The following is a 72,089-nucleotide window of genomic DNA, read 5'->3' as shown; positions in this document are numbered from 1 at the left end:
CCAGTGTAGTGCGACTCTTGGTATAGCGTTGATGTCCATTCTGAGCACATGTCCAATCCAGGTCCACCTGCATTTATTGACTATACTGTGCATGTTGTCTTGTTGGGTGATGTTTATTTACAGGTATTTATGTAAATAAATAAATGTAGCTGTCAGGTGGAAAACTTGAATGCCCAAAAGCGTTACTCTTCTAGAAATGTAAGAACAAACAAACAAACAAACAAACAAAAATACCTGTGTTCCACTGGATCCAATGTTGTTATTATTTATTTTCATGCATTGGTTCGATATTTATAAAAAAAAATAACCAGAAAGACAGACTTAGACGGACGGCCCCTTGAGATGCATCATAGTTTTTGAGGAGGTCCTTAACCCATTTCGACCTGATGACGATTCTACAAATGTATTCTAAATCCTGACAGTTTTCTGAAAAACCTCATGTTTCAGTGTCAGTAGGTGCGTTTCCATAAAGCCGTTTTTTTGCGCATTAAGGCTCTTGCGCAAAATCTCCTGGATGGAAACACATCAACATGCGAATAAGTCTCCATTTTTCGCAAAACACTTTTTCGCTTGGAGGTTGCGGATTTAGGCTTTTTCGAAAAAAGGGAAATGCGCAAATAGTGTATGGAAACACTTGCGGAAAAGGTTTTTAATTAGAAAGCATTGAACTCGCATTATATCGCTTTTGAACAGTTGGAAAATAAAATAAAACAACGATGGGGAGGCAGTGGAGTGAACGGTGCATGGGATGGTGGACAGAGAGGGAGAGGGAGTGATGTTGTGGATACATATAAGGTTCCAATTTACTACAACCCGACCCGTCCGATTAATAATTGTGTAGCGTGTTCAAAGATCCCATATGAAGTCTGAATCCTCCGGAGTTTATCGGGGCGCTCCGATCATTTTGATATCTGGATCGCTACTGTATGGATGCAAGACACACACACACACACACACACACACACACACACACACACACACACACACACACACACACACATATGCGCGCGCGCACACACACACACACACACACACACACACACACACACACACACACACACACACACACGTGGACTAGTGTAGTAGACTAAACTTTTATATAACCTAGCTGCCTGGGTCCCTACTCCCTGCAGGCTATTCGATTTCGATCCATGCATATGCTTCATCTATTCTTATATATTTATATTCATTGCATAAGATAAGCAACCTAAACGTGTAGGCTATAGGCTATATAGCTGATGAAACAAGTTATTCACAACTGTTTGCAGCTGTCAATCAATTTACAGTATAAACGACCAGTATGCTCCAATCGAGTCCCGTGACATATAGGCTACATGTGCCCCGAATATATTAAGACAAGCATTACACAACAAATCGTTCTTTGTACGTTCTTTGACTGTAGGTGTCGTCAATACTGTGAAAGCAGCAGACGGTCGGTCAGCCGCTGACCAGGGATCAGATTACAGCGCAGTATATGGGGTCCCGTCCGTTAAACTGAGAGAACACATACAGCGCATCAAATCAATGGTGTGAACATCGATTAGGACTACTTTACATGAGCCTCACTTTACTGGCAAAACAGTGCAACCTACTGCACATTTCATGAACTTATTGCATATGCGCATTTTATCAGTTTAATGGAAACACCGACAATTCGCTTTTCTTTTTTCGACTTAATGAACATACGCTTCCTTTTTTCGCAAAGGCTTAATGGAACCGCACCTACTGGTGCTCAAACTATTTCATGTCAAGGACCCCCAGAAATATCTGCATTTGGCCGCCGACCCCCATCTGAAAATTTGTAGTTCCAGGGACCCCCCCCCCCCCCAGCATCAAAGATTTGAGTTAAAAACGTTCACTCTCAAAGAATATATATTCAAAGCTTTGCACTACATTTTCACGATTTTTCAAAAATAGCAGACCTACAAGCTCATAGATCTGCTATTTTTCAATAGCTAAAGTATAATGTGGCGAGGTGGAAATAGTAAAATGTGGAGAATGTAGCCAACTACGCCACCTGGAGGCCAATAGAGCCCAGGAACTCTAATAAACACTTTTAGTTGCAACAGGTTCGTTTACCAAGGTTGAGCAGAGTAAAACTGGAGACAGGGTGCAATAATAGATTTATTGCTATGAAAATAATTAAACATATAAATAGTACTGTATCCGGTTATGGGAGACAATGTTCATTTCTTTTTCTCCTGGGATAGGGAACAGTCCATTTAGTCCATATATTCCTTAATAGTAGCCTTCTGTCCTTCGTTCTTCTGGGGGGGTCCTTATAAGGGTCAAACAACAAACAACCTGCGTCAGTGGGTTTGGTCTAATATTGCCTATAGGTCTCAGTGCAAAACACAGTGCAAAACACAGCACACAAAACAATAAGAACTAAATAAAAGTTAAAATATAAAAACATGCAAACGACCAGGCCAATAAAATAATCCAAACAGTGAGTAGTTGTCTCAGTGGCTGACAAACAGGAGATAAAACTATACTAAAATCGTCCGTTTAAAACAATACTCCAGTAGCACATTACACACGCTGTCAGGTCATAGAGGGGGTACTTAACTCGAAGAGGGGCTAGTCGAGACTCGGCCCCTCTGTTGCGTTGAACTGGCGTCCCCTCTTTCACAGCCTGCCGCCTCGGTGGAGAAAACGTGCACGCCGACACCGCCGATCCACAACCTGGACGTGCAAACTTGCTGCTCCGTGGCACGTAATGGTTGTTCGGCTGTCTGCTGTTTCTCCGTAATTCCCCGGCGTTCCAATCCGTATACTGTAGCTGTAGCCTGTAGCGTTCTCGTGTTGCGTCTCTCCGCTTGTTTGACGTTTGTCTTACTCGGGCACTCACTTCCACAGCCGCCGCTGGTTTGTAATAATGTCTCCGTGATTGTATGATCCGCCCTCGTTGCCATGGGAACTGTTCTTGGGGCAGTAACAGAGCATACATTGCACACGCAACTACTGTCACACCAATACAAACAAATAACACATCTAACTTGTAAAATAAATGATAACACATACAGTGGCAAAACTGACCCCACCACATCCCCCCACGGCTTAACGTTGGCAGTCCCTGCAACATTTACGAGGCATAACGGGCTGGTGGAACTCCTCGGTTCGACCTGACTGGGCGTCGCTCCGGTTCTTCTACTACATTGTCATTGGGCACAAGCATACAATAAAACTGTGGAAACTCAGAAACTCTTTCCGGTCTTACCGGCGAGGGTGTGGACCTTTGTGGCAGCGGTGGACCTGTACACAGTTTAAGTGCATTCCTATGTAAAACCTTCTCCTTTCCTCCCTTCTCTGGTTTCACCTTGTATACTAGGCCTGTGTCTCCTACTGTCTCACAGACGAGATGAGGTACAGGGTCCCAACCGCCATGGAGCTTCCCCTGACCTTGTCTATTTCGGCAACGTACCCATACACGCTCACCAGTCAATAGTGGGGTAGCATTTGCTCGCTGGTCATATTGCCGTTTAGACTGCTCTGCAGCTTTAGTCATCTTGACGCGTGCTAAGTCATAAGCATAGGTCAGTTTTTTATGGTGTTCGTGAACCCAACCACCCAATCCATAACTTGTCTGTTCCTGCACAACACCTAACCCAACATCTACTGGGAGCCTAAGATGCCTGCCAAACATGAGGTACGATGGGGCGAACCCTGTGGCACTATGTATAGTATTATTATAGGCTTGCAGGAGCTCGGGCAAATGTTCTGGCCACCTACTTTGTTTCGCGGCTCCCAGGGTACGGAGCATAGTCAGCAAAGTCTGATTCATCCTCTCGCATCGACCATTTCCTGCAGGATGGTACGGGGTTGTTCTACTTTTAGTAATACCATACATCTCGCATAGCTGTTTCATTAGTTCCGATTCAAAATTGGCTCCCTGATCTGAAAGAAAACGGACAGGGCAACCAAACGTTTGAATAACTTGGGACCAAATTGCTCGCACTGTGGTTTTTGCCGTCTGGTCACGAGTGGGCACAGCCCAGGAGTAGCGAGTGAACATGTCAGTCATGACTAGAACATTTTGGTACGAATCATTGGGCCTACCTAGAGTCAGGAAGTCTAAAGCGACTAGCTCTAGAGGGTATGTGACGGTGACTGGGTGTAAGGGAGCTCTTGTTTCTGCCCTATCTTTCTGTAGGCTGCAGACAACACACTCTGACTGGAACCCACGCACCTCTTTTTCCATGTCAACCCAGAAGAACCGGCGTCTCAAGGTGGTCATGGTCCTCCCTGCTCCAGCATGTGCCGCGGCCTCGTGATGCTTCTTCCACACATCCTGGCGCTTGGGACCTGGGCACACGATCTGGAACCACTGCTCATGGGTGTTAGGATCGATAAATCGGCGGCATAGAATGCCCCCACGAATACAGAGTCTCTTGAATTGTTTTAACAATCTGACAGTTTCAGTAGATAGTGTTCTCTGTCCAAGTCGGGTAGGATGTCGGCCCTGTTCCACATACCTTGTCACAGCCTGGATATCTGGGTCGGCTTGTTGCTCAGCAACCCAGTCTGGTTCCTGTGCCAGGGGGCACTCCTCTCGAGTTACTGCCGCTGTCGCAATAACGGCTACGGGGTCATTCGTCGGCTCCTGGGGAGTCCTAGTTGTGGGGAATCGAGAGAGAGCATCTGCATTGGCGTTCTCCCTCCCGGCCCGGTATTTTACCTCAAAGTCGAAGGATGCCAACTGAGCCACCCAGCGTTGCTCCACCGCGCCCAACCTTGCTGACTGCAAATGAGCTACCGGGTTGTTGTCCGTGTATACCACAAACTTGGCCCCTGTCAAATAGTCTTTGAACTTTTCTGTAATTGCCCACTTTAACGCCAACAGTTCGAGTTTAAACGAGCTATAATTGGCATCGTTCCGTTCGGTGGGGTGTAAGCTGCGGCTAGCGTATGCAATCACTCGCTCTTTACCTTCCTGGATTTGGGCCAATACTGCTCCCAGTCCATGGTTACTGGCATCTGTGTAGATAACAAACTGTTTAGAGAAATCTGCATACGCAAGAATGGGGGCCTCAGTTAGAGTCTTTTTCAATTGTTCAAAAGATGCTTGGGCCTCTGATGACCAAATTAGGTGACGAGAGGCCAACCGCTTGTCGTTGGGTATGCCCACTAGGAGTGCATTCAGTGGTCGTGCAACCTTAGAAAACCCTGGGACAAAACGTCTGTAGTACCCTGCTAGGCCGAGGAAGCCCTTCAGTTCCTTGGCTGTAGTGGGGACTGGCCAATCAACAACAGCAGATATTTTACCGGGGTCGGGGCTTACTCCACTCTTGTCAACCACGTGTCCCAAAAACTGTACCTGTCTGTGGAACAGTTTGCACTTGTCAGGTCGAAGCTTTAGGCCATTCCTCCATAAGCGCTCGAAAACCTCTTCTAAGTGTCTCAAATGTGTGGCGAAGTCAGGGGAATACACAATAATGTCATCTAAGTAGACTAGCAAGGAGTCCGTAATGTGGCCACTGAGGCACTGCTGCATTAGGCGCTGGAATGTTGCTGGCGCATTACAGAGGCCAAAAGGCATACGCTGGAACTCATAAAGACCTAGGGGGGTGGTAAACGCTGTTTTCTCACGGTCTTGTGGCTCCACTTCTACTTGCCAGTAGCCACTGGCCAGATCCAAAGTGGAGAACCACTCCGCCCGGGTCATTGAGGTCAGCGTCTCTTCGATCCTAGGGAGTGGGAAAGCATCCTTGTGAGTAACAGAGTTCAGTTTCCTATAATCAACACAGAATCTCCAACTGCCATCCTTTTTCTTAACCATTACAATGGGCGCTGCCCAGGGACTCGAACTTTCGGTTATGACACCATTTTGCAACATACCTGCTAGAAGGATTCTCATATCCTGGTACAGCAGGGGTGGTAGGGGCCGGAAACGCTCTCTTACAGGCGGTACATCACCTGTTGGTATAACGTGCTTCACGGCATCTGTCCTACCAAAATCCTCCGCATGGGCAGCAAATGCTTTCCCCCCCTTATCCAGGAGAGCGGTCAGTTGGCCTTGCTCATCTGGGGTCAGATCCGGTCTGTCAGTCCGCTTGAGATCTTCGAACAATTCATCTTGTTCTGTCCCATCACAGACATCCACCACGCTGACTTCAACCACGCCATCGGCTCCAGGCTTCAGGCTGACATCTCGGGTCCCATGGATATCTCCTTCTCCCACCTGGAATAACCTGCCCAGTTTCTGGTAGCGTCCTAGGGGGACTGGGAAGTCTTGCAGGTTGCGAACACGAATGGGCACTCTCCCCTGTCTTACCACGGCTATCGTTCTAGCCACGGAAAGGGTGCCAGGCTCCGGGAGGGCCTCGATCAGTCCATGGTAGTTGCCGGTTCCGGCTGCGGCACGTCCCCAGATCACCACTTCGCTCCTTGCTGGGATAGTAACCCCTCTGCGGTAAGCTGGCCTAATGTATCCCCGGAAGTCGTCTCCTACCGTCACTTTAGCCTCACGGCACTCTGCAAAGGCTGCTCTCCAGGCACTCTGAAACTTAGGATTCTGACTGTTAAAAGACACAGGCCCATTTGTGTTCTTGAATACAGTGTCCCAACATGCCTGGACAATGTTCATTCCTATGAGGAGGGGGTTAGATGAAGATTCATCCTCCACCACAAAGACCCCTTTCGGGTCGAGCGCATGGCCCTCAATGTTAAAATCTAGCATTACATAGCCCAAATAGGGGATACGGATGTTATTTGCAGCTTTGAGTTTAATCATGGTTGGGAGTTCTTTAACCGCATGATCTGGGAAATGTTCAAGAAAAAGGCTATGTCGTATTATGGAAATTTGTGAGCCGGTGTCTAGCAGCCCAGTCATCTTAACTCCACCCATTACAACCTCAACATGTGGGCATTGTCCGATTAATGCCTCCATTGGCCCTTCTAACACCTCCGCCTGTCCCAACCCCACTGCCCGAGCCTCAGTAGTGGGGGAAATTAGTTTAAATGTGGTGTGGGGTGGCTAGAGGTTCGGCAAGAACGCGCGATATGTCCCACTTGGCCACAGTGTCTACATATAGGCTTACCGTCTGCCGTCCATGCATTAGAAGGTGCCGACGTTTCTGGTTGCCGTGGGGTGCGACTGGTCTGCCTTGGTGGGCTTCTGGATCTAGCCTGCCTTGGTGGGCTCCTGGATCTGGCCTGCCTTGGTGGGCTCCTTGGTGCTAGCTCCCGAAGAAGCTCCTGGGCCCAATCCTTCAGCTGATCTTTCATTTCGGTCATGATCTCTTGTTTGAACTCAGTTTTCCAATCAGCCTTCTGTGGGTGAGGCCGAGAGCCATTTGCCCCCCCCACAGCGGTGCAGGTTACCTCTGGCCACTTGCGTCCGCATCCATCCTCCTCTAGAAGCAGGGCCTCCTGTTGTAGGCCGTCAAAAGTCACATCCACATTTTGCCTAGCGTATCTCCTCAGAGACTGTGTTAAGGGTCCCTCTTCTAGGCCGAACAAGAACTGTTCTTTCAGATGCTCATCCGCAGGGGCGGCTTCTTCGGTGTATTGCTGCAGCCCACTATAAAGCTCCCTTAACCTGAGAATATAAGCCTGTACGGGTTCGTCTGATTTTTGTCGACACCCATAAAACTGTGCCCTGACCACTGAGACCGGGACCTTTGTCTTATAGATTTTATCCAATGCAGTGAACATTTTAGCGATAGTGTTACGGTCTTCTACTGCCAATACATTTATCTGTCTTTTAGCCACTCCTGTTAATGCCGCCATTAAAACACTCACTTTTAGTTGTTCTGTTTGGCCTGCATATTGCACAAGTCCCTGTAACTGTTCTTTCCAGTCGCCATATTTAATTTCCGAGTCTGTGTCGCCAAACTTTGGCACCCATGGTGCACCCGGAAAAACAGGCATCATCATCATGTTTACAAACAAATCCAACTAAAAAAATAAAAATAAAAACCCTTGGTTTTAACTCTGCTCAGTGAACCTGGTCCTGCCGACCTACGCCAAAATTTGTCTGTGGCGAGGTGGAAATAGTAAAATGTGGAGAATGTAGCCAACTACGCCACCTGGAGGCCAATAGAGCCCAGGAACTCTAATAAACACTTTTAGTTGCAACAGGTTCGTTTACCAAGGTTGAGCAGAGTAAAACTGGAGACAGGGTGCAATAATAGATTTATTGCTATGACAATAATTAAACATATAAATAGTACTGTATCCGGTTATGGGAGACAATGTTCATTTCTTTTTCTCCTGGGATAGGGAACAGTCCATTTAGTCCATATATTCCTTAATAGTAGCCTTCTGTCCTTCGTTCTTCTGGGGGGGTCCTTATAAGGGTCAAACAACAAACAACCTGCGTCAGTGGGTTTGGTCTAATATTGCCTATAGGTCTCAGTGCAAAACACAGTGCAAAACACAGCACACAAAACAATAAGAACTAAATAAAAGTTAAAATATAAAAACATGCAAACGACCAGGCCAATAAAATAATCCAAACAGTGAGTAGTTGTCTCAGTGGCTGACAAACAGGAGATAAAACTATACTAAAATCGTCCGTTTACAACAATACTCCAGTAGCACATTACACACGCTGTCAGGTCATAGAGGGGGTACTTAACTCGAAGAGGGGCTAGTCGAGACTCGGCCCCTCTGTTGCGTTGAACTGGCGTCCCCTCTTTCACAGCCTGCCGCCTCGGTGGAGAAAACGTGCACGCCGACACCGCCGATCCACAACCTGGACGTGCAAACTTGCTGCTCCGTGGCACGTAATGGTTGTTCGGCTGTCTGCTGTTTCTCCGTAATTCCCCGGCGTTCCAATCCGTATACTGTAGCTGTAGCCTGTAGCGTTCTCGTGTTGCGTCTCTCCGCTTGTTTGACGTTTGTCTTACTCGGGCACTCACTTCCACAGCCGCCGCTGGTTTGTAATAATGTCTCCGTGATTGTATGATCCGCCCTCGTTGCCATGGGAACTGTTCTTGGGGCAGTAACAGAGCATACATTGCACACGCAACTACTGTCACACCAATACAAACAAATAACACATCTAACTTGTAAAATAAATGATAACACATACAGTGGCAAAACTGACCCCACCACAATAACACAATGCTTAGAACACCAAAAGGGGTTCCCGCCCAAAATGGGTTAATCACTTCCACAACAGAAATGTTTCTATTGTGTTTGTTTATGGTTAAATTTGGGTAAACTGAAAGAATGATGAAAGATCTATTGAAACCAGACATTTACAGAAATTCTCCACCTACTGTAGTTCCCAAAGTAGAACGACAAAATGTTAAAAGTCGTAACGAGCGTCGGGGGAGTGTCGCTGAGCTGATGTTACTCTGTGAGTGTACTGGGCGGACATGAATAGTTGCGGTGGTGTGAGTGGGTGCGTGTGTGTGCGAGGGTGCGATAGCCGATCGCTACAAGTTTAACCAGACTTTGTTTATACTACACATACTGTACTACTCATACATTATACTGTATCTGAAACATGTTGAAAAGTTGAATCTGTTGGACTCTGGTCTCCACAGGAATAGGAGAAAGCTGCTGTTCGATATACAGACCTACAAGCCCATCATCAGTTCTCTGTCCCAGGTCAGGGTTCTGCTCATTGGACCAGTGGGAGCAGGGAAGTCCAGCCTTTTCAACTCCATCAAGTCCGTCTTCAAAGGACATGTCACTAACCAGGCCATGACTGGCAGCTCTGGCATCAGCCTCACCACCCAGGTGACCCTCTGCCCACTGCTACGTAACTCTGACCCACAACCGTAACAAGTGTGAACTAATGTTCTTGGTTGACCAAGAGGGCACAGATGAATGCCAGGCAATACAACTTAACAAGCATATGAAATGGTAGTCCCACTGGGATTTCCCATCAGTGTGGGGAGGGAGGAAGTTTGTTGATGCAGTCAACGGTGAAGGTCACTGTTTTCCTTTGTGTTTTGGTTCCTTTGGTTCCTCAGTGAATTCCTCTAAATGCCATGTTTGATATGTTGAGTTCCTTTAGTAGTGAGTAAAGTATGTGGAGGCTGGTTGGTCATCTGCCTGGCAGAGTCAATTGTGTTTTGCTTTTGAAGCTATGTGCTTTTTGTAACTTGGAGTGAAAAACAGCTGATAACTTTGACCATTGTACATCCCACAGTTTCGCACCTACCACTTTCAAGCTGGAGAGGGCCAACCTCTGCCAATCACCTTGTGTGACACCATGGGATTGGAGGAGACCACGGGGGAGGGGCTTAATGTGGACGACATAAGCAGCATGTTGAGAGGTCACATTAGAGACAGATATCAGGTGAATCTTCTCACATTTCTAACTGAAAACCCTTTTATAGAGTTTTAGTAAAATACTAATTGTGGTTATTGCTTTGTTGAAGAGGATCATCTTATTTCAATCATCATTGACTTGTGTTGCATTAAATCAACATTATCCAGTCAGTCATGAGTGAAATTAATGTGTTTTCTTTCCCCTACTCTTCACAGTTCAACGCTGCAGTTCCGTTGCAACCAGAGGACCAGGACTACAAGAATAGTACAAGTCTTCAGGACAGGATCCACTGCGTGGCCTACGTCATCGACGCCAACAAGATCTCCATCATGCCCTCCAAGCTGGAGGACAAACTGAACGCCATTCGAAGCAAGATCAACCTAATCGGTCAGTTGGTCAAACGCAGCATCACTGTAAGGCCCAATTTATGCAGCGCCGCACGTCTCGAATATAGACAAAATCAAGCTTATTATGTGTTTCAACTGCAACACAGTGTGAGCTTGTAGATCGGCTATTTTAGGCACTCCATGTGTAGTATAATCAATGTCAAGATCTCTCCCAGTGAAGCTTGCTTCCAAAATTAATAGTAATGTTTAACTGTAAGGCGTTGTGGCTCGAAGAAAGTCTCAATGCCACGTGTTGTGTGCTTGTAGATCGGCTATTTTCAGCAAGAAACCAGGCGTAAGTGGTGGAGGGAAGTCAGTCAAGGATCAACAGAACAACATTACATCATGTCAATTACATTTTATCACACACTGTTAGCGTACATGTGATGAAATATTTTCATTTGTCATCACATGTGATGAAATATTTTCATGTGAGTTGTCGACGCGATATTTTATAGAAATAGCATTAATGTCCATTATTGGCACAATTTCTTGACACAATATGTTTGTATGATTTGGATACGAGACATGAATAGCAATCCACTATCTAATAGTGGAACATTTAAGTCCTTGGTTTACAAATCAAAAGTATCACAATTGCACAGCCTGGGGTCCTTTATGTTTTACAGCTGTTGAACATGTTTGTTGTGGTGCTGTTCTCCAGGGATCCCTCAGTTGGTCCTGTTGACTAAAGTGGATGAAGCCTGTCCCGCTGTGGCAGAGGACCTGACCAATGTTTATCACAGCCTCTACATCAAGACCAAGGTGAGTTCTACCAAAGACAAACCATAGGAAACCAACACTACCTCACTGAGCTTGAGTGGGTGTCCCCAAAATAATTTGGGGACGCTCGGTTTGGGAACCACTGAGCCAAGCTAACGTTCATCTGTTGTGCTGTGTTGCTGCAGCTCCAGGAGGCGAGCCAGCGTCTGGGCATTCCTCTGTCCTGTGTGGTTCCTGTGAAGAACTACACCCATCACATAGAGGTGGACCAGAACTGTGACATCCTGCTCCTCAGCGCCGTCAACCAGATGCTGCGCTTCGCTGAGGACTACTTTGATGAAGTCAACGACAGATTAAGCAATCTTGAAGATTAAAATAACCCGTTCACAGTCAAAAAGAGTCTGAATACATTTGGACTCTCTGTCGAAATATCTATCTATCTAATCTATTATTCATCCCTCCCAATTCTAATACGATACAGGCATTTATAGAAATGATTCAACTCTGGACATTATAGAAATGGATAATTACTGTTAGAACGCAGCTCAAAGGAACCAACCTTTCTGCACTAAGCACCAATATAATTTTTTTATTATTATAGTTGATGCAGCAATGGTCACAAATCGTTTGTCCTTCAATGCCATGTTTTACAAAGTAAAAAGTTAACATGAACATAGTGAAAATTTGAATCTATACTTACCATGTAGCCTACATAGTTGTATGTATACCGGTATGCTTTTTTGGTTTTGATTTCGTTTTTTGTGTTCATAAAAATGTACCAAAGCTTGTTCCTGTTGAACAGGATCTTATGCTTGTTCTGAATGAGAAGTTTGTTCTGCATTGAGAATTAAGAAGCATGTATAATGGCTCGTACACACTGCCCGATATTTGCTCCGATTATGCTGTCGGGGAGCATTTTTGGCGCTCGCCGACAAAACCCCCGATCTGACGTAAAATCGGGCTTTGAATGGCGAGGTTTTGCTCACTGTGTGTGAAATGAGCTGCGAGAAGATCCAGCGCCGATAAAAGCGCTCGCCGACGCCTCCCCGACCATTTCTGAACATCTAGCACGTTTGATATTTTGACTCTGTCGCCGACTGGATATCATACAGTATGAACCGGGTTGCGACTGCGCCCCGATAAGGCCTGTATTACAACCAATGAGAGCACACTGCTCACAGCACTGCTGTCTTTCTGTCTGTCTGTCTGTCTGTCTGTTGACTGTATAGATGATCAGGTATATATACCTATATATAACCTTCATTCCGTCGGTAAATCCCTGTGTCGTACATATTGGTAGCCTATATTAGCCCAATATTGCCGTTACGCATTTCACTTGAATAATGTTGATAAAACCGCATCGGAATCAGTGCAGAGCAAACTTTTGATTTGGACCTCGTGCGCTGTGTGTGTGTGTGTGTGTGTGTGTGTGTGTGTGTGTGTGTGTGTGTGTGCGTGTGCGTGTGCGTGCGTGCGGAGAGACAGAGTTATTTAACGAAACATGTTTGTGATAGCGCTATAGCGCTATCACAAACATGCCGCCCTGTGTAGCCTGCATGGCTATTCCTGTGTGTGTGTGTGTGTGTGTGTGTGTGGCGCGCAGAGAGAGAGAGAGAGAGAGAGAGAAATGTGCCCTGTGTGGGTCTCGCGCTTGTACCACGGCATCCTGCACGTGCATGTCAAAATTAATTAGAATAAAAAAACAAATGATGTAGCCGCTGCCTATATGTATCGGGTCTGGATCGCATCTTGGTGAACTCTTGCAGTGTGTGATCCCTGGTCGGCGATCAATCGTTTAGTGTGAAAGCCACAAATATATAATGACAGCCGATTTAAAAAAAGACTCCTGCAGTGTGAAATGCACAATGATCTGATGACTCGCCGACAACTTTAAAACTCCTACAGTGTGTAGGGGCCATAAGACAAACCACACAACATTATTCCATGGTTGACTTGTGTTTGCAACGCCGTCAGAACCTAAGTTGAGGGCAGAGGAGATTGCATCGTTAGATTATACCACATCCACATCAAGCAGAAAGGTTTCAATCTTTTAAAGGACTCTCCCATCCAGCCAACCCCATATTTGGTGGTCTCCTTCGGGTATAAGACTCTGCAGTAGCATATTAAGACAGTCACTTCCACAATAGGTTTTAGGCTACCTGGAGGAATCTGCATCCTAAATGCATCACCATTAATATGTATACAGTAAATTCAAATTGTATACTACTTAAGGCAGCACATGCACTTCAATCTGTCACTTAAGGGCATAGCATGGGATTTTGTAATGTGGACACTTGTGTAGCCCTATTCAAGTTATGTTTATTATCTGTTGACACGTATTATACACAGTGTGGTTATTCTCGTTATCTCTGAGCGCAGCAAAACAAATTCCAAATCATTGGAAATTACCGTAGCCTACTTGGCAATAAGTTATTTAACCTTGTTGGTGGACCGGTTGATAGGATTTGCAAACTGAAAGAGTCCAGGTGAGGTGGGGTGCATTTTATTTCTCAGAGTACTTCATATTGAACCACGGTGGTGTTGACTTTGGCACGTACAGCTGATGGCTTAAGCAAGTCTGTCAGTTGTCAGTGAGACGACTGAAGCTGTCATGGGAAGCTATTACCTTTTGATATCAGCAGATGGCGCTACAGTCAAAGTAATGAGCCAAATTAAATTATAGTTTAAAAGCTAGCTTTTATTGTTAAAGTGTTAAATATGTCACTGACTTCTCCCTACTCGGCAATGTTGCCTTGAAAGCCAGTATGCCAGTAAGAAACTTGCTTTGTGAAATAGTATGGTCTTAAAGGGACAATTCATTTTTTTTAATTTAAGTGTCAAATCGCAAGTTGTGAAATCTCTCTCTCTCTCTCTCAGCCGCCACTAATTAAAGCAGGGGTGCGTTGCGCGATTCTGTCATAATAGTAGCTGCAATATGTTGGTGAGTTTGACGTTGTTTAATATAAAGGACTTTATTTCTGTTTGGATGAATGGGCTGTCTATGGGAAGTAGCAGCTAGGTAGCAACTTGAATGGGCTGTCTATGGGAAGTAGCAGCTAGGTAGCACCTTGAATGGGCTGTCTATGTGAAGTAGCAGCTAGGTAGCACCTTGAATGGGCTGCCTATGGGAAGTAGCAGCTAGGTAGCACCTTGCTGGATGAATGGGCTGCCTATGGGAAGTAGCAGCTAGGTAGCACCTAGCTGGCAAAGATGTCTGCGGTCTGAATAAAGACAATAGAGTCCTGGACCGGACGTAGGCAGGAATGCATTGGACCCAGCTGGCAACAGCCCAGCTTTAATGATCTTAAATCCCTTTATTTTAGATTGTTTATCGTACAACATAAACATTACAGAGACTTTAGTTGTTACTGTACAATACTTTAAAACAGTTGGCATGTTGCACACATGCCTAAAATTGCTATTTGCGCCACCCTTGTTGAAAACAATGTATTTCAAACTCCAGCTTGTCTCAGTTCAGGCATGCATGAACAGCGCTCGGTTTCTGCCCCCTCGTATTTGCAGTGCTAGGCCCGTATTCATATCAGGAGGAAGGAATTCATATTAGCAGCAGCTATATTGTATTCGCTGAGCTGCGGTTTCTCAACAAAAAGAGGAACAGGACTGTAACGGGACATATTCTCTGTGAAGTTGCCCTTCGGATCGGGGTTCCCGTCACAGTTGCAATGTTGCACATGGGGAGAGCAGGTCCTCCAACCAAGTTAAAATTGATCTACACTGGATTATCAAGACATTATTTCAGAATTTGCTGCAAGCAAAGCCAGGAAGATTGAGGAAGATGCAATTATTTGCTGCTCGTGACGTGAGTAACATCCAAGTGCTTAGTGAGAAGTTGAGAACGGCTTCCCCCTCTCTCTCTCTCTCTCTCTCAATGTTTAGCGCATGTGTGCACTGAGCTTTCGTTCGCAGTGCACCCTGATCCAAAAACTAGCCTACTGCCCGCCTGAATGTGTGAATCACTTACCTTATTGCCAGTGGTGTCATGGTGATTTTTTTACTGGTACCACGGAACGTCACGAGCATGTGACCAAGGCCGAATCAGTCACGCAGTACTTTGGCAATAGAATATTCTTTATCGTTATTACTTTATAATGTTGTACCCCTGTGTAAAGTAGACAACCCTGAGACTACGCCATCCGTTGATTAAACAAAGAGCAACGGAAACTCTTTTGTCATTCTTATTTTTAGCTTCAGTTTGTTCAAGGACACACACAGGTTCTCGTTTTACCAGGTAAGAGAGCAACAACCGTAAAAGGGTGGAGATCGAGAGACTGACACTGAATCATGAATCAAAATATAACATTCGTTTATTCCACTATTCCACATCGGCCACTAAAATGCCATAAAATGTACAATGTTTATTCTTCTAAAATCTCCTAAAATCTAAACTACAAAAGAAACAAAATAACAAACAAAACAAATAATAAATCCTTAAAAGTGGTCAGTAGAAAAGTGTGCAAAGTGCGTTGGGTCAGATAGTTAAGTTTGTTAGTAGAGAGAGAGCCTCCAGTCAATCCCAGCATCAACACGTTGAATCAGAACAATACGTCCACTTCAATACGTCATGGATCTGAAATCACATAAGGCGAAAGGCCAGTTTCTCCGTTCTACAATTAAGCACGGCTAACAGCCTCGATAGGGTGGTGGAATCAACAGTAGTGCGGGATGGAATAATACTCACTGCCCGCCGAGGTTGCTGGGTAGCCGCACTCTGTAACACCGCTTCTGGCCACTGGCTCGTACACAGATAGGTCGGCTCACTCGATTCTCTCCGTCATCAACAGATTGGTCACACACTCGTACCGTGGTGTGCCAACCGATATTCCGGCGCGCTCTCTCTCTCTCTCTCTCTCTCTCTCTCTCTCTCGGTCCTCCTGTCACCCTTGACACACTCAACAGAGCAGCACACACACCCTTCTCCTCTGCGTGCCTCTTTATACTGGCAAAAGTCATGTTCATAATAGAGAACTTCACCTCTTCCGCTCCCACGCCTGACAGCTGTCAGTTAATGACGCTGACGTCACCAAAGTCCAGCGGAAACGGAACTCACTGCACACATCCAGGATCATACATCCAATCCACAGCGTTACGTATTTATATATATAATAAGAATAATAAGAATAAGTCACTGAACGGATATATAATACAGGGTATTAATGCAAAAAAAGAATAATAATAAGAAAAGAGAAACCTGTTTTTGACACCGGTCACATATACCACATCCACATCAAGCAGAAAGGTTTCAACATTTTAAAGGACTTCTCACATCCAGCCCAACCCTGGCCTCAATTCAGTGGTCTCCTTTGGTTAAGACACTGTAGTAGCCTATAAAGACACTCACTTCCACAATAGCATTTAGGTTAGTTAAGTTCATTTTAGGGATTTTAGCTGTTTTTGACGGGGGCAATTGAGCATGGGGCTAAATATGTATTATTTTTTTTACAAAATGATATAGCGATTTCTTTTTAATATTTACTATAGTCCTACTAGACCCCAAGAAATTACATCTTGCCACAGAAGATCATAGGATCTATTGAATGTGAAGGTAGCCTTTGATTTGACACAAGAGCAATCTCTGCCCTGCTCAGCAGTGTTGCCATGTCTGTTTATTATAAGCGACTTTGGGCTTCTTTTTCTGTAAAGTTGCTGTAAATATTGGTAGTTGTGGTTGCTTTTCTTGTTTCTAAAGTTACTTATTTGGGCTTTTCTCCTAATGTTGTTTAAACCAGTGACCAGCGATTGTAAAACATGAACCTTGGTTGAAAAAAAAACTAAAGTTGTCCTTTAGTTTAAGATACAGTATGCACTTGAATCTGTCACTTAAGGACTGTAAGTGCTATATTGTAATGAGGACACTCTTTTACGTAGCTCTATTATCAAGTTATGTTTATTGATCTGTGCATGGACACTTCTTATACGCAGTATTACCCACTGTGTGGTTACTGTTGTTGAATTGTTTCATATTCAATCTTGGTGGACTGGTAGGATTGTTTGGCACATGTGTGTTGTGTTGGTGATGGCTGAACTGAAGCATGTGGGGACAAGAAGACTCAGTTGTCAGTGAGATGACTGAAGCTGTCGTGGGAAGCTATTACCTTTTGATATCAGGAGATGGCGGTAGAGTCAAAGTAATGAGCAAATCGGATAAAAGCTAGCTTTTATTTGTGTTTTTAAATCAGTCAGTGTCTCCCTATGCTACTCAGCGATGTTGACAGGTGTAGCCTGCCTTCTTCTTGAAAGCCAATATGCCAGTCAGAAACTTGCTTTGTGTTCTCTCTAGATCTATTAGACGTACACGTCACGTACCACACCACAGTAGTGAAAATTAAAGAATGAAGAAAAATAGAGTCAAACAATGTATGATGTTATTATTTTCCTGAACCAATTATTTGACAAAGAATTGGTTTGAAATCATTAAAATATCCTGTATTATTTATTATTCATTCAGAATACGTCTGTATTCCAATCTGAATACACTATATTCTGTCTTCAATCCATAGAGATTCCATACGGTAGCCTATGTCCGTCACCCCTTTTCTGTGTGTGTGTGTGTGTGTGTGTGTGTGTGTGTGTGTGTGTGTGTGTGTGTGAGTGTTAGCCAGGGCATTAACAACTTGAGATTTTTCCAAGTCGACTTGTCAGACAGTAAAGTCGAAGTTGAGTCGATGCATCGTTTTATGGCGGGGGGGGGGGGGGGGGGGGGGGGGGGACTTTAACAGGGGCGGGTGGAGGTGCGTGCGCTCAAATACGGAGCATGTCAAACAAAGCACTGCGCACACAGTGGACTCTCCAATATGGCACAGTGTATGTATCATCTATATGGCAAAGCGCTGATTATCAAAACATAAAACTGTAATAGTAAATACTATTGCAGGCACACACGCAAGTGTGCGTCACACACTGGTACACAGACCAGAAAAGAGAACACAACAAGAGAGGGGGCATAATTGGCACACAGCGCAGCAGCAGCGCAGCGGCCCGAGAACACACTACAAAATATAACATTAACACTAGTGGCAGTCAGCAGCCCGACCTTCAGAACACAATATAGAATAGAAGACATAGGTCTATACATTAACATTACAGCAGCCAGCAGCAGTTTGGCACATCATCAGATCAGAATACAATCTGCATTACCTTCCAAGTTCCACGTTCAAGACGTGAACCTTCTCCTCCTCCAACAACTCGATAACGTTCTCATGTTAGTTTGTTACTTATTTTCTGAGCCATGAAAAATAAACAACAACCCACACTGACCGGAGACGGAGAGATGAATGCTAAACCAGAAACAGGACAGTCATTGCGTCAGCACGGATGTAGCCTCGGAAACCCAGACGTTTTATTTCCAGCACGGAGGTGGGGGTTATATCGTTTGGGGATAAAGCTTCTACCTGTTACTTCTCTGACACAGCACAGTTCAAATTGACACAGTCAATAGTGGGACACCGCTGAGAGCCACATACACAGCTGCAGTTAGGTTCTTAATTAAGGGTGCGTTCTGAATGCAATGCAAACGAATAGGCGAGTGCGCTCCGGTGCGTATATGCAAAGGGAAAGAATGACTTCTGCCCGTGACAATAATCACAGTTTGAATTCTGTACGCACACATAGAGCAAAAAATATGATATGGGGAAAACACAATAGATATATATATCTTCTCCTTTCGACTTCTCCTAATCTGAATCGACTTGTTTTAATGGCATCGATGCATCAATTTTTTAGTGAATGCCCTAGTGTGTGTGTGTGTGTGTGTGTGTGTGTGTGTGTGTGTGTGTGTGTGTGTGTGGGTGTGTGGGTGTGTGTGTGTGTGTTAGGGTGACTAGATCTAAAGTGTTCATTTGAGGGGCAGAAGTATCACTTGTGTGGGACAGGGGGGGGGGTTAGCGACTTATAGAGGGTATGCGCGTGACATCATCATCAAAATCGGATGTTATGCAGGAATGCTACTGAATAGGAAAAAAAACTACTTTTCTGGCCTCGACAGCTCATACATCCAAACAAAAAAGTCCAATTTGATTGCATTAAATGGAGTTGGTACAACATATGTTCAGGAGGAAGGCCATGCTTTCAAGCTAAGATCGGTGACCTCTGCCACCATGCCATGCTAATTCTATTCCTAGCCTCAGGTATCTAGCTCACCACCTTCCCCACAGCTACAATCAACTCCACCATTTACCTGCCATGACTACCGATGCCAGCTCCACCCTCACCACTCACCGAGGCCCTGCTGCCATGGCAACTGCCTAGCTCTCTGCCCTATCACCGCCCTCGCTCCATTAAAGGGAAGAGTATATATGCCAGCCTGTTTCACCAGCCACTCGTGCATCGTATCTCGTACCCCTCCCTCCCTCCCTCTTCTTTACTAACTCTCGTTCTCCAGTTTCAGGTTCCAGACGGGGGTCTCGGATTGGGGGCGTGTCCTCGTACGATCAGGACGCCCGCTACTCAGACCCCATGCCAAACACTCAGGGTATCCTACCCCCCTGGAACCCGGCCTTCGTCCAACACCTCCCCCATACAGGGCTTGCCCTCATCCTCCACTTCCCCCCAGGGGCCTAGTCTTCACCATCATCCTCTCCCCCCTCACCCCCTCCCCCCTCCTGTAACGCCAACTCATCCATGTCTCCCCCTCACCCCTCGACCCCCCCCCCCCCCCTTTCACCAAGGCCATCCCACGCATATCAATATGCACGCATATCAATATGCATCTCATTTCTACCATTCCTTTTCATGTTCCACTTCTCTTCTAAATAAACGCTAAACCATGTCAAACGATGTTCGATTGAATGTGTGGTCTGTACTAGTGAAACAACGTTAATGTGCCATTCACTTTAAGCATGCGCATACCCTCTATTACTTAAAACCTTTGATTCTAACATGTAAACAACATTAAATAAGAAGGTTGCCTCTGGCTATATCAAACATTTCGATTTTGATTCTGGAAAGTTATGCAATTAAATCTGGCATGTTTTCCTATATAATGCCTAATTTGCATATTTAAATGTACAATTTCAGAAAACTGGGGAAGTTTCATGGTGATAACAATTTCTTAAAATGTGTCATCCAATTCACCTATAGGTGAAAATAACATGTGATAAGTATATATTCCTGTGGAAGGGTCATCATATACGGTACTTTACTTGAAACAGTTTAATCTATATTAACCCATTTAGGCCTGACGTCGAAATTTTAAAAATATCTTCTCTGGCTTTGCCTACTTGGTAATCATTGTGGGGAAATCTCCTGGTAACTCCGATTAGGTCATCATAGCCCACATTTGGAGCTCTGGCTCATGGACTTCTGACTTATATTTTAACACCTGAATGCAGCCTGACCACTGACCAGTAATGTAAACCAACCAGAATCTCAACTGAGAATACAGGTTCTGTTTCAAGCTCTGCCTATAAAGAGACACCATTTGGCCATGCAGTTCAAACCTGTCACCCTTCACTGCAGAGCCACTATAGACTTCACAGACAGCAGCTACAGAACAACAACAGGTAAGCCCTCGATGCCCTTTTAGGGTGACCAGAATCAGATCCAAACTGTTCATTTGAGGGACAGACGTAATTGTGTGGGACCGGGGGGACGGGAGGGGCCCTAGCTATTTGAAACTTTTGCTGATATGTTACAAAAACTAAATTGATGTTGTTTTCCAGTGCCAGGGGCACATTTAATTGCATGGCAGTCAGATTGAATTAGTGTCAGTATTGATGGTTTATAGCAGGGGCGCCCACACTTTTTTTTACTTTAGAGCTACCTTCAAAATGCCCAGCTAAATGAGATCTACCCACTAAACAAATTGTTATCCCATTGCTGAAAATAGTTTAAAAAAATTACCTTTGGAATAGTGGCGCTGATGTTACATAGCCTATAATAGAAGGGTGAAAATGGAATTGGTTGTTTTTTTAGTATATAACTTTGCAATGCTACTGAGGTTTGTGAGCAACACTCTTGAAAACAAAGAAGATATTGCATTGTGGGTTTGAGCTGACAGGCCCATTTTGATGTCAATCAATCAAGTCAAGTCACCTTAATTCAAGTGGCAGATGCCTTTTTTATATTTAAATTATATATTTTTATATAGCTCTGGTCCAAAGCCTAATGCACTTTACTGCCGTTGCATTAAGGCTATATGGGACTGTTCTCTCTCCTGCCTCGCATGAAACGCAGACCAGCCCCTCCTCTGTAGTGAAAATGTAAAGAATGTTTTACCTACTCACTAGCTCTGGTCCCCATAGAGCTCTAATGCGTTTCATTTAGAGCTATGTTACTCTCAACTTCCGCCGCTCGCATGAATGCAGACCAGCCTCTACTCTTTAGCGTAAATAAAAAGAACGTTTTTGCTACTCACCAAAACAAAGGCGAGTTGTGTCATTAGAAAGCCTACTTTCCTTAGTGGACGCACTTTGAGCCCCCCACCACACGTATAAACTGTACTTTTTGGGCAAAAGGGGATTTTGTTTCCACCGGAAAAAAATACTTTTAGTTACTCCGCTGCGCCCTCTACTGATATTGCCCAGAGAATTGCCTCATAGAGAATATTTTTCCTCTGGTGAAAGAAAATCCCTTTCTGGCCAAAAAGTGCAGTTTATACGTGTGGTGGGGGGCTCAGAGTGCGTCCACTAAGGAAAGTAGGCTTTCTAATGACACAACTCGCCTTTGTTTTGGTAAACGTTATTTTTATTTATGCTAAAGAGGAGAGGCTGGTCTGCATTCATGCGAGCGGCGGAAGTTGAGAGTAACATAGCTCTAAATGAAACGCATTAGAGCTATGGACCAGAGCTACCTACTCACCAATACAAAGACGGTTTGTGCAAAACAAATCCCTTTCTGCCCAAAAAGTGCATTTTATACGTGCGGTGGGGGGCTCAGAGTGTGTCCACTAAGTAAAGTAGGCTTTCTAATTACACAAACAGCCTTTGTATTGGTGTTGTTCAAAAATAAGTGTTATATAGGTACTGCAATGGCTATTGTTTTGTGTTCAATCAGAGAATCCAGACCTACTGGACCATTCTTCCAGGATGACCCAGGCATGGTGGCGCCACAAACGCAGCAGCAGTAGGCCTACTTTACCTATAGGTTTGCTAATAAACACAGTGGTGCGCTTTCAGTTCACAACAAACACATTTAATTGTTTCAGCATCTTGTTTCAACATTTCAGCATGATCAATGAGCAACAGTAAAGAATTAAAATGTTAATATAATTATATATAATAAGCGGCGGGTGGATTTCACCTTTAGGTAGGCTAGAATTGCGTGGGACGACGACGACGACGCAGTATTTATTTATTTTTTATTTCCCCCAGATGGTCTAACAATGTCATGATTTGACCAATTTATTATCAATCTCGTACAACATTGCTCACGAAAGCAAGATCCTTGACCCAATTACAGCCACTGCATCGTACCTTTTAATTAAAGTAAAAGTAGTCTGAGAAAAAGGAACAGTTCTGTTCCCTGGACATTGTTTTGGGATATTTTGGCTGAGATGGCTCTGTTAGTCAAATCTCATGTCAGCGTGGAGATTACCCGGCGGTGTTGCTGCCCCTCTCCTCCCTCCCTCCCGGCTCATGGCTCTTCACAGATGGGCCGACGGTACACAGGCAGCAGCGTCTCCGCTATCCGTGTCAGTGTAGTGTTGCTGCAGGAGTGTGAATGAACCATGCGGTCACTGGAACAAAGCCACCGTATTAGCATTTGAATACCTGTTCTGTCAACATCGTAAAGGTGTGTGCCTATCAGTGTTGTTCTCGTCAACAAAAACTAAAACGAAATATGTTCGTCAACGCCCATTTTTCACCACGAAAACTAGACTAAACGAGACAAAAACCCACGTGTATAAACACTAATTGGACTAAATCATTATGCAATTTCGTTGATAAATAAAGACGAAACGAAAATGTAGTTAACAAAAATAAAGACTGAACTAAAATCTGTCTTCATTTCGTTCACTAACACAGACTAGACGAAATATATTTTATTTATCGTATACTTTTCTTCCTGTGAGTGCATCATGCATGTGCTCGGCGCTCGCTCTGTTTACAAACAGGCAGCAGCAGCACGCAGCCAGCCAGCCACGCACACACACACTAGAGTTGAATGGACTGCATGCTGTGCTCAGTCAGAACAGCTACAAAAGTTACTAAACTACGGAACGCAGGTTGGGCTGTCTGTCACCGAGTCATGGTTGAATTAAGTGTTTGCAACATGAACCAACGTTATCAAGCTTACGTTCGACAAGCGACAATAAAGGAATATAATAAGGCTTTTTGGACAGAAAAGCACAGGGAACTGGAGATGTTATAAACCCCAGGAATTGTGAAGAAATAGGGTCCAGCAACGTCTCGTCATAGAGAGCCCCCTCTCTCTGATCTCCGTCCCGTGACTGAGTACTAGCAACACACATGAACGTGGCGCGTGTGTGCGTGCGTGCGTGCAGCCTAGTAGAAATAATAGTATCGTTAGCTTAGCATGTAGCAACACACATGAATGTGGCGTGCGTGTGCGTGCGTGCATGAACGCGACACACGTGTGCCTGTGCGCGCGTGCGTGCGTGCAGGTGTGTGTGTGTGTGTGTGTGTGTGTGTGTGTGTGTGTGTGTGTGTGTGTGTGTCACTGTCAGTGTGTGTTCTAACCAGGAGTTTAGTAATGTTAGGCTGCACTGGGTCAGTTGGTTAAACAAGTGGACATTAAATTAAGGTTCTATAGGAGTTGTCTTGTTGTACTGCACTGGGGTCAGTTGGTTAAACTTGTGGACCTTACGGTTCTATAGGAGTTGTCTTGTTGTACTGCACTGGGGTCAGTTTGTTGAATTGAGTTGGTTGAATTGATTTTTTTATTTTTGAGTCAGACTAAAACTAGACTAAATTGTCAGACTAAAACTAGACTAAAATGCCAAGAGTTTTTGTTGACTAAAACTAGACTAATAAATTCAATCCCGCTTATGCAGTGTTAATGCATGGCAGCCATGGTCCTTATTTTGGAGACAATTTAGGTCTTTGTAGTAATGGCCTAGTGAAGTTTATAAAATAGAAGGTGAGTTCAATTAATACAAAGACAAACATAGCCTACAAGATGTTTCAGTTGTTTGTATTGTCTTTAATGGTGCTCTGAGTCTGACTGTGGAGATGTTTCTAGATGTTTCAGCAGAAAGTGAACTCCTTGAGAAGCCATGGAGGAACATGGACTGGACTCCTGAGTAAGTATGGATCTGGATTAGTTCATTTACAGGTATACCATATACCACACAACACAATACTGAACTATTGTAGCTGTCAGGTGGAAAACTTGAATGCCCAAAAGCGTTACTCTTCTAGAAATGTAAAAACAAACAAACAAACAAAAATACCTGTGTTCCACTGGATCCAATGTTGTTATTATTTATTTTCATTGGTTCGATATTTATAAAATAAATTAACCAGAAAGACAGACTTAGACGGACGGCCCCTTGAGATGCATCATAGTTTTTGAGGAGGTCCTTAACCCATTTCGACCTGAGGACGATTCTACAAATGTATTCTAAATCCTGACAGTTTTCTGAAAAACCTCATGTTTCTATGTCAGTGGTGCTCAAACTATTTCATGTCAAGGACCCCCAGAAATATCTGCATTTGGCCGCAGACCCCCATCTGAAAATATGTACTTCCAGGGACCCCCCCCCAGCATCAAATATTTGAGTTAAAAACGTTCGCTCTGAAATAATATATATTCAAAGCTTTGCACTAGATCTGCTATTTTTCAATAGCTAAAGTATAACACAATGCTTAGAACACCAAAAGGGTTCCCGCCCAAAATGGGTTAATCACTTCCACAACAGAAATGTTTCTATTGTTTATGGTTAAATTTGTGTAAACTGAAAGAATGATGAAAGATCTATTGAAACCAGACATTTACAGAATTTCTCCACCTACTGTAGTTCTCAAAGTAGAACGACACAATGTTAACAGTCGTAACGAGCGTCGGGGGCGTGTCGCACTCACTCCGAGAGTGTACTGGGCGGACATGAATAGTTGCGGTGGTGTGAGTGGGTGCGTGTGTGTGCGAGGGTGCGATAGCCGACCGCTACACGTTTAACCAGACTTTGTTTATACTACACATACTGTACTACTCATACATTATACTGTATCTGAAACATGCTGAAAAGTTGAATCTGTTGGACTCTGGTCTCCACAGGAATAGGAGAAAGCTGCTGTTCGATATACAGACCTACAAGCCCACCATCAGTTCTCTGTCCCAGGTCAAGGTTCTGCTCATTGGACCAGTGGGGGCAGGGAAGTCCAGCCTTTTCAATTCCATCCAGTCCGTCTTCAAAGGACGTGTCACCAACCAGGCCATGACTGGCAGCTCTGCCTCCAGCCTCACCACCCAGGTGACCCTCTGCCCACTGCTACGTAACTCTGACCCACAACCGTAACAAGTGTGAACGTTCTTGGTTGACAAAGAGGGCACAGATGAATGCCAGGCAATACAACTTAACAAGCATATGAAATGGTAGTCCCACTGGGATTTCCCATCAAGTGTGGGGAGGGAGGAAGTTTGTTGATGCAGTCAACGGTGAAGGTCACTGTTTTCCTTTGTGTTTTGGTTCCTTTGGTTCCTCAGTGAATTCCTCTAAATGGCCTGTTTGATATGTTGAGTTCCTTTAGTAGTGAGTAAAGTATGTGGAGGCTGGTTGGTCATCTGCCTGGCAGGGTCAATTGTGTTTTGCTTTTGAAGCTATGTGCTTTTTGTAACTTGGAGTGAAAAACATCTGATAACTTTGACCATTGTACATCCCACAGTTTCACACGTACCACGTTCAAGCTGGAGAGGAGGGCAAACCTCTGCCAATCATCGTGTGTGACACCATGGGATTGGAGGAGACCACGGGGGAGGGGCTTAATGTGGACGACATAAGCAGCATTTTGAGAGGTCACATTCCAGACAGATATCAGGTGAGTCTTTTCACATTTCTAACTGAAAACCCTTTTATAGAGTTTTAGTAAAATACTAATTGTGGTTATTGCTTTGTTGAAGAGGATCATCTTATTTCAATCATCATTGACTTGTGTTGCATTAAATCAACATTATTCATTAGTCAGTCATGAGTGAAATTAATGTGTTTTCTTTCCCCTACTCTTCACAGTTCAACGCTTTAGTTCCGTTGCAACCAGAGGACCAGGACTACAAGAAGAGTCCAGGTCTTCAGGACAGGATTCACTGCGTGGCCTTCGTCATCGACGCCAACACGATCTCCATCATGCCCTCCAAGCTGGAGGACAAACTGAACGCCATTCGAAACAAGATCAACCTAATCGGTCAGTTGGTCAAACGCAGCATCACTGTAAGGCCCAATTTATGCAGCGCTGCACGTAAGCGCTGCTTACGTAAATAAGACTCAAAGACCAACGGATATGTTTAAAGAGAGTTGAAATATATTAAAAGTTGGACAAAAAGTGAAATAAAAGATGAATTTGAGTTTAGGTATGACGGTGAACAAGCTGCTGTTTCCAGCATGTACAGTAATGCAACCAAAACACCCCCTAATAGACAGTCTTGAACTTGGTTCTATCTATTTTATATTGGTGCTCCTACTTATCCTAAGATTAGGTTATTGAACTGTTGGTTTTAATTTTTATCTTGAGAAAATCTAGGTTTGTCCTTGTTTTTACAGCAATGCTTTTAAACCTGAAGCTATTTATGACATGCCTTTTAATCCTTAATTCCTATGAAATATTTAGTTTTAACCTCACAGTATTAATTGAATGAATTGTAATCCCAACACATGAAATAAAAGGTTTGAACCTTTTAGTAAATCAACCCTTTAAGTCTCAAAAGTACACAGATGTGCAAAATATGTTACCCTTCCTTTCAACCTTTCCCTCCAAAAATATGATTTTACATTTGTATCAAAATGTCTTTACAACAAAACAAAAATAGTATTCACTTGTATCAAAATACCCTTTGACCTATAGGTCAAAATACCTTTAGCCAAAAGTACCTCTTAATTGAAATGATAGCTTAATGCTCACATATCAGTTCAGTCAACAACAACAACTGAGATCAATTTCAAAACAATAAACAGTGTGACTTATTTTCTTTCCTTTAGTTAGTTGTCTCAGTCCAGTGGAAAGAATGAAATGTCCATGAAACTATCCCTTCAGTTAGCCCCTCTCGGTACCCTACGTAAAGTTTTCTGACATTTGGATGACTTTACACGTAGGGTCCCTGTACAGTTCGTAAGCCCACAATATGACGCAGCTGTACATAACCTCCGTTGCGGCCGTGCTGCGCTGTCTTGATGGGGGTTAGATGTTTCAAAAGAAGCATATAGGAGCTATAGGAGACGTCAAGAGACGTTTCCTTTGGCGCATCAGCCGTTAAGTATTTGGCAGCTCTGAAATTCTCTCTTCCTTCCTTCCTTGACTTCCTTATTGACATCCCATTGTACCGCCTCCCACACCGACAGTGGATAGCTGCGCGTCCCTACGTTCCTGCCTCTGATCTGCTGCTAGCCACTGTCGGTTATATAGAAATTTATTTTCTATATAACCTTTTACTGGTAGACACCCCCCCTGCTTTGCACAAGATTAAAGCGGGGTGGGAAACCGAATTGGGTACCACTCTGTCAGATACATTTTGGGATGCTGCGCTAAGTACAATAACTCAACCTCTTCCTGTGCGAGACTTGGTCTCATCCAATTTAAAGTACTTCACAGGATACATTATAGCAAAGCCAGACTATCGAGAATATATCCAGATCTCTCTGACACCTGCGATAGATGCTCTCAGGCACCAGCAGATTTGACTCATATGTTTTGGTCATGCCTGGAGACTACTGGAGAAATGTCTTTATTGTTATCTCTGAAATCCTAGGAATGAATGTGGATCCCTCACCTTGCATTGCTATTTTCGGTGTCCCTGAAGAGGGAGCCCGACTGAACAATAGACAAAAAAATATAGTCTAATTTGCCTCTTTAATCGCTCGCCGCCGTATTCTACTGCTATGGAAAAACCATCTACCTCCCTCAAATTCATCATGGTTACGGGACATAATGTAATTTCTGAAACTAGAAAAGATTAAATTTGCCTGTTGAAAACTTTTATAAACATTGGCAGCCTCTCATCTCTCACTTTGATTCACTTCAAGCTATCTCATTGGACTAGATAAGTGTATAACTCACCCGAGGGTGCAGACTTTGTTCTATCAATGGCCGCGGTTACATGCAGGCTGATCATTCCGAATAAATACTTCCGAATAAAATACATCCGAAGTAAAAAAAATTGCTGCGAGTTTACATGGGAAATGGTCATTCCGAATGAGCGTTTACAAGGAGATGTGATATAAGACATGATACATGTTAATTCCCGTGAAACTACGCCAAACATTACAGACGAAACGAAAGACGATACTTTGAAATCCCATCATTTCATTCTGCGGTAGCTTTGAGGCTGCTGGTTGGATAGGGGCGGGCATTATGTTTACCGTCTTTTATTCCCCACCCGCTGCGGCTCCCCTTCTCCGCTGGGACGGTGATCATCTCGTTTTTATTTGTACTTTATTATCTACAGCACGGCCAGGGAACGCAACACACTGATTATTATTGTATCAAGGGTCGCTCGTTATTTTAGAGAGAGAGAGAGAGAGAGAGAGAGAGAGAGAGAGAGAGAGAGAGAGAGATTGTTGAACACACACACACACACACACACACACACACACACACACACACACACACATCGTGTCCCATCTGTGGTCTTGTACATTGCATAAAGCATATAATGCATAGCTTATCTGCACAATACACCATCGCCGCATCATTATGGCATAAAGTAGGCTAGCAATTGGGTGTTTAATACTAGAATGATTGCAGCTGCTCATCAATGCAATTAAACTGCAAAGCCGTTATGTTTCATGACGTTTTGGTTGCAACTTGGAATAGGCAAGTTATAGCCTATAAAAGTTTAAAGGGATAGGATGGACATTATAGCGATAATAGCGTATTCTTGGGACTGTGACTGTGTGTGTGTGTGTGTGTGTGTGTGTGTGTGTGTGTGTGTGTGTGTGTGTGTGTGTGTGTGTGTGTGTGTGTGTGTGTGAGAGAGAGAGAGAGAGATTACTGAACAGCGGACTGACGGCATTTCGTCCTCTCTCCTCCGTCGTTCTGTGAGTCCCCCGATGCACTTAGCCTACAGTAGCATGAAGCATCCAGATACATATAGGCTAAACATGTTTGAAAATTATCAGAGTGATGATCAACTCGGGACGGTTGGATCTTTGAACACTCACAGATCAGGGGGATCATCACCACTGCTGCTGCAGCCTGCTCCACGTTTATTTGTGTGGATTTCGTGCATTTGCAAAATGCACGAAATAACGTGCTCTATGTGCAAACTCCTCGGCGCGCCTTGGATATGAGCGCCTTGGAGTTGGAGCGCCTTGGAAATGAGCATGCTCAGAAAGACCAGAATGAACTTACATCCGAAGCAGTGTATACATGAGTCCAATTTTCTTTCAATCGCATTGAACATCGGAATAATCCGGCCAGTGACATCGGAATGGTTTTTTAATCGCATCGAGCATTTTCATTCCGATTTAAGTTTTTGTAGGTGTTTACATGACAACGTTTAATAGGATTTAACTTCTATTCGGAATTAAGAGGGGTTGAAAGACCTCATGTAAACGTACCCAGTGTCACAATTCACAAGGAGCATATGCCATCTGAGGCTGAGTCAACATGCTGTTTTCACCCTGTCTTTCCCTTGTCTCTCTCTTTCCCTCTTTTTTTCCCTTTTTTTTATATTCTTCTCTTTCCCCCTCTATTGGTTACTCTTCTTTCTATGGGTGGGAGGGGGGTACTTGGGAGTAGGGGGAATACTGGTGGGGGTTTTTTTTAAGAGAAAAATCCACAAACATGCAATGACTACCATGAAACGCACCTACTGGTAATTATATGTATGTACCATGTACCTATGTATGTATGCATGTATGCATGTATGCATGTATGTATGTTGCAATGTGTCACTGCAAAGATGTGGAATACAAATTAAATATAAAAAAAAGAGTTGTCGACGCAATATTTTATAGAAATAGCATTAATGTCCATTATTGGCACAATGTCTACCTTATTGACACAATATGTTTGTATGATTTGGAGACGAGACATGAATAGCAATCGACTATCTAATAGTGGAACATTTAAGTCCTTGGTTTACAAAAGTATCACAATTGCACAGCCTGGGGTCCTTTATGTTTTACAGCTGTTGAACATGTTTGTTGTGGTGCTGTTCTCCAGGGATCCCTCAGTTGGTCCTGTTGACTAAAGTGGATGAAGCCTGTCCCACTGTGGCAAAGGACCTGAAAAGTGTTTATCAAAGCCTCTACATCCAGACCAAGGTGAGTTCTACCAAAGACAAACGATAGGAAACCAACACTACCTCACTGAGCTTGAGTGTGTCTCCCAAAATAATTTGGGGACGCTCGGTTTGGGAACCACTGAGCCAAGCTAACGTTCATCTGTTGTGCTGTGTTGTTGCAGCTCCAGGAGGCCAGCCAGCGTCTGGGCATTCCTCTGTCCTGTGTGGTTCCTGTGAAGGACTACAGCCATCACCTAAAGGTTGACCAGAGCTGTGACATCCTGCTCCTCAGCGCCGTCAACCAGATGCTGCGCTTAGCTGATGTCTACTTTGATAAATACAGCGACAAATTCAGTGATCTTGAAGGTTATAAAGGTGTGTGCCTATATGTGACAAAATGACCAGGGGGAGGGGAGCTTCAGCCTTCAGTCAGTGGGTGCTATTTGGCTTACTATTGTGTCAGTGGGTGCTCAAGCCCTCAAGCACTCCCGAAGTTGACGCTGTTGCCCAGCAGAGGGAGCTGTGCTCCCAGCTATAGGAAACGTGACCCTGAAGCTCCTCTACAAGGCTTCAGTCCATGGTTACAGTGCAGCAGCGTTCCACCAGAGATGTGACGACCAGGGGCCCACTCTGTCTGTGGGCTACAATGGCTCTAGCTTCGTCTTTGGGGGATACACCAGTATATCTTTTAATCAAAGTGGTGCTTTTGGGAACAATGCCATGGCTTTTCTTTTCACCTTTAACGGGGCAAATGTTTTCAAATATCAGGTCACCAATCCCGCTTATGCAGTGTTAATGCACGGCAGCCATGGTCCTTATTTTGGAGACAATTTAGGTTTTTGTGTTAATGGCCAAGCTGTAGTGTACAACAGTCCTAGTCAAGATTATTACAATTTCAATGCTGCAGAAATGCATGGCAACGACCTGCAGCTGGTTGAATGTGAAGTTTATAAAATAGAAGTTGAGTTAAATTAATACAAAGACAAACATAGCCTACAAGATGTTTGAGTTGTTTGTACTGTCTTTAATGTTGCTCTGAGTCTGACCGTGGAGATGTTTCTAGATGTTTCAACAGAAAGTAAACTCCTTCAGAAGCCAGACTCCAGTAAACTCCTTCAGAAGCCAGACTCCAGTAAACTCCTTGAGAAGCCATGGAGGAACATGGACTGGACTCCTGAGTAAGTATGGATCTGGATTAGTTTATTTACAGGTATACCATATACCACACAACACAATACTGAACTATTGTAGCTGTCAGGTGGAAAACTTCCCCAAAAGTGTTACTCTTCTAGAAATGTAAAAACTAACAAACAAACAAAAATACCTCTGTTCCACTGGATCCAATGTTGTTATTATTTATTTTCATTGGTTCGACAGTTTTCTGAAAAACCTCATGTTTCTATGTCAGTGGTGCTCAAACTATTTCATGTCAAGGACCCCCAGAAATATCTGCATTTGGCTGCCGACCCCCATCTGAAAATATGTAGTTCCAGGGACCCCCACAGCATCAAAGATTTGAGTTAAAAACGTTCGCTCTGAAAGAATATATATTCAAAGCTTTGCACTACATTTTCACGATTTTTCAAAAATAGCAGACCTACAAGCTCATAGATCTGCTATTTTCCAATAGCTAAAGTATAACACAATGCTTAGAACACCAAAAGGGGTTCCCGCCCAAAATGGGTTAATCACTTCCACAACAGAAATGTTTCTATTGTGTTTCTTTATGGTTAAATTTGTGTAAACTGAAAGAATGATGAAATATCTATTGAAACCAGACATTTACAGAATTTCTCCACCTACTGTAGTTCTCAAAGTAGAATGATAAAATGTTAACAGTCGTAACGAGTGTCGGGGGAGTGTCGCTGAGCTGACGTTACTCTGTGAGTGTACTGGGCGTACATGAATAGTTGCGGTGGTGTGAGTGGGTGCGTGTGTGTGCGAGGGTGCGATAGCCGATCGCTACACGTTTAACCAGACTTTGTTTATACTACACATACTGTACTACTCATACATTATACTGTATCTGACACATGCTGAAACGTTGAATCTGTTGGACTCTGGTCTCCACAGGAATAGGAGAAAGCTGCTGGACCAAATACAGACCTACGAGCCCACCATCGGTTCTCTGTCCAAGGTCAAGGTTCTGCTCATTGGACCAGTGGCAGCAGGGAAGTCCAGCCTTTTCAACTCCATCAAGTCCGTCTTCAAAGGACATGTCACTAACCAGGCCATGACTCGGGCTAGCTCTGGCATCAGCCTCACCACCCAGGTGACCCTCTGCCCACTGCTACGTAACTCTGACCCACAACCGTAACAAGTGTGAACTAATGTTCTTGGTTGACAAAGAGGGCACAGATGAATGCCAGGCAATACAACTTAACAGCCCCGCCAAGCATATGAAATGGTAGTCCCACTGGGATTTCCCATCAGTGTGGGGAGGGAGGAAGTTTGTTGATGCAGTCAACGGTGAAGGTCACTGTTTTCCTTTGTGTTTTGGTTCCTTTGGTTCCTCAGTGAATTCCTCTAAATGCCCTGTTTGATATGTTGAGTTCCTTTAGTAGTGAGTAAAGTATGTGGAGGCTGGTTGGTCATCTGCCTGGCAGGGTCAATTGTGTTTTGCTTTTGAAGCTGTGTGCTTTTTGTAACTTGGAGTGAAAAACAGCTGATAACTTTGACCATTGTACATCCCACAGTTTCGCACCTACCAATTTCAAGCTGGAAAGATGGGCAAACTGCCAATCACCTTGTGTGACACCATGGGATTGGAGGAGACCACGGGGGCGGGGCTTAGTGTGGACGACGTAAGCAGCATGTTGAGAGGTCACATTAAAGACGGATATCAGGTGAATCTACTCACATTTCTAACTGAAAACCCTTTTATAGAGTTTTAGTAAAATACTAATTGTGGTTATTGCTTTGTTGAAGAGGATCATCTTATTTCAATCATCATTGACTTGTGTTGCATTAAATCAACATTATTCAGTCAGTCATGAATGAATTAATGTGTTTTCTTTCCCCTAGTCTTCACAGTTCAACGCTGCAGTTCCGTTGCAACCAGAGAACTTGGAGTACAACGAGAGTCCAGATCTTAAGAACAGGATCCACTGCGTGGCCTACGTCATCGACGCCAAAAAGATCTCCATCATGCCCTCCAAGCTGGAGGACAAACTGACCGCCATTCGTAAAAAGATCAACCTAATTGGTCAGTTGGTCAAACGCAGCATCACTGTAAGGCCCAATTTATGCAGCGCCGCACGTCTCGAAAATAGCCAAAATAAATCAAGCTTATTATGCGTTTCAACTGCAACACATTGTGAGCTTGTAGATCGGCTATTTTAGGCAATCCATATGTAGTATAATTCAGGCATATCAATGTCAAGATCTCTCCCAGTGAAGCTTGCTTCCAAAATTATTGGTAATGTTTAACTGTAAGGCATTGTGGCTCGAATAAAGTCTTAATGCCACGTGTTGTGTGCTTGTAGATCGGCTATTTTCAGCAAGAAACCAGGCGTAAGTGGTGGAGGGAAGTCAGTCAAGGATCAACAGAACAACATTACATCATGTGAATTACATTTAATCACATACTGTTAGCGTAGTGTCATCACATGTGATGAAATATTTTCATGTGAGTTGTCGACGCGATATTTTATAGAAATAGCATTAATGTCCATTATTCGCACAATTTCTACCTTATTGACACACTATGTTTGTATGATTTGGAGACGAGACATGAATAGCAATCCACTATCTAATAGTGGAACATTTGAGTCATTGGTTTACAAAACAAAAGTATCACAATTGCACAGCCTGGGGTCCTTTATGTTTTACAGCTGTTGAACATGTTTGTTGTGGTGCTGTTCTCCAGGGATCCCTCAGTTGGTCCTGTTGACTAAAGTGGATGAAGCCTGTCCCGCTGTGGCAGAGGACCTGACCAATGTTTATCGCAGCCTCTACATCAAGAGCAAGGTGAGTTCTACCAAAGACAAACCATAGGAAACCAACACTACCTCACTGAGCTTGAGTGGGTCCCCCCCAAAATAATTTGGGGACGCTCGGTTTGGGAACCACTGAGCCAAGCTAACGTTCATCTGTTGTGCTGTGTTGCTGCAGCTCCAGGAGGCGAGCCAGCGTCTGGGCATTCCTCTGTCCTGTGTGGTTCCTGTGAAGAACTACACCCATCACCTAGAGGTGGACCAGAGCTGTGACATCCTGCTCCTCACTGCCGTCAACCAGATGTTGCGCTTCGCTGAGGACTACTTTGATGAAGTCAACGACCAATTCAGCGATCTTGAAGGTCGTAAAGGTGTGTGCCTATACGTGACAAAATGACCAGGGGGAGGGGAGCTTCAGCCTTCAGTCAGTGGGTGCTATTTGACTTACTATTGTGTCAGTGGGTGCTCAAGCCCTCAAGCACTCCCGAAGTTGACGCTGTTGCCCAGCAGAGGGAGCTGTGCTCCCAGCTATAGGAAACGTGACCCTGAAGCTCCTCTACAAGGCTTCAGTCCATGGTTACACTGCAGCAGCGTTCCACCAGAGATGTGACGACCAGGGGCCCACTCTGTCTGTGGGCTACAATAACACTGGCCACGTCTTTGGGGGATACACCAGTATATCTTTTAATCAAAGTGGTGCTTGGGGGAACGATGCCAAGGTTTTTCTTTTCACCTTTAACGGGGCAAATGTTCTCAAATATCAGGTCACCAATCCCGCTTATGCAGTGTTAATGCACGGCAGCCATGGTCCTTATTTTGGAGACAATTTAGGTCTTGGTAGTAATGGCCAAGCTGTAGTGTACAGCAATCCTGGTTGAATTTGAAGTTTATAAAATATAAGGTGAGTTCAATTAATACAAAGACAAACATAGCCTACAAGATGTTTGAGTTGTTTGTACTGTCTTTAATGTTGCTCTGAGTCTGACCGTGGAGATGTTTCTAGATGTTTCAGCAGAAAGTAAACTCCTTGAGAAGCCATGGAGGAACATGGCCTGGACTCCTGAGTATGGATCTGGATTAGTTTACTTACAGGTATACCATATACCACACAACACAATACTGAACTATTGTAGCTGTCAGGTGGAAAACTTGAATGCCCAACATCGTTACTCTTCTAGACATGTAAAAACAAACAAACAAACAAACAAAAATAACAAAAACAATGTTCCACTGGATCCAATGTTGTTATTTATTTTCATTGGTTCGATATTTGTAAAACAAATTAACCAGAAAGACAGACTTAGACGGACGGCCCCTTGAGATGCATCATCATTTTTGAGGAGGTCCTTAATCACTTCCACAACAGAACCGACCGCAGCTTAAATATAGGTGAAAAATCAACTGCGACGGAACGGGCTGTGATGCAATTATTGTTTCTTAAAAAAAAACAAAAAAACACTGCCTAACGCGAGGCCTCGCATGCGCGAGGCCCTGTGCGGCGTCACCATTCGCACTACCCAAAAAGCGGCCCTGACACACACACACACACACACACACACACACACACACACACACAGACATGAATGTGCAGTAGCCTACCAATGCTTGTTAGCCCTGCAGTTAACCATGTGGGTATTTTTAAACAAGGTCAGTAGTGACTTCTTAGTAGTGGCTGTCATGCTTTTAACAGAGTTAGAATCGTGCTAAGACACCCGACTCGGCCCGAAAAAAACGCCATTTTTGGACTCAGATTTGGACTCATGCGCGGGCGCATGAGTCCAAATCTGTGCTCCCCCACCTGGAAACAAAGTTAGGCGCCCCTGCGTTGATTTGCATCATTTATCTGAGAAAGTTAAGAAACATGATCGCTGCTCAAATCATATTGGAAATTGCATCAAGCTGTCAATGTTGGGTAACGTCAATATTGCGACTCAACTTGATGAGGGCCACCGCATTTCAACACAGAGGCACAATGAGCTGGTGAAGAAAAACAGGCTCTATAACATTTTGTGGGACACATGAGCTCGCTTTACGGGGGTCAGACGAAACAGCGACTTCACTCTCTAGAGCAGGGGTTCTCAACCCGTGGGTCGCGACCCCTCGGTGGGTCGCCAAATTATTTTGGGGGGTCCCCAAAACATTTTCCAAAAAAAAAAAAAGATTCTTTTTTAAATTTTATTTTCACGATTTTTCAAAAATAGCAGATCTACAAGTTCATAGCGCGCCACTCGGTGGCGTGCTATGAGCTTGTAGATCTGCTATTTTTCAATAGCTAAATTATAACAATGCTTAAAACATCAAAAGGGGTTCCCGCCCAAAATGGTTTAAGGTTATTGTAGCAGTCAATTTATATTGGGGGTCGGGAGGGGGCGGGGCGGGGGTCCCGAGATATTGCCAAAGCATTTCCGGGGGTCCCCGGCCAAAAACGTTGAGAACCCCTGCTCTAGAGGTGTGTTTCGGGACCTAGTGGATCGGTTCTCAATTTTAGACAGCCAGTTAGCTGATCACCTGTCAAGCACAAATGTTGCGAAATACACATCCAAGACCAGCCAAAATGAGCTGCTTGACTGCATGCTAGCGGTTTATGAACAACAACTGTCTGAGGAAATTTCAAAGGCACCATTTGTGGCTGTGCAAGCTGACGAGACAACAGACGTGGCCTGCACATGTCAGTGCGTAATTGTGTTGCGCTACATCACTGAAGCCTGCTCCATTGTGGAGCGATTGTTGGGTTACTTCCCGTTAGTGGACAGAACTGCAGCGGGACTTGAACAACTGCTCACAGGGAGGCTTGAGCCATACCATTTGGAAAATAAATTGATTGCACAGACGTACGATGGGGCAGCAGTAATGAGCGGCGCGACTTCAGGCTTACAAGTCAGGCTGAGAGAAACCTATCCACACGCGCACTTTGTGCATTGCTATGCACACCAGTTAAACCTCATAATGCAGCAGGCTTGCTCAAATGTCAAATCCGTCCGAGTATTTTTTGCCAACATGACAGCCTTTGCATCAGTTTTTTTCCAAGTCCACTAAGAGAACTGCAGTCCTGGATGAAGTGTGTGGCAGGAGGATTCCAGCAGCAGGGCAAACGAGGTGGAATTTTAAAAGCTGCACAGTCCACACCGTGTTTGAACAGAAAGATAATTTGAAAAAAGTGTTTGAAAAAATACAGAATGAACAGTCTTTGGATGATACTTCAATCCAACAAGCCCACGGACTGTCTGCATTGCTGGGGGACGTGAACTTTCTTTTCTATTCATCATTTTTCCCAGTCTTGGGATGATACTTCAATCCAACAAGCCCACGGACTGTCTGCATTGCTGGGGGACGTGAACTTTCTTTTCTATTTATCATTTTTCCACTCTGCGCTGATGCATGTTGATATTCTGTACAATGTTCTTCAAAAGCGATCCACAGATCCTATCAAAACTAGCAAGGCCCTAGATCATTTTTCCTCCTCCATAACTGGTCTAAAAGACACGCTGGCCACAGATGACGCACAGGGAGAGGCTGGAGAGCCACCACAGGCAAACGCAACTGCAGCAGCATGGCCGCACAGGGGACCGCCGGCTGATAATGTGACAATAGCCCAAAAATGCTGTGACATAATGATTGCGCAGTCCGCTTTTCCAAAGCGCAGCATTTAATTTCTTTTGAACTGATTGACAGTGCCAACTTTGCAGACTTTAAGAAAAGTTTCCCCCAGAAGCAGTTGGACACTGCAAGTGAATATTATCCTATGATCTGCAAAGAGAAACTGAAGGGTGAGCTGATCGCGATGTACAGCAGTGCCGAGTTTGAGGGGATACATTCTGCTATGTCTCTTTTGAAGATTATAACTGAGAACAATCTTCACAAGACCTTTTCTGAAACCTTGAAATTGACCCAAATAGCCCTCACAACCCCCATGTCAAGTGCAGAGAGTGAGAGGTGTTTCAGCACACTGAAGAGGATCAAGACGTTTCTCAGAAGCACAATGGGACAGGATAGGCTGAATGCCCTGGCTGTGCTATCTATTGAACGGGAATTTGTCGCCAAGATACCAAACTACAACGACCTGGTGATTGATATGTTTGCGTCCCAGAAAGGCCGTCGGTGTGAGCTTCTCTTCAAATAAGGTAGGCCCACAAACTGTGTGTGCGTGTGTGTGTGTGTGTGTGTGTGTGTGTGTGTGTGTGTGTGTGTGTGTGTGTGTGTGTGTTAGAGCTGGGATCGGGCCGACTTTATACAGCCCGACCCAGGCCCGACACCGACAGCTTTGTGTCCGAACCGAAACGTGCACGACCTTAATTATTAATATATGCGTCCGACCCGGGCCCGAAACCGACGGTCCCCCCCCCCCCCCCCTTAATTTTTCTTTGAGGAAGGCACTGACAGCAAGCATGTTATTGTTATAATGTAGGCTACAGCTTGCCTTGCCTGACTGTTACATTTAGACATCATACCACATTGTGTCTTGTAAATTGACATGGACCATTTTATATCGATAGCCTACTACTATGATAGTATAACACGTCGCACCGCACGCGCTCACAACACACACACACACACACACGACACACACACAAACACTCGTGCAGTCTTACCAGCATTGATGATTGATTTGACATCGGCGATTCTGCATTGGCAATATTTAATCCACACAGCGTGTTCGTGCAAAGTTGCAAACTCTTAATAAAGTGCTATTCAATCAAACAATCCGCGCCAGTGGGAGTCGATTATTGGTAGCCTAATTTGCCATGGTCCATGGGCAGGATCGAGTTATTTACTCATACTCAACTCTTCACTGTTCAACAGCTAATGAATCAAACTATTTATATTAATCCAACCATCGCGGTTTACATGTTGTCATGGAGGAGGAGGATAACATCTGCCGTGGGTGAGTTCAACCTAGGCTAACGCTGTACGCCTCTCTTCAGTGGTTCTTCCAGCTGCGCCCCATATGTAACCTCAGTCCCTACACTCATTCTGTAGCTCCTGACCTACAGAATTAGTGTAAGGACTGAGGTTCACATGGGGCTACGTTCGCTGCTGCTGCTGCTTGCAGCGCGTTGCAAGCTTGCAACAACAAGCAGTGCTTCTGCTTGCAGACAGTGCGTTGTCACGCTGCACCACCTTAATATATAGCCTACCGGTAGGCTACTCTAAAGTGCACCATATGCGTCCTGGTTAACCAGGAAACACACAGAGAGACTCGGATCGTTTTTATTCATATTTACACTTTATTTTCTATATATCAACAGCATGGCCGGCCCGAACCGAAGCCCGGCCAGCAATTATGATAATGAGCCCGACCCTAGCCCGACGGGACCCGACGGGTTTCGGTCGGGTATCCCAGCTCTAGTGTGTGAGTGTGTGTGTGTGTGGGGCGCTGTCCACGGTCCTGAATCTTTTTTTTTCTTCTTTTTTTTCATCGTAGCAATCAACAAACGAGCGAGCTGCGTCGCATCGCTTCGCAAGAGAAGACAGACGAGACACTGTCACAAGCTATATGCTGAGATTCATAATCTTGAATGATACTGTACTGGACTGGTGGTTAATTGATTGATTGATTGATTGAAGAATGTATTAACAGATTGGATAATTACAGTACATTTCAAGCACAACTCAAATACATAACTGTTAACTGTGGACTGTGGTTAAGTGAAGTTGTGGAAGTAAATTTGTTATTTCATTTTCATTTATCTCTGTGTTGTTATTTAGCCTTTCAGAGGCTCATGTCTCCCATATAGTTAAAGCAAAGTAAAACACTGTCAGTCTCTCTCACACACACACACACACACACACACACACACACACACACACACACACACACACACACACACACACACACACACACACACACACAGCATGTCAGTGCTGCAGTTGAGAGGAAAGGAAAGAAGGTGAGAAATGCATGCAGTTGGCCCAGCCCCGTGCCTGTGTGTGTGTGTGTGGCTGTGTGTCTTGGCGTTGACATGCGTGTTTCCATGATTTGCTGTAGATGGCGCTGTTTGGATTAAAGTGTCAGAGGGTCGCTGATGGTGTGTGTGTGTGTGTGTGTGTGTGTGTGTGTGTGTGTGTGTGTGTGTGTGTGTGTGTGTGTGTGTGTGTGTGTGTGTGTGTGTGTGTGTGTCCGGCCTACAAAGTGTTACTGCTGCCTGTAACCCATGGTATCTTGAATGGGATGCTGTTGTTTCTGTAGGATGAACAATGGGTAGCATAGTGTAATAGATTTTGTGAGTAGCACTGCATGGATACTGGGTTGTTGTGGAATGTGATGCTGATGCTTTTGTTGCTGTAGACCAGTATTCGGTGAACATGCTGTATAGGGTGAACAATGGATAGCATATACTATCGTATAATGGCCCGTAGCATACGATTTCTTAGGCAGCCCCTCCACCCAAAATCACCAAGAGATTCACCGCCACTGATTATACTGTATCTGAAACATGCTGAAAAGTTGAATCTGTTGGACTCTGGTCTCCACAGGAATAGGAGAAGGCTGCTGGACCAAATACAGACCTACAAGCCCACCCTCAGTTCTGTGTCCCAGATCAAGGTTCTGCTCATTGGACCAGTGGGAGCAGGGAAGTCCAGCCTTTTCAACTCCATCAAGTCCGTCTTCAAAGGACACGTCACCAACCAGGCCCTGACTCTGGCTAGCTCTGGCATCAGCCTCACCACCCAGGTGACCCTCTGCCCACTGCTACGTAACTCTGACCCACAACCGTAACAAGTGTGAACTAATGTTCTTGGTTGACAAAGAGGGCACAGATGAATGCCAGGCAATACAACTTAACAGCCCCGCCAAGCATATGAAATGGTAGTCCCACTGGGATTTCCCATCAGTGTGGGGAGGGAGGAAGTTTGTTGATGCAGTCAACGGTGAAGGTCACTGTTTTCCTTTGGGTTTTGGTTCCTTTGGTTCCTCAGTGAATTCTTCTAAATGCCCTGTTTGATATGTTGAGTTCCTTTAGTAGTGAGTAAAGTATGTGGAGGCTGGTTGGTCATCTGCCTGGCATGTGTTTTGCTTTTGAAGCTGTGTGCTTTTTGTAACTTGGAGTGAAAAACAGCTGATAACTTTGACCATTGTACATCCCACAGTTTCGCACCTACCAATTTCAAGCTGGAAAGACGGGCAAACTGCCAATCACCTTGTGTGACACCATGGGATTGGAGGAGACCACGGGGGCGGGGCTTAATGTGGACGACATAAGCAGCATGTTGAGAGGTCACATTAAAGACGGATATCAGGTGAATCTTCTCACATTTCTAACTGAAAACCCTTTTATAGAGTTTTATAGTAAAATACTAATTGTGGTTATTGCTTTGTTGAAGAGGATCATCTTATTTCAATTATCATTGACTTGTGTTGCATTAAATCAACATTATTCAGTCAGTCATGAGTGAAATTAATGTGTTTTCTTTCCCCTACTCTTCACAGTTCCACTCTGTAGTTCCGTTGCAACCAGAGGACATGGACTACAAGAAGAGTCCAGGTCTTCAGGACAGGATCCACTGCGTGGTCTACGTCATCGATGCCAACAAGATCTCCATCATGCCCTCCAAGCTGGAGGACAAACTGAACGCCATTCGAGACAAGATCAACCTAATCGGTCAGTTGGTCAAACGCAGCATCACTGTAAGGCCCAATTTATGCAGCGCCGCACGTCTCGAAAATAGCCAAAATCAAGCTTATTATGCGTTTCAACCGCTACACATTGTGAGCTTTTAGATCGGCTATTTTAGGCACTCAATATGTAGTATAATTCAGGCATATCAATGTCAAGATCTCTCCTAGTGAAGCTTGCTTCCAAAATTAATAGTAATGTTTAACTGTAAGGCGTTGTGGCTCGAAGAAAGTCTTAATGCCACGTGTTGTGTGCTTGTAGATCGACGATTTTCAGCAAGAAACCAGGCGTAAGTGGTGGAGGGAAGTCAGTCAAGGATCAACAGAACAACATTACATCATGTCAATTACATTTTATCACATACTGTTAGCATAGTGTCATCACATGTGATGAAATATTTTCATGTGAGTTGTCGACGCGATATTTTATAGAAATAGCATTAATGTCCATTATTGGCACAATTTCTACCTTATTGACACAATATGTTTGTATGATTTGGAGACGAGACATGAATAGCAATCCACTATCTAATAGTGGAACATTTAAGTCCTTGGTTTACAAAACAAACGTATCACAATTGCACAGCCTGGGGTCCTTTATGTTTTACAGCTGTTGAACATGTTTCTTGTGGTGCTGTTCTCCAGGGATCCCTCAGTTGGTCCTGTTGACTAAAGTGGATGAAGCCTGTCCCGCTGTGGCAGAGGACCTGACCAATGTTTATCACAGCCTCTACATCAAGACCATGGTGAGTTCTACCAAAGACAAACGATAGGAAACCAACACTACCTCACTGAGCTTGAGTGGGTCCCTCCCAAAATAATTTGGGGACGCTCGGTTTGGGAACCACTGAGCCAAGCTAACGTTAATCTGTTGTGCTGTGTTACTGCAGCTCCAGGAGGCCAGCCAGCGTCTGGGCATTCCTCTGTCCTGTGTGGTTCCTGTGGAGAACTACACCCATCACCTAGAGGTGGACCAGAGCTGTGACATCCTGCTCCTCAGCGCCGTCAACCAGATGCTGCGCTTAGCTGACGTCTACTTTGATGAAGTTGTAGTGGAGTACGGTAGGTGGTTTGGATAATTTCACCAGTATGGGGTGTCGATCAGAACACGGACACAGGACTTGAAATCACAGCGTGCTTTACTGGTAACACAGGGTACATGGGCATAACATTGGATGTGTGTGTGGTCTAAAACAGAAGATAATACTAATAATATCAATCACAGTATACAAGTAGAGACAGGAATAACATTCAACATCAATATACAATCATCATAAATCACAGTTTGGATTAAACAATTACCAACTGACATTAAATGCACACAGCATTGGCTAATGGAGGCTAGGAATTAACATATGGCTCACAAACATTCCTCCTAATACAACTAAAGTATGAATTCACCTGTCTGTAAACATCTAACTCAAAGCATAAAGGAGACTTACATATGTGCATCTACGCACACACATTGGAAGGACTGTAGAATTATTGGACAGTAGAAAGGAAGAAAAGTCATGGTGGAGTCTCTGTTTGGAATGACTGTGTCAGTGGCTGGAGAGTGACCGAGTGTGAGTGAGGAGATACTAATTTCTTTTTTTTCTATATATAATTTTGATCCCACGATTTTGTAACCCAGTTTGTTTCACCCAGTGCCAATTATCTAATGTAATCATGGGCGCTACACTTCCTCTGCCAACCTGGGGGGGGCAGCGGACTGACCTCATGCCTCCTTCTATGCATGAGGAGTCCAAGCTGCTTCTTTTCACCTGACAGGGGGGAATTTCCCTGGCCGGACGTAGCGCGTGAAAGGAACACGTTATTCCGACCAGTTCCTTTCCCCTCCATGAGGCGCCCCGGCTGGCCAAGGGGAGGTAGTTTTAGAGACCAGGATTACTGCATGTTTTTGTGAGGGTACCTACCCTGGGGGACATGGGGAGAACATGCAAACTCCACACAGAAAGAACCTTTCGCCAACCCCACCTCGGGTATGGGCACTGATGACGCGGAGGGGGGAACACGCCTCCAGCGCCCACAGCGTCCCCAGCGGGAATCGAACCCAGGACCTTCTAGCTGTGAGGCGACAGCACTACCGACTGTGCCACCGTGCCCCTTGTGAGGAGATACTCTAATTAAGATACAGGTGTGGGGATTTAGCAGGTGTATGGAATTCCCCTAATCAGGCCTAGGCTGGGGTTGCCATGGGGAGCAATTGGCTCAGTACTTTTCCACTGTCAGACAGACAGAAGTCAACGACCAATTCAGCGATCTTGAAGGTCGTAAAGGTGTGTGCCTATACGTGACAAAATGACCAGGGGGAGGGGAGCTTCAGCCGTCAGTCAGTGGGTGCTATTTGGCTTACTATTGTGTCAGTGGGTGCTCAAGCCCTCAAGCACTCCCGAAGTTGACGCCGTTGCCCAGGAGAGGGCGCTGTGCTCCCAGCTATAGGAAACGTGACCCTGAAGCTCCTCTACAAGGCTTCAGTCCATGGTTACACTGCAGCAGCGTTCCACCAGAGATGTGACGACCTGGGGCCCACTCTGTCTGTGGGCTACAATGGCTCTAGCTTTGTCTTTGGGGGATACACCAGTATATCTTTTAATCAAAGTGGTGCTTGGGGGAACGATGCCGAGGCTTTTCTTTTCATCTTTAACGGGGCAAATGTTCTCAAATATCAGCTTCACCAATCCCGCTTATGCAGTGTTAATGTACGGCAGCCATGGTCCTTATTTTGGAGACAATTTAGGTCTTTGTAGTAATGGCCTCCTAGCTGTAGTGTACAACAATCCTAGTCAAAATTATTACAATTTCAATGCTGCAGAAATGCATGGCAACGACCTGCAGCTGGTTGAATGTGAAGTTTATAAAATAGAATGTGAGTTCAATTAATACAAAGACAAACATAGCCTACAAGATGTTTGAGTTGTTTGTACTGTCTTTAATGTTGCTCTGAGTCTGACCGTGGAGATCTTTCTAGATGTTTCAGCAGAAAGTAAACTCCTTCGGAAGCCATGGAGGAACATGGACTGGACTCCTGAGTAAGTATGGATCTGGATTAGTTTATTTACAGGTATACCATATACCACACAACACAATACTGAACTATTGTAGCTGTCAGGTGGAAAACTTGAATGCCCAAAAGCGTTACTCTTCTAGAAATGTAAAAAAAACCAAACAAACAAAAATACCTCTGTTCCACTGGATCCAATGTTGTTATTATTTATTTGCATTGGTTCGATATTTATAAAACAAATTAACCAGAAAGACAGACTTAGACGGACGGCCCCTTGAGATGCATCATAGTTTTTGAGGAGGTCCTTAACCCATTTCGACCTGAGGACGATTCTACAAATGTATTCTAAATCCTGATCCTCATGTTTCTATGTCAGTGGTGCTCAAACTATTTCATGTCAAGGACCCCCAGAAATATCTGCATTTGGCCACCGACCTCCCTCCCCCAGCATCAAAGATTTGAGTTAGAAACGTTCGCTCTGAAAGAATATATTTTCAAAGCTTTGCACTACATTTTCACGATTTAAAAAAAATAGCAGACATACAAGCTCATAGATTTGCTATTTTTCAATAGCTAAAGTATAACATAATGCTTAGAACACCATAAGGGGTTCCCACCCAAAATGGGTTAATCACTTCCACAACAGAAATGTTTCTATTGTGTTTGTTTATGGTTAAATTTGTGTAGACTGAAAGAATGATGAAAGATCTATTGAAACCAGACATTTACAGAATTTCTCCACCTACTGTAGTTCTCAAAGTAGAACGGCAAAATGTTAACAGTCGTAACGAGCGTCGGGGGCGTGTCGCTGAGCTGACGTTACTCTGTGAGTGTACTGGGCGTACATGAATAGTTGCGGTGGTGTGAGTGGGTGCGTGTGTGTGCGAGGGTGCGATAGCCGATCGCTACACGTTTAACCAGACTTTGTTCATACTACACATACTGTACTACTCATACATTATACTGTATCTGAAACATGCTGAAAAGTTGAATCTGTTGGACTCTGGTCTCCACAGGAATAGGAGAAAGCTGCTGGACCAAATACAGACCTACGAGCCCACCATCGGTTCTCTGACCCAGGTCAAGGTTCTGCTCATTGGACCAGTGGGAGCAGGGAAGTCCAGCCTTTTCAACTCCATCAAGTCCGTCTTCAAAGGACGTGTCACCAACCAGGCCATGACTGGCAGCTCTGGCATCAGCCTCACCACCCAGGTGACCCTCTGCCCACTGCTACGTAACTCTGACCCACAACCGTAACAAGTGTGAACTAATGTTCTTGGTTGACAAAGAGGGCACAGATGAATGCCAGGCAATACAACTTAACATCCCCGCCAAGCATATGCAATGGTAGTCCCACTGGGATTTCCCATCAGTGTGGGGAGGGAGGAAGTTTGTTGATGCAGTCAACACTGTTTTCAGTCAATCACTGTTTTCCTTTGTGTTTTGGTTCCTCAGTGAATTCCTCTAAATGCCCTGTTTGATATGTTGAGTTCCTTTAGTAGTGAGTAAAGTATGTGGAGGCTGGTTGGTCATCTGCCTGGCAGAGTCAATTGTACGGATGGAGCCCGGAAATCGGGTCCATTACAAACCCGGTTCGGCATTTATCGAGACCCGAGTATCAATAAGCATTTGGCTTGTCGAGTCTGTTATCGGGTATAGCCGCAGCGGCTGACGTCATGGGCCGCTCGGGGGGGGGGGGGGCTGCTAGCCTGGCGCGGCTGAAGAGTCATGTGAGGATTCACTGACGCTTCCTCCCCGCATATGATATATATTTGCGGGGAACAACCAACCTGCTCTTCCACCCAAGGGCCAAGGCATGTGGTGCTTACCGTGCGACGTTGCCATAAATTATAATCCAATTCATAATAATACGTTTGGGAAATTAAAATCTCCCTGCCATAGAGTTATATCTCCCGCGGATCGATTGAATAGTCTCACATAATACGTGACGTATTCAATGTGCAATTTCTCAGTCTATCGTTGCCGAAAAGGCAGAGCTACAAGCTCACAACGCGGTGCAACTAGACGCGGTGTGAGCTTGTAGACTGGCTATTTTTGGTGCGTGACACGGCCGTACGATGATGTATACATTACGCATTTAAAGTGACAATTAACAGTTCCCTCTGTCTGTTAGAAAGGTACTGTATAAGTAAAAAGTAAAAATGTAGTGCAAACTAAAGGGATGTCTTGGTTGGTTAAAGATTATTAAAATATAATAAGTAAATAAAAAATAAAATATAAATATAAATATGCATATTGTGTGTGTGTGTGTGTGTGTGTGTGTGTGTGTGTGTGTGTGTGTGTGTGTGTGTGTGTGTGTGTGTGTGTGTGTGTGTGTGTGTGTGTGTGTGTGTGTGAGAGAGAGAGAGACTGTGTACACCTTAGAACTGTTTATTGTCATACAAACTCTCACAACTGGCCAATAAAAATAAGGTTCTGTTCAGAATGAATTGTCTCCCGTCTTTCCACAAAATAATAGCAGATGCTCGATAGTGGGCTCGATAAGGACCCGGCTCGATAAGCCTGCTCGATAAGGTGATCGTTATCAATACAACCTTAACGAGCTCCATCCCTAGTAAATTGTGTTTTGCTTTTGAAGCTGTGTGCTTTTTGTAACTTGGAGTGAAAAACAGCTGATAACTTTGACCATTGTACATCCCACAGTTTCGCACCTACCACGTTCAAGCTGGAAAGGAGGGCAAACCTCTGCCAATCACCTTGTGTGACACCATGGGATTGGAGGAGACCACGGGGGAGGGGCTTAATGTGGAAGACATAAGCAGCATGTTGAGAGGTCACATTACAGACAGATATCAGGTGAATCTTCTCACATTTCTAACAGAAAACATGTAATAGAGTTTTAGTAAAATACCAATTGTGGTTATTGCTTTGTTGAAGAGGATCATCTTATTGCAATCATTGACTTGTGTTGCATTAAATCAACATTATTCAGTCAGTCATGAGTGAAATGAATGTGTTTTATTTCCCCTACTCTTCACAGTTCAACGCTGCAGTTCCGTTGCAACCAGAGGACATGGACTACAAGGAGAGTCCAGGTCTTCAGGACAGGATCCACTGCGTTAGCCTGGTTAATAAACCAGACCGAATCAGCCGTTGGCAAAAAAAAGTTGCCTACCAGCGGATTTCGGTCTGGCGAGGCTCAGTAGCACGCCTCTTTCCTACAGCAGAGAACAGGTCGGACCAATCGGGACACGGTATGCAATATAGGCGGGCTTTGGTACAGTGACGTTCAATGCTTGAGACTTTTGACTGACAGTAGCTCTGACCAATTGCGTCAAAGAGAAAATGTTCCCCGGGAAATGAAATCCAAGTGGAGCCAGCCCAGACTGATATACCGCGACAGTGTTGTGTGATATTAGTCTGGCTTATTAGCCAGGCTACCACTGCGTGGCCTACGTCATCGACGTCAACCAGATCTCCATCATGCCCTCCAAGCTGGAGGACAAACTGACCGCCATTCGAAACAAGATCAACCTAATCGGTCAGTTGGTCAAACGCAGCATCACTGTAAGGCCCAATTTATGCAGCGTTGCACGTCTCGAAAATAGCCAAAATCAAGCTTATTATGCGTTTCAACTGCAACACATTGTGAGCTTTTAGATCGGCTATTTTAGGCACTCGATATGTAGTATAATTCAGGCATATCAATGTCAAGATCTCTCCCAGTGAAGCTTGCTTCCAAAATTAATAGTAATGTTTAACTGTAAGGAGTTGTGGCTTGAAGAAAGTCTTAATGCCACGTGTTGTGTGCTTGTAGATCGGCTATTTTCAGCAAGAAACCAGGCGTAAGTGGTGGAGGGAAGTCAGTCAAGGATCAACAGAACTAGCCTGGTTAATAAACCAGACCGAATCAGCCGTTGGCAAAACAAAGTTGCCTACCAGCGGATTTCGGTCTGGCGAGGCTCAGTAGCACGCCTCTTTCCTACAATCGAGAACAGGTCGGACCAATCGGGACACGGTATGCAATATGGGCGGGCTTTGGTACAGTGACGTTCAATGCTTGAGACTTTTGACTGACAGTAGCTCTGACCAATTGCGTCAAAGAGAAAATGTTTGAACCCGCCCCCCGGGAAATGAAATCCAAGTGGAGCCAGCCCAGACTGATATACCGCGACAGTGTTGTGTGATATTAGTCTGGCTTATTAGCCAGGCTACAACAGAACAACATTACATCATGTCAATTACATTTTATCACATACTGTTAGCATAGTGTCATCACATGTGATGAAATATTTTCATGTGAGTTGTCGACGCGATATTTTATAGAAATAGCATTAATGTCCATTATTGGCACAATTTCTACCTTATTGACACACTATATTTGTATGATTTGGAGACGAGACATGAATAGCAATCCACTATCTAATAGTGGAACATTTAAGTCCTTGGTTTACAAAACAAAAGTATCACAATTGCACAGCCTGGGGTCCTTTATGTTTTACAGCTGTTGAACATGTTTGTTGTGGTGCTGTTCTCCAGGGATCCCTCAGTTGGTCCTGTTAACTAAAGTGGATGAAGCCTGTCCCGCTGTGGCAGAGGACCTGACCAATGTTTATCACAGCCTCTACATCAAGACCATGGTGAGTTCTACCAAAGACAAACCATAGGAAACCAACACTACCTCACTGAGCTTGAGTGGGTGTCCCCCAAAAATAATTTGGGGACGCTCGGTTTGGGAACCACTGAGCCAAGCTAACGTTCATCTGTTGTGCTGTGTTGCTGCAGCTCCAGGAGGCGAGCCAGCGTCTGGCCATTCCTCTGTCCTGTGTGGTTCCTGTGATGAACTACACCCATCACCTAGAGGTGGACCGGAACTGTGACATCCTGCTCCTCACTGCCGTCAACCAGATGCTGTGCTTCGCTGAGGACTGCTTTGATGAAGTCAACGACAGATTCAGCGATCTTGAAGTTTAAAAGAACCCGTTCACAGTCAAAAAGAGTCTGAATACATTTGGACTCTCTGTCGAAATATCTATCTATCTAATCTATTATTCATCCCTCCCAATTCTAATACGATACAGGCATTTATAGAAATGATTCAACTCTGGACATTAGGGTGCATCAAAATTCAATGCAAAAGATTTAACAACAAATTATCAATCTGTTCTTTTGGAATTTTGTTCCAAATGATCTTTGCAAAGTTTGGGGAAAATTCATTCAGATTTACAGGTCCAACGCAGCATGTGAAATTTAGGTAAAATGCCAAAAAGTGCCATTTTCGGTGCTTTTATAACTCCCATTTTCTATTAACATGACATGTCAATTTATCAAAAATACAACAAATAGTTTTTGAGAAGATGTTATTGGAAAGAGCAAAATGTGTTTATTTAACAATAAACATTACATTGTCATTTAAATCATCACTGAAAAATGTTTGAAAATGTGTCCTCCACTGTGTTCATGTTCAGCCGGCGCTTGCAGCAGCTAAGATTGGGCTGCTCACAGCGGTAATGCTCAACTGCTTGCAGCACATTCTGCAGATGTTGCTCACTCTTCACTGCTGCCACAAAGTCTGTTGTGAGTTTGACCACATGCTCGGCGCAGTCATTGACGACGTTGATAGCACGCACATTCACCAGTCACCACACCTGCCTGGAATGATGCACTGGTAGCCCAATCCTCTACATTGAGTGAGATAAATGCTGGATCGATCTGCAGCTGGTGCATACCGAACCAGCAGTCTGGGTTGGCAAGGTCAGCCAACCTGGTGGTCGGCGAGAGGACTGGAAACTTTGGCTTGCCGAAACCAGTGCCAAAGCGCTGCTGTGGGGCTAGCATGGGAAGATCATCTGGCTTGTGATCCAAGATGGCATCCCAAAGTGCACGTCGCTCATCAGCTGGCACCTTGGTGCTGAAGAGTGCCAGGGGCAGCATGTCAGGAGTCAGGTACCAGAGGTGCCTCTGCAGTGCTTTCATGGCTGATGTTGCAATGCCCTCATCAACAGACTTGTAAGTGTGCAGGTTGTGGTAGAATGTGAGGTCATTCCATGCAGCATCTACAGCCGTGTCACAGGTTAGCCACCATGTTGCGTAGATGTGCGCAATGAAGTTGGCAAACGTCCGAATCTTCTGCACCTGCTGCCGTGTGGTGGTGGTGCCCTGGGGAAGCAAGGCCATATGCCGCTCCAGCATAGCCAGCATGCCTTGTGCAGCGCTCCCGGTCTTTGGAAGTTTACTGGAGTCTGTGCTGCATCATCTGCACCCAGATAGACAAGACACAGCTGCACAAACTTGTGGTAGTCGCCTCGCTTGTAGTCTATCATTGCCGCAGCACATGCAGTGAGTTCAGCACGCAACCTGCCCAGGAACGGTTGTTCGGTGTTGGCAGTAATGCAGCGGTACAATGGGTCACTGTATTTGTGCGGCAATCCTGCAGATGCCTAAACAAGGTAACCTCTGGTGAGCGTGAGGACTCCACCTTGAGGCCAGTGAAAATGTGGCTGAGGATCACCTCACCAATGTGATGCTGGCACCGGGCCAGAGCAGTGGTCTACCAAGTGAGAGCTGGATGGCAATGCAGGCTGCTGTGAGATGGCCTGTGTTTGATGCAGTGTTGTCAAATGCCATTTTGACAATCTGGTCGGCACAGCACCACTCCTGCAGTAGCTTACGTCAGCCTGGCAATGATCTCTCAACACGCCTCGTCTTTACCCTTTGTATATGCTGGCACGCCAAGCAATTTCAGCTGCTCTGCATCTCCAACCACCACTGTCAAACACTCCTCCAACTGGCGCACATTGCTTAGCGTCGGTGTCAACTTGCCGTCCCAGTGCAGGGTGCACATAGGAGGTGGTGTCCACTGCTTGTGGTGTTCTTTATTGACAGCCTCCAGCACTTTGCGCTGTGATCAATCTACTGTTGTGTATGATGCTGAAATCATTTCACAATTACTGCCCGACTCTGTGATCAGGGCGCACATGAAGGCAGCCTTCTGCTGCATTGGTGTGATCTTCAACCGTGTAGCCAGTGACATAAGACTCGGCCGTAGATGCTGCATGGAATGACCTCACACTCTACCACAACCTGCACACTTGCTTACAAGTCTGTTGACGAGGGCATTGCAATATCAGCCATGAAAGCACTGGAGAGGCACCTCTGGTACCTGACTGCTGAGATGCTGCCCCTGGCACTCTTCAACACCAACGTACCAGCTGAAGAGTGACGTGTACTTGCGGATGCCATCTTGGATAACAAGCCGGATGATCTTCCCATGCTAACAGCAGCGCTTTGGCACTGGAGCAAGCCAAAGTTTCCAGTCCTCTCGCCGACCACCAGGCTGTCCGACATTGCCAACCCAGACTGCTGGTTCGGTATACACCGGCTGCAGATCGATCCAGCATTTATCTCACTCAATGTAGAGGATTGGGCTACCAGAGGATTGGGCTATCATTCCAGGCAGGTGTGGTGACTGGTGAATGTGTGTGCTATCAACGTTGTCAATGACTGCGCCGAGCATGGGGTCAAACTCACAACAGTTTGTGGCAGCAGTGAAGAGTGAGCAACATCTGCAGAGGTCCTGCAAGCAGTTGAGCATTATCGCTGTGAGCAGCCCAATCTTCGCTGCTGCAAGCGCCAGTTGAACATGAACACAGTGAAGGACTAAGACTCCATTTTCAAACATTTCTCAGTGATGATTTAAATGAAAATGTAATGTTTATTCTTAAGTAAACACATTTAGCTCTTTCCAAAAACATCTTCTCAAAAACTATTTGTTGTAAACTTGATGAATTGACGTGTTATGTTAATAGAAAATGGGAGTTATAAAAGGACCGAAAATTGCTGCGTTGGACCTGTAAATCACCATATATTGAAAAAATATTGAAGTGGCACATTTTATCAAAGGAACAGATCAGGAGGTTAAACTTGCACATTTTGATGCACCCTACTGGACATTATAGAAATGGATAATTACTGTTAGAACACAGCTCAAAGGAACCAAGCTTTTTGCACTAAGCACCAATATTATTTTTGTATTATTATAGTTGATGCAGCAATGGTCAGAAATCGTTTGACCTTCAATGCCATGTTTTACAAAGTGAAACGTTAACATGAACAGTGAAAATTTGAATCTATACTTTTTTTCATAAAAAATGTACCAACGCTTTCTTGGCTACTGTTGAACAGGATCTTATGCTTGTTCTGAATGAGAAGTTTGCTCTGCATTGAGAATTAAGAAGCATGTATAAGGCTTCGTACACACCTGTCGGACACATTGATCTGTCCGACCGACCACTGATTACAATTTTATGATTTGATGCCTCCATGTCCCACAATGCTTTACGGGATTTGTGCGGTGCAACGATACGCGGAAATAGATGCACATATGTTCAGTGTTGTTTTCTTGACTGCAGCTAGCGGTAGGTTGTCAAGGCCGTTTTCACACTAAGGTCCGGATCAACTTATCAAGGACCAAGGACCAAATATTAGCATTTTGATTTTGGTCCGTTTTTTGTTCACACTGGACTTTGTAAAGCGTACCAAATATGTAACAAATGACACATGTTAAAGGACCACTTCACCACTTTTCAACATCTCTTCATATAATTGGTCCTCACTAAAATACATTCATGATAAAATACCACCATTTTTTCCTACTCAGTCTGTGTCTCATAGGAGGGCTTTGGGCAGTTCGGACACCCGTCCACCAGTGACATCATCATTAGGCAGATTTTTTTTTAAACAAGATTTGTTTTAAAATATATTTAGATTTTTTTTATCGTGAGAACGATGGCTTCCACTTTTGCATTGCAACTTTTCAGGAAAAGAAAGCCTGCCGTTTCTATTAGCTTGGATTCACCATCGATGATGTCACTGGTAGACGGGTTTCTGAACTGCCCACAGCCTTCCTATGAGACACAGACTGAGTAGGAAAAAATGGTTGTATTTTATCATGAACATTAGTTAGGACCAATTATAGGAAGATAAGTTGAAAAGTGGTGAAGTGGTCCTTTAAAGGTATATTCAGTGATTTGACTTAATCTAAATATCACTTATTTTTTCTTTTTTTCTGGATAATCCTCCCTACTATAGAGTGTGCTGACCATATAAGGAGTTCATCCCTGTCCCCAGTGAGCCCCTGGGGTCAAAAAACCCTAGTTTCAGTTTTGGTGGCGGGTGGCAAAGCCTTCATCCAATCAGGATGAGAGGGGCCTTCCTCCAATCATGATCGAGTGGGGTGCACATGCTGTTGGCCTGTTGCACTTCCCCCCACTGTAGAGCGTGCATGTGCACATTTTGTTACCGGGGCGGACAGGGTGGTTCTCCAAATCACTCAAATCACTGAATGCTCCTTTAAGCGAACCAAATAGTGAAAAAAAGAAAAGAGGTTATTTTGCGGGAAATCACTGTCTACAATTTGTGGGCGCAACCTTCAGTCACACAGAGAGAAGAGAACAGCAACATGAATCATGATTGCAGCAACAACTTGCATTGCATTACTTCTTAATAATTATTTTATTAGCCAAATAAGACAACAGAGGAGCAGGTGTTTTTTTTTTCTTTTTTTAATTTTTATCCCACGATTTTGCAACCCAGTTTTTTCACCCAGTGCCAATTATCTAATGTAATCCTGGGCGCTACACTTCCTCTGCCAACCTGGGGGGGGGCAGTGGACTGACCTCATGCCTCCTTCTATGCATGAGGAGTCCAAGCTGCTTCTTTTCACCTGACAGGGGGGAAATTCCCTGGCCGGACGTAGCGCGTGGAAGGAACAAGTTATTCCGACCAGTTCCTTTCCCCTCCATCAGGCTGGCCAGGGGGAGGTAGTTTTAGAGACCAGGATTACTGCATGTTTTTGTGAGGGTATCTACCCTAGGGGACACGGGGAGAACATGCAAACTCCACACAGAAAGGCCCTTTCGCCAACCCCACCTCGGGTATGGGCACTGATGACGCAGAGGAGGGAACACTCCCCTAGCGCCCACAGCATCCCCAGCAGGAATCGAACCCAGGACCTTCTAGCTGTGAGGCGACAGCACTACCAACTGTGCCACCGTGCCCCTCGGGAGGAGGAGCAGGTGTTTGAACAATAATGTGCTTGCTGCTGATGCATACAATAATTCACCGGAGACGTATAGCCTACAACACACACACACACAAACACACAATATTTTATGACAGATTCTGACAGAAAAAAGGAGGGGACACGACACGAGTTGAAAGAAACTCTCTCGCATGAAGGATCATGCATCGCAGGCTTCGTCATAACTTTGTGTTGTGGCGACGGCGCATGCTTAAAATAAACAGATCTACAAGCTTACATCGTGTACCATACCGTACATACCATTCCGTGTCGATAACTTGTACATCTGTTATATTTGCGCATGTGAACCTCGTACGCTGCCATTACATTTCTACTCTACTCATAGACATATATGCGTTAACTATTAAAATCAATAGTGATCCCCGTAAAAAAGACCTAATTATTAATGCAGCCTCACAATCCTACTATCGTCCTGTATTTCTGTATATAGAATAGAACTTAGTACCAGACTGGACTCACTCACTGGAGACAGCCGTGCGCAACTTGGACTCTCCAAGTTACGCACGGGCGCCACGTATGCTAGTAGACTACGGCTCTCTCCAGTCGGAAGGTTATTATAATAGATAGATAGATACTTTATTTGTCCTTTCGGAAATTTGTCTTGTGCACAGCAATCATCAGGATACAGAAAACATATACAAACAAACAGATCACAACAATATATCAATCAAACTTTATTAACAGCCGTAGCCAAAAGAAGACATACAAACAAGCGATATAATAGTCTGTGTCACGTAACTCAGAAGACTACAGCCTAAACCCCACCCAGTGCTGTCAAGAACGGCAGTTCTCTCCTATTAGGTGGCGGTTAAAACCCACCCTTCTGTCCGATCTGAAGTCCCACCCTGTTCGTTGGCTGTTTTGACTACAAGGTGTCCGATGTGTTTGTTGTGCCCTCCGCCCCGCCTAAGGCTGCGTACACACCTAAAGAACAAATGTTTGGTCCGTGTGCGATGCCTGATTGCTATTTGATTGCTGCTCCAATTCATTTTCAATGGGAGTCACGTCGTTTGATCGGACAAACCTGTCCGATGTGGGGGCGGAGGGCACAACAAACACATCGGACACCTTGTAGTCAAAACAGCCAACGAACAGGGTGGGACTTCAGATCGGACAGAAGGGTGGTTTTTAACCGCCAACTAATAGGAGAGAACTTCCGTTCTTGACAGCACTGGGTGGGGTTTAGGCTGTAGTCTTCTGAGTTACGTGACACAGACTATTATATCGCTTGTTTGTATGTCTTCTTTTGGCTACGGCCATGCGTAACTTTGGAGAGTCCAAATTGCGCACGGCTGTCCCCAGTGAGTGGGTCCAGTCTGGTACTAAGTTCTATTCTATATACAGAAATACAGGACGATAGCCAAAATAGCCGTCGGGCCTCGGCAGTTGTGAGGCTGCATTCATAATTAGTTCTAAAAGCATGTATTTTTTACGGGGATCACTATTGATTTTTAATAGTAGACGCATATATGTCTATGAGTAGCCTAGAGTAGAAATGTAATGGCAGCGTACGAGGTTCACATGCGCAAATATAACAGATGTACAAGTTATCGACACGAATGGTACTTACGGTATGGTACACGATGTAAGCTTGTAGATCTGTTTATTTTAAGCATGCGCCACCGCCACCACGCAAAGTTATGACGCGCGCACATGTGGGGGGAGAGACCCGATATATTTTATAGCTCTATGGGAGAGACGCAGACAGAGAAATATTTAAAATCATCCTGTCTCGCTCTAGCGCACGGCCGCACGCATAAAGAGCCAATGGAGCAAATGTTAAATAAGCTACACAGGTGGTCCTAAATGATTAATTGATTACATCACTATAGCAAAAGACGTGATATAGGTCAACTCAACTGCAGCGGAGCTGTTCTGACTTGAAGCTTAACTGACCAGCACGGCTTCAAGTTTAAACCATAAGATGACATGGAAATGCCCGTCGATTTGATGCGCAGAAATAACATAGGCCTATATCGAATCAGGTTAAGGTGCACACATGGAAGAAAAGTCCTTTTTATCGGGATTCGGGGATACTTTGTTGTAGGCTATACGTCTCCGGTGAATTGTATGCACCAGCAGCAATCACATTATTGTTCAAACACCTGCTCCTCTGTTCATCTGTTGTCTTATTTGGCTAATAAAATAATTATTAAGAATTCATGCAATTTCAAGTTGTTGCTGCAATCATGATTCATGTTGCTGTTCTCTTCTCTCTGTGTGACTGAAGGTTGCGCCCAAAAATTGTAGACAGTGATTTCCCGCACCCCCTCATGTTATTTTTCCCTCCGTAGCAAAATGACCTCTTTTCTTTTTTTCACTATTTGGTTCGCTTAACATGTCCACGTGTCATTTGTTTACATATTTGGTACGCTTTACAAAGTCCAGTGTGAACACCAAACGGACCAAAATCAAAATGCAAATATTTGGTCCTTGGTCCTTGATCCGGACCTTCTAAGTGAACTTTGAGTGTGAAAAACGGCCTCGACAAACTACCGCTAGCTGCTGCTGCAGTCAAGAAAACTACACTGAACATATGTGCATCTATTTCCGCGTGTCGTAGCACCGCCCAAATCGCGCAAAGCATTGTGGGACATGGAGGCATCAAATCATAAAAATGTAATCAGTGGTCGGTCGGACAGATCTGTGTGTCCGAAAGGTGTGTACGAAGCCTAAGACAAACCACACAACATTATTCCATGGTTGATCTGTGTTTGCAACACCGTCAGAACCTAAATTGAGGGCAGAGGAGATTGCATCGTCAGATTATACCACATCCACATCAAGCAGAAAGGTTTCAATATTTTAAAGGACTCTCCCATCTAGCCAACCCTCTATTCAGTGGTCTCCTTCGGGTAGGCTATAAGACTCTGCAGTAGCATATTAAGACTTCCACAATAGGTTTTAGGCTACCTGGAGGAATCTGCATCCAAAATGCATCACCAATATGTACGTATACAGTCAATTCAAATTGTATACTACTTAAGGCAGCACATGCACTTCAATCTGTCACTTAAGGGCATAGCATGGGATATTGTAATGTGGACACTTGTGTAGACATATTCAAGTTATGTTTATTATCTGTTGACACTTATTATACACAGTGTGGTTATTCTCGTTATCTCTGAGCGCAGCAAAACAAATTCCAAATCATTGGAAATTACCGTAGCCTACTTGGCAATAAGTTATTTAACCTTGAATGTTGGTGGACCGGTTGATATGATTTGCAAACTGAAAGAGTCCAGGTGAGGTGGGTGCATTTTATTTCTCAGAGTACTTCATATTGAACCACGGTGGTGTTGACTTTGGCACAGGTTGCTGATGGCTTAAGCAAGTCTGTCAGTTGTCAGTGAGACGACTGAAGCTGTCATGGGAAGCTATTACCTTTTGATATCAGCAGATGACGCTACAGTCAAAGTAATGAGCCAAATTCAATTATAGTTTAAAAGCTAGCTTTTATTGTTAAAGTGTTGAATATGTCACTGACTTCTCCCTACTCTGCAATGTTGAGAGGCCTTGAAAGCCAGTATGCCAGTAAGAAACTTGCTTTGTGAAATAGTATGGTCTTAGGGGCCATCCAGACGAGGACGTATTTTGAGTTACCTGGGCAAGTATTTGGCCGATCTGCCCTTTTTGCCACACGGAGATGGCGTTTTGGGGGACTTAAACGGCTAATTTTGAAACCACCTTCCAGAGTGGGAAAGTTTGGAGACGCGACTTTCTCGTCTCCGTGTGTATAGCAAATGCTGCCTAATTTGCTGAAACGGTGATGTCATAGTCCCCTCTCCCCCTCCAAACTAACTAGTGTTAATTATTTCACCTTAACCACTTACATATAATTATCACAGCTATTTTATATTTGCACATAATGTCTATAAATCTCTTCTCCAAAAATAGCCGATCTGCAGCCCGCATGCATGAGCTTGTAGAGGAGCTATTTTTGGAGAACAGATATAAATTATGGTGATTACCAATTTGGAAAGACAAGAAAAAAAACGGATGATATCTTCTACATTATTGTTACTATTAAATGGTGTAGTGTAGAATAGATTAGTATAGGCCTATAGGCTATACAAGATAGGCAGCACAGCCACCGCGCTGTCCGTTCCTCTCAGGCAGGTCTGACTGCAGTGCACACTGCACAGCATGCATGGACCTCATCAAAGTGCTTCTCTTCTTGGGTGGAAATTAAACATTCTTTGTGTAACTTCAAAACGGCTTTGCATTGAGAGACCCCAGGTAGGATAAACACATTGTTTACTGTCCATAAACGGCCTGTTTTCACTGTTTCCAATTGCTCTTTGTCTCCACCAGACCGAAGGCATGGGGAGAGAGTATGTTTTGCACTCCGTCCGTCTGTCCGTGTGTGTGTCCGTCCGTCCGTCCGTCCTTCCGTCTGTTAACCTGGTCGATGCCAAATGTTGCACACACACTCCCTGGATGCCAACGATGAACCTCTGCCCCAAAATTTCCAGAACGGCCTGTTATAGCGCCACCAGGAGGCCGCTTTGTGCAAAACAAGTTTTTGGACAGTACACCTACAGATTTTGTCCAAACATCACGCAAATTGGTACACAGTCTCTCTAGAGCCATTCAACGAAACAGGTCTTTCAGATTTCTCAGACTCCATCCTGATTGGCTAAGATTGGCTTCCAAAGTTTGCAGGAGTGCTCAGTTTCAAACAAAATGCTGCAAATCATGAACACATCGTGTGATTTCCGTGAAATTGTGCACGCACATTCCCACTAGGCCGAGGAAGAAATGCCACATGAACATTTTCAACTCAGCCTCATGGTGGCGCTATAACCGGCCGAAAAGTGTTTTTACCTCTAACTGCACGGATCTGTGGATAACTTTGTATGCCAACTCCCTAGAGGCCAAGGAAAAACCTTTGCCTGGAATTTTTCACATCTGCTCTTTATAGCGCCACCAGGAGGCCGACATATGTAAAACACATTTTCTAATATTACTCCTTCAGATTTTATCCAAATTTCACGCAAATCGGTACACATGCTCTTCATAGTCATGTGATCAAGACGGGTTTGTTTGATTTCTCATAATCCACCCTCATTGGCTACGATTGGCTTCTAAACATTTCAGGAGTAGCCCGCTTTGTACCCGTTTTGTACAAATCGCCACAACTACTCAACGCAGCGTCCGATTGTGGTGAAACTGCATGCATATTCCCACTAGGCTTTGGAAGAAATGCCACTTGACAGTTTTCAAATGGTGGCGCTACAACAGGCCAAGCCGCGTCACACACACACACACACACACACACACACACACACGTTTATATTGCTCCTAAACATTTTGCCAAACATCACACACACACTCCTATCCTCCTGGTGGAGACCTGTGCCCAGAAGGGCACTTTTTCTAGTTTTTTATACTTTTGTATAGCCTATGTGCAATGATTAGTGCTGTGCTGAGCAGCAGGTGGAATCAATCTAAACAAGCAATTATCTGACATTCAGAGTAGAAGCTCGGCCCGACCCTAAAAATTACCATAATGTTAGACCCGAAGCCCGATAAAGCCAAGAAAAAAAAGAACGCCACTTTAATGCATGGCCAGCGCAGCGGTGCACGCCGTCAGTGGTTCAGTATGTGTCTGTGTGAGAGTGAGAACGGAGTTCAATGGACTTATCGCCGAAATAAAGGATTTATGTAGCTCACGTTAGACTGTTAATGTACCATTTCCATATAATTCTAATTGATTCCATTTCCAGTGGTGGTGAGTAGCTCCCCTTAGTTTCCTCTGAAGTGAAGCAACTATATGTCCAAGACCCCAAGTATCGTCCCCGTTCGGTGTCCAAAAGAACAAACATAGCCTACAAAGTTTACAAACCATCCACGCACCGCTCATGGCGTGTCTCGACAGCTTAGAGATGAGGAGTGCCGCCGCACTGAGGGACGGCGGTTATAATACTAATCATTTTGGAAATCAAATAGCCTGTAGCCTGCAGTGGACTTTAACATTGCGTGGTCATCATACACTACAGAATTATATGGATCGGTTGGTGACTATATGACGTTGATTAGGCATAATGATTAGGTTATTCATCGCAGCCAGCTGGGTTTAACGAGATGGCTCAGTGCAACTGTTTTCGTCATGTTGCAGTCACACGATACCGTGTGATAATCCGATTGATTTATAAAACATTTAGCATATGAACTGAAACTCATTTGGTGCGCCGCAAACCAGAGGCCAGCCAGCGGTATAAACAACCACCCCACCGTTCACTTCTCTCTGCTCATGCCTGCGCGCAGTGAGTAATACAAGCCCCCCGCCTCCACTCCTCCGTCTTCCTCCTGTCACAATTAAGTGAATAGCGCAGCCCTCTTTATAATAAATACGTACTTGTAGGCTATAGCCTACACATTACACAAATAACAGAATTGCTATTTTTATTATAACAACATTCTTGAAAATCACGGAAAATCACAGAGCCCGAGGCTCGGCCCGGCCCGACTAATTAGCATATTTTTTTGGGCCGAGCCGGGTGTTGTGCACCAGCGAATATATATTCAATCTCCAAAGTCAAACTCATAAGTTCACATAGTATCATGCCGCCCCTCGTTGTGAGCTTTATGATGATCTGAGCGAGAGAAGGGGTGCGCGCTCTCTCTCTCGCTCTCTCTCTCTCTCTCTCTCTCTGAATGTGTGAATCACTTACCTTGTGCTTGCTGCTCGTTTTCAGAAGAATTAATCCAAGGTAGTATAGCCTACTCTTAGTCTTAGCTTTTTTTTGGCCATCTACAGGCCGGCCATGTGTACTACAGCTTTCTCTTGAAAACGGAGCAGTTTACCGGTCTCGTGTATACAGCATACATAATTAACATAACCTCAATGTAGACGCAGGAAAGTTTTATATCGTTTATAAACTTGCGCGGAGAACAGCCCGAGCGCACACACTCACAGAGAGAGAGAGAAATAGAGAGAGAGAGAGTGGATGGAAACCACAAGACAATGCATGGCCGTTCGATCAGCTATTTTCGCTATTCTTCTCTTCTCTCTCACTGTCTCTCACACACTCACAGCATGGAGAGAGGTCGCTGCGGGCGGTTTTTCACTTTTTTAAAATTTAAGTGTCAAATCACAACAAGTTGTGAAATCTCTCTCTCTCGGCTTTATTTCTGTTTGGATGAATGGGCTGTCTATGGGAAGTAGCAGCTAGGTAGCACCTTGAATGGGCTGTCTATGTGAAGTAGCAGCTAGGTAGCACCTTGAATGGGCTGTCTATGTGAAGTAGCAGCTAGGTAGCACCTTGCTGGATGAATGGGCTGTCTATGGGAAGTAGCAGCTAGGTAGCACCTTGCTGGATGAATGGGCTGTCTATGGGAAGTAGCAGCTAGGTAGCACCTTGCTGGCAAAGATGTCTGCGGTCTGAATAGTGTGTACCAAAATCTCCTGGAGGGGGCGTCAACATATGTGTCACGTGGTAGTGGCCGCCATACTTGTTGGCTTGTCTGGTTTACATTGAGCGACTATCCAGTGTGCTTGTATACGTTCTTTTTTTTAAACTGACCTCACAATGGTGCAGACTTGCTCAGTAAATAAGTGCCACAGCAGGTCACGTCGAGGGAATGAGCCAGAAAACGGAATTAGATTTTCAGCTTTCCAGCATGGAGACAGCATCAAGGAACCCAGATTGACGAGTTTACAAAAATACGTAGAATGGCTTGGATCTCGGCTGTACGGCGCACAGGCGCAGAGACATAACGTTCAACAAAGTATCTAAGCACTAGGGCATTAACCAAACGTGATTTTTGATAGTCGACACGACTACCATCAAAATCGATTTATAGTCAACTAGTCGGCGGTAAAATATGATATTTTTTTCCATCCAATCAAGCATTAAAACATCGTGTTCTGAAACGGCCAGCGCGAGTGGAGGATTAACTGCAAAACAGAGCCGGTGAATGCAGGCCGAGTGGAATAGTAAGAGAGTGGCGACACGCTTTGATCTCACCACAAAGCGGGTGCCTATGGCCTATAGTTCCAAACATTGGAACTATCCCATTGAGTTATAATGAGCACTTCCGCATTCCATTGTTACAATGGGAGTCAACGCTAGTGCCGCCACTCTCTTACTAGATTATGCTGAATGCCGCTCTGATTGGCCGAAAATCAGCTGTTAAAAGTCAAGTCAAAGTTGCAAGTCCACAATGACTCACGGATGGACGCGCTGTGAGCTTGTAGATCTGCTATTTTTGATGCGCAAGACCTTTCTACGGCGCAGCATAGCATGTTACGTTGTTGAAAATGTTTGTTCGGTTGGAGACGGAGGAGGAGGAATGAACGATGCGATGATTTTCATACAACCCTAAATGTTCAACAACAAGTTACAACCACAGTTCCTTTGTTTTTTAGAAGGGGCTACAAGCTAGGAGGAGGTTATGATTACATACTAGACTTGCTAGCTAGCAGGCTTGCCAGGCTATGAATCAGATGATCAACTACTTCACTCCATCGCGACTATTATAACTATGATCGCGCGGCATAGCTGTTTGTTTTTAATAATGCTGCACGCCTGCACTTTTGTTGGATAAGCATGAAGAAAGATTAATAAGAAAAAGAAACATGAAATCACGGCAAGAGCTACTGTAGTTTGACTGTCACCAAACTGGATATTATTGGGCAGAGTGAGGAGGGAGTCGAGGGACTCCTGCTATACTACTGTACCGGACGAAACGACGACACGTCTCCAATCTAACTTGTTGAACAAACTACAGTAATACACTCACCAATAGTAAAAGTATTTACACACTGTAGTTGTCCCCATTGAGCGTATGAGCCTATGAGGCATATGCCGTTTGAAAATCTGTCTTAAATGCTGCCAGTGCCACCGCCGCCCACCGCACCTACACGAGTGACGGTGACGGCAAAACCCACGTACAGTCGGCTTGTATATGATATGAATCATATTCATATATATCAGCCAGGAATCGATTAGTACTTAAGTTGGAGAACTACCAACAAAACAACAGAGCTCACAGCTGCATGTCTGCTGTAAAAAGAAATAAAAAAAATCATAAAAAATATTAAAAATAATATTAATGATTACTCGATTTTTGATTTACAGTGTCGACTACCGTTTTGCTAATCGACTAATCGATTTTTATGTTAATGCCCTACTAAGCACAGCCGTGTTTGTTCACAACATTTTCCTTGTCCTTGTAATGTATTTGGGCCCGACGTTCTTTCTATCCATCCTGGTGTTGGTTCACTATGTTGTCGCCAAGAACGAGCTCGTTATTTACAAAAACATACCACCGTCACTCTATTCTGAGTGATGTGGGCTAGAATTTAATGCCCACGAGAGGGCCGTCCCTAGCTTTTCAGACAACACCCTCCTCTTGTTGATGTACACGTTTTCACACGCTATAAAGACAATGGAGTCCTGGACCGGACGTAGGCAGGAATGCATTGGACCCAGCTGGCAACAGCCCAGCTTTAATGATCTTAAACCCCTTTATTTTAGATTGTTTATCGTACAACATAAACATTACAGAGACTTTAGTTGTTACTGTACAATACTTTAAAACAGTTGTCATGTTGCACACATGCCTAAAATTGCTATTTGCGCCACCCTCGTTGAAAACAATGTATTTCAAACTCCAGCTTGTCTCAGTTCAGGCTGCATGAACAGTGCTCGGTTTCTGCCCCCTCGTATTTGCAGTGCGAGGCCCGTATTCATATCAGGAGGAAGGAATTCATATTAGCAGCAGCAGCAGCAGGCTGCAGCTATATTGTATTTGCTGAGCTGCGGTTTCTCAACAAAAAGAGGAACAGGACTGTATTCTCTGTGAAGTTGCCCTTCGGATCAGGGGGTCCCCGTCACAGTTGCAATGTTGCACATGGGGAGAGCAGGTCCTCCAACCAAGTGAAAATTGATCTACACTAGATTATCAAGACATTATTTCAGAATTTGCTGCAAGCAAAGCCAGGAAGATTGAGGAAAATGCAATTCTTTGCTGCTCGTGAGTAACATCCGAGTGCTTAGTGAGAACGGCTTCTCTCTCCCCCTTTTTGAAACCAGTCCCTTGACTTGAAGTGCTCTCGGGAGGTTCCCTCGTCAGGAAGTGCACCTCCAGCTGAATCAAGTTCCCTTGATTAGGGTGCTGGGTATAAACAACAGTTTGGAAATGCACTTGCCCTCCTTGTGCAGAAACAGGAAAAGACACCATTCGTTGCCATGGTTACCATCACGCTATTGTGTTACCTGTTATTTTGTTTGTACAGTTATATTGCATTACATCGTGTATATGTTTGTGTGACATGTGGATTTCATTAATATGGACACTTAAAAGGAATTACAGCGTGACTGTCAAAAAGGACATTTCATATACATCCATGGTGTTTTGTTTGTGTGGTTTCATTTATAGTTTTTCACGATGGGGTAAATAAAGAGCCCTTGTGAACATCAGTTGGAGCGTTGAAAATAGCTTTTTTTCGGCGCATGCTCTGCTGCGATGACACCGGTCTGTTCATTTGTTTGGTGTTGGGTCCTGTCTGTCGTCTTTTTGGTTTTGTTTATTTACTTTTGTCTGAGAGTCCCTGTCTAGCCAAACGACCACCATGCTGGACGTGTACAGAACCACCTGGATTGTTTTTATAATCCTATGGATAATAAATGAGAGCTCCGCGGTGGCTCCGGTTGTTAGCCCAGTGTTATCGCCGGATGCTAGCGGTGGCTACGGGACACTCATCCACACCTACACCCGGGATGATCTCCTCCAACTACGCTCCTCTATCCTCTGTAATGTGAGGCCGATCGATCCTCTACCACCGGAGATTCGTCCCAGAAAGAGGGGGAGACGGGGGGGGGGTGTACGGACGAGACTGAGGAGGCGTCGCTTCAGACCCCATCTCCCCTCCATCATTCTGGCTAATGTTCGCTCTCTCAGGTACAAGATGGATATACTACACGCCAAGTGCCGGCTGGAGAGAGCCTACAAGGAAGCCTGTGTCATCGCCTTGACTGAAACCTGGCTCGATGAGACCATACCGGACTCCGATGTCAGTCTGGATGGATTCACCATCATACGGGCGGACAGGACGGGTCAATCGGACAAGGACAGTGGCGGAGGAGTCTGCATCTACGTAAACGACAGGTGGTGTAATAACATCAAGGTCCACATCACAGTCTGTACACCTAACATAGAAATGTTAACCCTGTCACTTCGCCCTTTCTATCTCCCAAGAGAATTCCCAACGGTGGTGGTCGGGTGTGTTTACATCCAGCCTAAAGGTAACTATAGAATAGCAGCAGAGCTAGTAGCCGAGGCAGCTAATTCTTTGATGGCTAGGTACCCCGAAGCCCCGTTGTTTATTCTGGGAGACTACAACAACTGTAGACTCGAGGGTGTCCTGCCCTATCTCCATCAATATGTGGACGTTCCGACGAGGAAAGAACAGATCCTGGATCTGTGTTACGGAAATATTGAGGATGCTTTTAGTGTTCGAGCGCATCCTCCACTGGGAGGCTCGGACCACAACACAGTGTTTCTGCTTCCGCACTACAAACCGGAGCTGAAGCGGTCCAAACCGCAGACCTACTGCGCCCCTCAGTGGACGGAGGACACAACTATGCAGCTGCAGGGCTCTCTGGCTTGCACGGATTGGGACGTCTTCGAAGGCGTCCTGGACGAGAGGGTCTCCGTGATCACCGATTACATCAAGTTTTGTATCACCACCACTATACCCACAAAGACAATAACAAAATATCCAAATTCTAAACCATGGATCACTCCTCATATTAAACATAGTCTCAGTGAAAAGCAGAAGGCTTTTCAACGCAAGGACTGGGTCGCCCTCAAAATAATTGAATGATTTAGGAATGATATTCTTAAGGCCAAACTCAAATACAAAAATAATAGAGCAGGAGTTTAAAAAAATGAACACAAAACAAGCCTTCAATAAAGTAAAAATCCTAACTGGTGGTGAGACAAGACAAAAGAACTGCACAACTCCAGATCCTACCACCTTTGCAAACACTCTGAACACTTTTTACAAACGGTTTGACAGTCACGACTACTCTGCTGCCTGTGAGGAACTGTTGGGAGCCCTCCCCTTTCGGGAGCCGTCGCATCCCCCCTTCAACGAGGAGGATGTCCGACAGCTGCTGGCCAGGTGTAAGCCTGGCAAGGCACCAGGGCCGGATGGCATCTCGGCAAAGGTGCTCAAGCTCTGTGCCATGGAGCTCTCCCCCATCCTTCAATCTTCTGGGAATCCTACAGGACAGCATTCGTACCCACCCTCTGGAAAACATCCACCACCCAAGAAACCCCGCCCCTCAGAACCAAACCACTATAGACCCGTAGCATTAACATCAATAATGATGAAATGCCTGGAAAGATTGATTCTAAACATCATTCTGCCAGCTGTCAGGTCACAGCTGGACCCTTTCCAGTTTGCCTATAGGGCAAAGAGGGGGACAGAGGATGCTGTGGCATGCCTCCTTCATTCCTTTCTCCAACATCTGGACTCATCTTCGGACAATTTTGCCACTATTATTTTTGTTGATTTCAGTTCTGCTTTCAACACTATTCAACGCCATCACATGATCAAGAAACTGCACCTCCTCAACATCCCCCTACTCCTCATACACTGGACTCACAACTTCCTGAGTAACAGACCACAAGCACTTAAAGTAGGTACATCATTTTCATCAACTGTTATCACCAACACAGGGGCCCCCCAAGGCTGTGTCCTCAGTCCTTTCCTCTACACACTATACACAAATGACTGTATTAGCCCCTCACCCAGCAACACCACATACTTTAAATACTCTGATGATACTGCTATTCTCGGACTGCTCCATGACAATAACTCTATTACGGTCTATCAGAACACCATTTCTCATTTCACACAGTGGTGCACTGAAAACTATTTAGAGTTGAATGTGGACAAAACAAAAGAACTGGTCATTGAAACAACCCACACTGGACTTAACCCACTCCTCATTAATGGTAAGACTGTAGAACAGGTTGCCAGTTTCACATATCTTGGACTCACCCTGGACAATAGACTTAGGTTTGATCAACATATTACATCTATCCAGTCACGTTTTCAGCAAAGACTTCATGTAATCCGCAAGTTAAGATCATTATCTGTTGCTCCTCATCTTCTATTATTATTGTACAAAAGCATTATTCAACCTGTTCTGTTGTACTGTTCTGCATGTTTCTACACCATACTGTCCATGCCTAACAGAAACAAACTCTTCAGTATTACCCGTATTGCTTCCAAGATTATCGGACTTCCCACACCAACACTTTCTGATATGAACAATAATGCCATCACACGGCTAGCACTCTCAATATCACGTGACACTGATCATCCCCTGTATCGCTTCTTCAACCTCATGCCATCAGGACAAAGATACAGAACCTTACCCTGGAAAAAGGTTCGTTTCAGTAGGAGTTTTGTCCCCTCAGCCATCGCGGCATTAAACAAACTGCCCCGCCGATAGGATGGTTCTGTATACAGTGGGGAACTCATGTTTTTGTTTGTCTTGGTGTTATGTTTTTCTGTGCTATGTGTTGTTTTTGTTGTTGTTGGTGTTGAACAGACCTGTGAAGATGAATATCCTTCGGGACAATAAAGATTATTATTATTATTATTGTCTATTCTGCATCAGATGAAGATTGTTTAGGAGCAGTTTTATCAATTATTTGTGGTGGCAATAGGTTGCGGTTATATAAAGAAGGATAGAGACTGAACCGGCGCGATAGCTCCGCCCCCCACGCTATTCATGTCAGTGGAAGTTGCTCAGTGGCGTTTTGAAGCACCCGGAAGAACCGTCTACTTCCGCCTTTTTTAACGTAACGTTAAAGCCCAGCTGCACAGGGTTTCCTCAGCATACTTCCACGGGTCCGCCTGCAGTCCCTCCTCTTACCACTAGGGCCCAGTGTTTCTACATTGGAGAGCCTCACTGGGGCTTTGGTCTAGACATAGAGCTATAAAGGATAGAGACCGAACTGGAGCGTTAGCCCCGCCCCCCCCCCCCCCCCCCCCCCCCCCCCGCTATTAATTTCAGTGGAAGTTGCTCAGTGGCGTTTTGAAACACCCGGAAGACTTCCGGAAGTATTGAAATTTGGACTTAGACTGTTTTTTGTCTGTGGTATACTCAATTATAACTCAATGGCTCGAGGGAGCGGAAGTTTAGCCTAGCCTAGCCCGGACCTCAAATTTGAGGTCCGGGCTTACGCACGTGACGTCATGAAAGTCTGTCCACCTCCATTAAAGTGCTGCAATTCCACATTTCGCCAGTAGGAGTGGCATCTTCAACGTTGGATAGCCTTACTGGGGGCTTGAGTCTAGATCGGCACAGACTCGCTCTTGAGGGCCTTATAAGCCACTTCCACTCAAGGCTGCTTGGTTTCGGACGGCACTTAATATGGCGTTGCATGAACGCGCATATCGAGGGCAAGTATGTAGGGCGAGTGGCGAGGAGGCGGTTTCAAAAAGGGCGCTCTCGCTCTCTCCCTCTCCCTGTCTCTCTCTCTCTCTCTTAATGTTTAGCGCATGTGTGCACTGAGCTTTCGTTCGCAGTGCACCCTGATCCAATAACTAGCCTACTGCACGCCTGATTGTGTGAATCACTTACCTTATTGCTTCTTTTCGTTTTGAAGAAATAAATCCAAAGTTTGTCATATTATATGTTTTTAAGTAGGCATAAACTAGCTGGTCAGTCAGTGTGTGCAGACTAGAGTGAGAAGGAGCGCTGCTCTGCTGCTTAAATTGATAGATGACCTAGTTATACCATATGTGCAACTGGCTGGCAAAATAATTTATTGGCAGCACCTGTGTGAAATACCAATAGTATAAAAATAAAAGGCTTTCATATAGCCTACTCTTACATTTCGGGGTGTTAATTTCAATTCATTAATACTTACTAAATTGAAGGCCAAAATAAACATGAATTAATGAATTGATTGATTAATTAATGTTCGCACAGGGCCTCGCATTTTTCCCAGACGCCTCTGGGCCTGTTAAAAGTTAGTTTAGTCCACACTCACCCACCTAGAGTGGTGGGTTTCACAAGCAGGTGAAGTTTATTGAGTTAATTAAGTCACTATGACACCAGCAGGTATATTTCATTCAGTTAATCAAGCCACACAGTATGCAAGTACCATTTCATTCTTCACTGCAGAGTTGTTGTGAGAGGCTGTGCGTCCATTGACAGTAAGTGTGTTTGGTTATGCAAAAGGTGATGTTTTCATGCTTATGTTCGATCTAAATGCCTTGTCTGTATTTTGTGTTCTTGACACTACTTCTAGAGTTTACTACTCAAAGCCTATTATGTGAGATCTTGTAGATCAGTGCTTTTTGGTTGATACATTTGATTGTATACATTACCGGTCTATAAATTGTGTAGTTACTCTATTCTTGTGATCATGTATAGAGACAACCACGTCAGGATCACATACAACTTTATTGACAAACGTCATCTGACACCAGTCATTCTCATTCTGTCTCCCAAAACCCCCACAGTCCCACAGTGCCCTCTAGAGGCACCTGCACATCTCCCCCTTGTAGCTGAAGGTTAGACTCTTTGGAACTGTCAACAGAGCATGTTGCATTTTATGATTTGCACATTTAGAACAACATCAACAGAGCATTATAATCTATTACTCAAAAGCAACATTATATACTTTTCTTGAACATGTGTGGTGAATTATGAATCAATAATTCTTACAATATCTCATGTTCGTGGGCCTAGCATATGGGTGATCCTGTTTATTCATTAGGTATAGTTAATTGCACCAGTCAGTTCGTCTCCAAAGTATGTGACTGTCTTTCCCACGCCGATCCCATGTGGTGAGGGCCTTGCCATTTGCCGTCCTGTGCTATTTGTATGACAAAAGGGAGTTCGTTGACATGCTAAAACAGTAGATCAAAGGGCCACAGTGATCCTTCTAGGAATGGCCAAATGGTAGTCTGGTCCAATGTGTATTGTGTGGAAATGTACTTAAGCCGTTAGATTTCTATTGTCATTCAGTCAGTCGACCCGAGGCCGTGAGGCTGGAGGAGCCTATGCCATGTCTTGCTATGCTGTGTACTTCGAAATAAACATCAAGGAACATCTACTCTGCTGTCTGCCGTGTCTCACAATTATCTCAATGCTCTCCCGTTTTGGTTAAGTTTGTATGGTCTCGTGTCCAAAATACACGACATGTGGTGCCTAGAAACCGGTGTCTATGGTGCGTTCCAGCGCCAGACAGGAAGAATCGGCGGCTTTTTTATTCAGTCTAATCAGCGAGTTTTTGTGAGAGACGGCGACGACGGGTTCCAGCGGAACGAGGACGAGGATGTCGACGGACCACCGCGATGAGGAGTGTTGCGCGGCGACGACGTGCGTCTCTTTCCAGCCGGCCGGTGGACAAGGGGTGCATTCGACGAAGCGGACAGCCACACGGGAGGGGCCTTCGATCATCACCTCTACGCGGGAGACGGCGAGCAGAGGAGCGATGCAGCGCAGCACGGCACGGGGACACCAGCGTTCCAGGGGGAGAGGGGTTCGCTCATCCCGACGGGGAGAGGCGACCACTCGACGCTTGGCGCGGCGGCGGTTTCCACTTTCCATGGCCGACTGACGACGCAAGCTGAGGGCCTTGCAGACCCGCAGCACGGGGTCTGTGGTGAAGTTACGTTGCGGCCTTTTTCTCTTCGTATTCCCATCTCTGTTGTTTCAGAGCTGGGAGGGGGGGGAGATGGTGATGAGATGATGAGAGTTTGCTTCGAGAACTTTCAGCGAAAACAGAGCG

At 44.7% G+C, this 72,089-nt stretch overlaps 2 protein-coding genes across 2 annotated transcripts in view; both read left to right on the top strand.

Moving 5' to 3' along the window:
* LOC306928829 (interferon-induced protein 44-like) overlaps positions 1-11,714 on the top strand; it is a gene marked incomplete at both ends in the record, with an annotated part of 13,656 nt that extends 1,942 nt beyond the window's left edge. The window contains 5 exons of the mRNA XM_079509101.1: positions 9,498-9,693; positions 10,109-10,258; positions 10,447-10,618; positions 11,282-11,382; positions 11,526-11,714. Of these exons, the coding sequence (XP_079365227.1) occupies positions 9,498-9,693; positions 10,109-10,258; positions 10,447-10,618; positions 11,282-11,382; positions 11,526-11,714 (808 nt within the window). The remainder of the gene's footprint in view (positions 1-9,497; positions 9,694-10,108; positions 10,259-10,446; positions 10,619-11,281; positions 11,383-11,525) is intronic.
* A 19,877-nt stretch (positions 11,715-31,591) lies between these two features.
* LOC306928828 (uncharacterized protein) lies at positions 31,592-50,185 on the top strand (the record flags this gene model as incomplete). Its single annotated transcript, XM_079509100.1, has 22 exons — positions 31,592-31,658; positions 31,800-31,871; positions 32,767-32,965; positions 33,390-33,539; positions 33,727-33,898; positions 34,562-34,662; positions 34,807-34,999; positions 35,136-35,321; positions 38,552-38,726; positions 41,103-41,301; positions 41,718-41,867; positions 42,058-42,229; positions 42,889-42,989; positions 43,134-43,305; positions 44,659-44,826; positions 45,215-45,275; positions 46,267-46,462; positions 47,915-48,067; positions 48,252-48,329; positions 48,644-48,752; positions 49,751-49,851; positions 49,997-50,185. The coding sequence occupies exons 1-22, from the start codon at positions 31,603-31,605 to the stop codon at positions 50,183-50,185; spliced, it is 3,153 nt and encodes a 1,050-aa protein (XP_079365226.1). The 5' UTR covers positions 31,592-31,602.
* Positions 50,186-72,089: the final 21,904 nt, after the last annotated feature.

Source organism: Electrona antarctica (assembly GCF_951216825.1).
Source record: "Electrona antarctica genome assembly, chromosome: 8".
Classification (NCBI taxonomy): Eukaryota; Metazoa; Chordata; class Actinopteri; order Myctophiformes; family Myctophidae; genus Electrona; species Electrona antarctica.
Note: the sequence above shows the minus strand (reverse complement) of the source record. Positions and strands in the feature narration are given on the sequence as shown.